This window comes from Rana temporaria, chromosome 2 (genome assembly GCF_905171775.1).
Source record: "Rana temporaria chromosome 2, aRanTem1.1, whole genome shotgun sequence".
Classification (NCBI taxonomy): Eukaryota; Metazoa; Chordata; class Amphibia; order Anura; family Ranidae; genus Rana; species Rana temporaria.
This window is the reverse complement of record NC_053490.1, coordinates 532,988,606-533,051,028: the sequence shown is the minus strand read 5'-3', so window position 1 is coordinate 533,051,028 and position 62,423 is coordinate 532,988,606. Positions and strand designations below refer to the sequence as shown.

Here is a 62,423-nt window from a genome sequence, read left to right as displayed (position 1 = left end):
TCAGCGCCCCCTTGTGGTTAACTCCCAAACTGCAATTGTCATTTTCACAGTAAACAATGCATTTTTTGCTGTAATTTTTGGAGTATGGCTTCATTTAAGGAACATAATAAGAATTGGCAGTGTACCATCATCCAAATTAGTTAAATAGAGCATTTTTGGCTGTGAAAATGACAATGGTCCCAAAAATGTGTCAAAATTGTCCGAAGTGTCCGCCATGTCGCAGTAACAAAAAAAAAAAAAATGATGCGCTATTAGTAGTAAAAAAAAAAAGTTTATAAAAATGCAATAAAACTCCCCTATTTTGTAAACGCTATAAATTTTGCGCAAACCAATCGTTAAACGCTTATTGCGTTTTTTTTTTTTTTTTTACCAAAAATAGGTAGAAGAATACGTATCGGCCTAAACTGGGGATATTTATTATAGCAAAAAATATTGCATTTTTTTCAAAATTGTGGCTCTATTTTTGTTTATAGCGCAAAAAGTAAAAACCGCAGAGGTGAGCAAATAGCACCAAAAATAAAGCTCTATTTGTGGGGGGGGGGGGGAAACGCCAATTTTGTTTGGGAGCCACGTCGCACGACCGCGCAATTGTCAGTTAAAGCGACACAGTGCCGAATCGCAAAAAGGGGGCAAGGTCCTTAACCTGCATATTGGTCCGGGTCTTAAGTGGTTAAGATCGTGAGTGGGAAAGAATTGCGATGTCAATTTTTCAAAACGATTAATCGTGCAGCTCTACTTTCGACATGGACACAGACAAACCCACAGGGATTCCTTCAGAACAACAGAAGGTAGGAATCTGCAACAACGTTTTTGTTAAAATCCCTGCAACGTACAGAGATCACCCAGAGGGGAGTGGTGTTTTTTTTTCTCAACAAAAGTGGAGTTACTCCAAGTTTGGTGACAGGGTCAGGTTTGCTTTAACCACTTAAGGACCGGACCAATATGCTGCTAAATGACCCAAGGGGCTTTTACAATTCGGCACTGCGTTGCTTTAACAGACAATTGCGCGGTCGTGCGATGTGGCTCCCAAACAAAATTGGCGCCCTGTTTTCCCCACAAATAGAGCTTTCTTTTGGTGGTATTTGATCACCTCTGCGGTTTTTATTTTTTGCGCTATAAACAAAAATAGAGCGACAATTTTAAAAAAAGCAATATTTTTTACTTTTTGCTTTAATAAATATCCCCCAAAAACATATATAAAATAATTTTTTTCCTCAGTTTAGGCCGATACGTATTCTACCTATTTTTGGTAAAAAAAAAAAAAAAAAAAAAAAAAAAAAAAAATCCCAATAAGCGTTTATCGATTGGTTTGCGCAAAATTTATAGCGTTTACAAAATAGGGGATAGTTTTATTATTATTATTTTTTTACTACTTATGGCGGCGATCAGCGATTTTTTTCGTGACTGCGACATTATGGCGGACACTTCGGACAATTTTGACACATTTTTGGGACCATTGTAATTTTCACAGCAAAAAATGCATTTAAATTGCATTCTTTATTGTGAAAATGACAGTTGCAGTTTGGGAGTTAACCACAAGGGGGCGCTGTAGGAGTTAGTGTACACCTAGTGTGTGTTTACAACTGTAGGGGTGTGTGGCTGTAGGTGTGACGTCATTGATCGAGTCTCCCTATAAAAGGGATCACTCGATCGATGCAGCCGCCACAGTGAAGCACGGGGAAGCCGTGTTTACATACGGCTCTCCCCGTTCTTCAGCTCCGGGGAGCGATCGCGAGGGGGCGGCTAGAAACGAATAGCCGTGCCCTCGTCCCGGATCGCTCGGACAGCCACGGGAACCGCCGTGGGACCCCCGACCCACGTCTAGGCAGGGACGTACAGGTACGCCAATGTGCCTGTCCGTGCCATTCTGCCGACGTAAATGTACATGCGGCGGTCCGGAAGTGGTTAACTCGCCAGCATGTCTCAGGTTCAGGTGAAATTACTTTTGAACACCATTGTAAACAAAATATATAAAAAACACACACTCTTTGCACATCAGTGAAAAAAAAACAGCAATGAAGTTAGAAAAAGAATGCTAAAAAGAAATTAGATTTTATTTAAAGACTATTCCAGACTGATAGAACCACGCACTCTCCCAAACAAAAACGGGGGCAAAGAAGTCGAAAAAAGCCAGAAAGAACATCCGTCACTCCCTGCGAGTCTCCATGAAAAACACGTTAAGAGTTCAACCAAACAATATATAATAATATGTGATAAGATTGTACAGCTCTCCGATGAAGCATTCAACTTTTTTTTTTTTTAAACCTTTTAAATTTTAAATTTTTTTTCTTTCAAGTGGAGAGGAAGAAGAGATATTAGAAGTGAACGGTTGGAGTAAAAACTCAAAAAACGGGTCTCTTTCCATATTTGGCGACAAGCAAGTGCAAGAAAAAAAAAAAAGGGTTCGTAATTTCGCTTTTTTTTAATTTTCGCTTTTTTGCACGTCTGCGTTCTGCGAGGCGGTGGAGGAGATTTTGAGGTTTTTCTGCAGGACGTGTGCGTCGGCCGGCTCTATCCTCTTGTAATAGTTCTTCTTTGTTTCGATGATTTCAAAGCCAAATTTCCTGTAGAAATCTATGGCCGACTCGTTACTGATCTGGACATGTCTGTGAGGAAGAAGAAGGAGAAAGGACGGCGTTACGTCATTTGGGAAACACAGCGACTAAGTTGTTAGCACTTCCAGCCTAGCAGCTCTGGGGTTGCCGGTTCAAATCCCAACCACGGCAGCACCTGCCCGGAGTTTGCATGTTTCCCCCGTGCATGTGTGGGTTTTCCTCTGGATACTCCAGTTACCTCCCACACTCTGGTAGGTTCATTAGCTCCTGTCTACATATTCCCTAGTATGTGTATGAATGTTAGGGACCTTAGATCAGGGCTCGACAAATCCCGGGCGCCAGGTCGCCATGGCGACTAGAAATGGTGTCCTGGCGACTTGGCTTGGAAGCTTTTTGTGAGCTGGCGCCATCTGGTGGTGGCCGTTGGTATTACAAGTTAAGCATTATAAGTTAAACAGCAATTCTAATGTAATGTTTCACTATTTTTCACTGCCATCTTCTTCCCTCTAATTAGAACCCCCAAACATTATATATATTTTTTATCCTAACACCCTAGAGCAGGGGTGTCCAACTGGCGGCCCTACAGCTGTTGCAAAACTACAAGTCCCATGAGGCATTGCAAGGCTAACAATTACAAGCATGACTCCCACACAGGCAGAGGCATGATGGGACTTGTAGTTTCGGAACAGCTGGAGGGCCGCCAGTTTGACACCCCTGCCCTAGAGAATAAAATAGCGATCGTTGCAATACTTTCTGTCACGCCGTATTTGAACAGCGGTCTTACAAGCGCACTTTTTTGGGAAAAAATTACACTTTTTTTAATTAAAAAATAAAACAGTAAAGTTATCCCCAATTTTTTTTAATATTATGAAAGATAATGTTACGCCGAGTAAATTCATACCTAACATGTCACGCTTCAAAATTGCATCCGCTCGTGGAATGCCGACAAACTTTTACCCTTTAAAATCTTCATAGGCGACGTTTAAAAAAAAATCTACAGGTTGCATGTTTTGAGTTACAGAGGAGGTCTAGGGCTAGAATTATTGCTCTCGCTCTACCAATCGCGGCGATACCTCACATGTGTGGTTTGAACACCGTTTACATATGTGGGCGCTGCTCACGTATGTGTTCGCTTCTGCGCGCGAGCTCGTCGGGACGGGGTGCGTTTTCTGGCTCCTAACTTTTTTAGCTGGCTCCTATATTCCAAGCAAATTTGTCAAACCCTGCCTTAGATTGTAAGCTCCTTGAGGGCAGGGACTTATGTGAATATACAATATATTTACATTATATATATATATATATATATATATATATATATATATATATATATATATATATATATATATATATATATATATATATATATATATATATATAAAGTGCTGCATAAATCAACAGCGCTATACAAGTATCTAAAATAAATACTTCCATTGGTCAGTGGTGGTCAAGGAATTTTCTATTTATTTTTATAGGGGGGCTTCAAGTGCAGCTCCTAACATTATCGAAGGCTGATGGGCCTCCCACCAGCATTTCTCAGGCTTGCCGGTTCGCCCAAGAAATGATCGGGACGCTGTCGCTGATTGGTCACACAGGCGATCAAAGAGTAGATACGCTATTATCACCTCTATGGCCTTGGAGGACTAGAGGAACATCATGACATCACTTCCAGTCCAAAGAGGAAGTAAACATGTTTTTTTGTTTATTTTCTTTTACTAAACAGTTTTTTTTTTTTGATCTTTTGCTTTAAAAGGTAAAGAGATTTGGGGTCCTAGATCTCTTCATGAAGAGGACCCGTTATCCTCATTTCTTGCGCACAGAAGCCAACGCATACTAAAGCGGAACTTCTGCTCATCTGATTCCCCCCCCCCCCTCCGGTGCCACAATTCGAAGGGGGTGCAGATACCCGTTTAAGTATTTGCACCCACTTCCGGCATAGACTCTGCGGGAAGTGCGTCAGTTCCCGTCTCCCACCCCGTTGTGTTCTGGGAAACACACCGCTCCCAGAACACGGCAGGGAACAGTGAGAACGGCGCAGCTCAACTCGCGCATGCATGCAACGCTTCACTTTCTGGTTCCCTCACCGATGATGGCGTTGTGGGCAGCTGAAAGACGAGCGATTGCTTGGCTTCTGCTGCCGACATCGCTGGACTCCAAGACAGGTAAGTGTCCATTTATTAAAAGTCATCAGCTGCAGTATTTGTAGCTGCTGGCTTTTAATTATTTTTTTTTTACGGTGGAGCGCCGCTTTATATTAAGGCTTACCTGTAGCTACCCAGGATATCTCCTAAACCTAAATGGTTTAGGGGATATCACCTGTCCCTTGCATGTGCCAATTTCATAGCATAAACTGAAGCAATGGCACACGTGTGCGAGTGACGTCAGCGCGGCTCCGGCCAATCACAGTGCTGGAGCCGTGATACCCGGAAGTAGCCTCCGGAGCGGTGTACGAGGACCATTGCGTGGGCTTCGATCTTGCTCATAATGTCTTTGTCTTGCAGGGTTTTTTTTTTTATTTATTTTTTTAATCGGGTTTACAACCACTTTAAGTCATATGCAACTTAAACACACGTGAGGTATTGCTGTGAGCAATAATTCTAGCACTAGATCTCCTCTTTAACGCAAAACAGGTAACCTGTAAAGGTATTTAAACCGCTGCCTATGGCGTCTTTCCACGACTGTGCGCATTATTAAAGTGTGACATGTTAGTTATCCATGTACTTGGTAGAACATATTTCATATTTTACAAAAACATTGGGGAATATATTGTGCGTTTTTTTTTTTTTTTTTGCGTTTTCTCACAAAAAAATAGCATTTGAAAAATCGCTGCGCAAATACAGTGCGACACAAAATTCCCTAGGGTCTTGGTGTAAACCAAGTGCCAGAAACCTGGCCTTCAAGTGGTTAAAAGTCACTCTCCCCACAGCCACCTTCCAAAAACTGCAGGCACCACCAGATGCAAAAAGGTCAGAACAGATACACACCAAAAAAAAAAAAAAAAAAAAGTAAGGACAGGAAAAGGAAAGGCATGCGAGAGTAATAAAATAAAACTGTCACCCAGCTAGGAGAAACAAGTTTAATAATTTTCCTTTACCGACCCGGGGTAAGCACCTGACAAGGTAAACAATGACTAATGGACAGGAAGTACCAAGGGGCTGCAGGTTGCACACCAGGGCCGTATGCAGAGATATAAATGGCAGCTCTGGGCAAACGATTACGAACACTCAAATGCATGTCAGTTGGCTGACCTGCTATAATGTTTATATTTCTGTTAAATCACTTTTGTGATTACCCAACATGTCACGCTTCAAAATTGTGCCCGCTCGTGGAATGGCGACAAACGTTTTACCCTTAAAAATCTCCATAGGCGACGTTTTAAAAACTTCTATCGGTTACATGTTGAGAGTTACAGATGAGGTCTAGGGCTAGAATTATTTCTCTCGCTCTACCAATCGCGGCGATACCTCACATGTGTGGTTTGAACACTGTTTTCAAATGTGAGCACGACGCTTTATTTTTTTTTTGTTTTTATTTATTTTACTTTTGACACCGTCTTTTTTTTTTTTACCATTTTGGGTCTCTTTTATTTCTATTAAAAGGAATGTAAACATCCCAATAGGAAGGGAAAAAAAAAAAAAAGCATGACAGGTCCTCTTAAATGTGAGATCTGGGGTCAAAAAGACGTCACATCTCATATTTACACACAAATGCAATTTTTTTTTATAAAATTAAAAAAGGCAATTGGTAAAAATAAAATTGTATCCTTTAAAAGCATTGGGCGAAAGCGACGTTTGACGAAGCTTCCGCCCTTCAATGCTATAGAGCCGAGTGGGGCCGTCTTCCCCTCACTTGGATCCAGGCAGTGGACGTGAGGACAATTGTCTCTGCCGCTACCAGCGGGTCCGGAAAGCGCCAGAGACCACCGGAGCGCAGCGGGAGGGGCCTCTCCCGCCCTCGAGAAAAGTGATCTTGTGGCCAATCCGCCGCAGAGACCATTTTTATCTGAAAGCGGACCACCCTCTGAAGAAGAGGATACCGAGTCGTGGCAGCCATCTGCTGCCATAACAACAGCCGAAGTATAACAACGGTGGGCGGCAAGTGGTTAAGACCCACATTGGGCGAAAATAGGCCATTACATCCATATGTGAAGGCATTGAAAACATCAGATATAGTACTTTCAGGTACGACAAAGAACCGTATGTAGATGACCAGCAAATATCATGGGGAAAAAAGTCCATAGAATGTAATACAAGTAGTAATAAGAGTAATGAAAATGTCAAAAATCAGGAAAAGCAATGGCTTCTAGTGTTTTTAAAAGAGATGAAATGCAGAGATGTACTGAATAGTAATAATACCCGGAAAACATCGCGGCGCGGGAACAGCTTCGTTTTAAGGCAAGTTTTACATAATGTGCTGGTATGGGATCCTCTTCGGTTCCCAGCCTGGCCGTTGACTGGCTAGGCTGGAAGGATTGATAGCAGTGCAGCCATTGGCTAGCGCTGCTGTCAATCACAGCGGAAGACAGGGCGCGCCGGGGCCGAGCGATACAGTCGGCGGCTATGCCCGCCGCTGTATCACGGGAGCGTGCTCGCAAAAGCTTTCCACCATGCTCGCTCGCATGAAGGTGGAAAACTTTTGCGGGAAAGAGCCGAGATAGCCGCCGAGGGACCCCAGAAGACAGGGTTAGGGGACACTCTGTGCAAAACGAGCTGCACAGTGGAGGCAAGTATAACATGTTTGTTAATGAAAAAAAAAAAAAAAAAAGTTTGCCTTTAGTGTTCCTTTAGGCTGCATTCACACCCGAGCGTTTTGTCGCCTGAAGCGCAACACTCAAATACGCTAGAGGGGAAAAAATACATTATACCCTATGGAGATGGTTCACATCTGCATGCCGATACGCCTGACGCCGAACGACTGAAGCTCAAACAAGTTCCGGACCCTGCGCGTATCGGGCAGTTTGGGCGTATTTGAGCGTTTCCATTTCCCATAGAAAGCAATGGAAATGCTCGATTCAAACGACTTGCGCGACAACGAGCGTTTGCTACGGGCGTTTTGTCGCGTTAATCAATAGAACTTTTCACCCAGGCAGAAGATTAAAAAAATCTACCAACATAGCAACAAGTGATGAAAAGATGATAATTTTTCCTATTGGCTAAAATAAAAAACGTCGGAGTACAAAAAAACGTCGGAGTACAAAAAAACGTCGGAGTACAAAAAAACGTCGGAGTACAAAAAAACGTCGGAGTACAAAAAAACGTCGGAGTACAAAAAAACGTCGGAGTACAAAAAAACGTCGGAGTACAAAAAAACGTCGGAGTACAAAAAAACGTCGGAGTACAAAAACGTCGGACGACGCTGTATGCAAACGCGCAAATAAGCATGAATACCGGAAAAAACGCCCGACGCTCAGGTGTGAATGCAGCCTTAACGTTGCAGGGGAAAAACAAACAAACAAAAAAAAAAAAAAAAAAAAAAAAACACATCCAGCGGTAAACAATCGCTTCAGCAGCAAGAGTTGAGCCCATTCATTTTGAATGGAAGCAATCGCACTAGAAAGGCATTGGTTTCGGGTATAGGAGTACTCATGAAAATACTTGGCATCCGTGCAACCCTACTGTTGGCATGCAATAGCCCACACAACACACATTGGTGTCACCCTCATTGGTGCCACACTACAGCTTATTTCAGGAAACTCACAGATAAATGTTGTCGAAGGTGCCATCTTTTTCACAAATGTTTAAGACGTGATTTAGCATCTTTGTGCCTAGAAAGACAAAATATATTTTAGAATTGGACAAAAAAAAATTAAATAAAAAAGCAGCCACACAGCCAACGCTCCCTGCTGATTTAAGAGCTCCAGTGCTGATCTGTCTGAAGGAAGGAAGGAAGGAAGGAGAGAAAAAAAAGGAAAGAGAAAAGGGAAGAAAAGAAAGGGGAGAGAAAAGGGAAGAAAAGAAAGGGGGAGAAAAGGGAAGAAAAGAAAGGGAGAGAAAAGGGAAGAAAAGAAAGGGAGAGAAAAGGGAAGAAAAGAAAGGGAGAGTAAAGGGAAGAAAAGAAAGGGAGAGAAAAGGGAAGAAAAGAAAGGGAGAGAAAAGGGAAGAAAAGAAAGGGAGAGAAAAGAGAAGAAAAGAAAGGGAGAGAAAAGGGAAGAAAAGAAAGGGAGAGAAAAAGAAAAGAAAGGGAGAGAAAAGGGAAGAAAAGAAAGGGAGAGAAAAAGAAAAGAAAGGGAGAGAAAAGAAAGAGAAAAGAAAGGGAGAGAAAAGAAAGGGAGAAAAGAAAGGAAGGAAAAGGAAGAAAGGAGGGAATTTGTTGTTAGACATCTGAAGACGACTAATGACATCAGCACTCCTGTCAATGAATGCTTTGAGTACATTTGCAGATTGCACACCTGACTTGGCCCCATAGTGGTGCTGCTTCCTCTCTAACCACCCACAGTATATACACGTTATTATGCAAATGTCTTCAAAATAAAAAACAATTGCAGCGGCACATTCACAGCAAGATCATTTTTAGAGGCGGAGGGAAAGGTGACCACCCCACCCCCCCCCCCCCCCCGGTTGTTTCCCCGCTTACCAGAGAGATCAGTGAAAGGTGGAAACAGTCCGACCTGCTGGAGTGATGGGCAGGAAGTGGAGTGAGGGCAAGATGGACCCCACTCAACTCTATGCCCTTGGAGGACCGAAGCGACCTCCAAGGTCACTTCCGCCTAACAAAGGGACAATTTTTATAATATGTATTTTTATTTTTTTAAATCGCAGTAAGCATCTATTGATTGGGTTTCGCAAAAGTTGTAGTGTCTACAAAATAGGGACTATATTTATGGCATTTTTATTATTTTGTTTGTTTTTTACTATTAATGGAGGTGATCCACTTAACAAAAAAAAAAAATATTTAAAAATAAAATTTGATGGACTGTGACATTGCGGCAAAAAGATCGGACACTTTTTTTGGAACCATTGAACTTTCTAAAGCAGGGGTCTCCAAACTGCGGCCCTTTATCCGGCCCTCAGGGCTTTATTCCTCCCACTGATATGAGGCACTATTCTTCCCACTGACTCCAACAAGGGGGCACTTTTTCTTCCACTGATACCAATGATGAGATACAATTACTCCTACTAATAGGGGCACTACTCCTTATCCTACTGATCGCAAACTATGAGGCCATATTTATTCTCACCAATGCTGGGCCCGGGGTTTTTTCTGCCCCCCACTGGCCACAATCCGGCCCTCCTAAAGGCTTAAGAACAATAAACTGGCCGTTTGTTTGTAAAGTTTGGAGACCCCTGTTCTAAAGTGACCAGAGCCAAAAACAGCCACCGATTACTGTATAAAGGTCACTGGCAGGGAATAGGTTAACACTAGGGGGCGATCAAGGGATTAAATGTGTTCACTGGAATGGGTTTCTAACTGTATGAGGGCTGGGCTGACTGGAGGAGAAGAGAGATCGCTGTTCCTATTCACTAGGAACACCAGATCTCTCTCTCTAACTCCCCTGTCAGAATGGGGATCCATTTACACGGACAGATTTACATTGACAGGTGGCCATCGCAGCCGCCAGACACGCGCATCGTGTCCCCCACCGTACAGCTGCCACACATGCCTGCTACTGCGCCTTAAAGAAGCCGATGTACGCCTACGGCAATTTGCAGGAAAGTACAGACCTGCCACTGTATAACGAGGGCGGCTGGTTGGCAAAGGGTTAAACAGGAACTGAAGTCCGCTCACATAATTTGTAATAAAAATAGAAAAAATACTGCGCTAGTTGAAAAGCTAATTGTGTGAAAGCTGCGACTAAAAAAATGTTATACAACATCAAAACCAACAAACAAAGAAAAAAAATTGCGCTAAATATATCTATTAATAAGACGGCGATTGCTTAGTCCTGGCGCCTGAAGCCTTAGGCCCCATTCACACCTAGGCGTTTTTACGCCTGAAGCGCACTGCTCACAAACGCCAGAGGGGAGAATTAACATTATTCCCTATGGTGACTGTTCACACCTGAGGCTCCATTCACACCTAGGCGTTTTTACGCCTGTAGCGCGACGCGCACAAACGCCAGAGGGACAAAAAGTAATGAAAGGCAATGGGGATGGTTCACATCTGAACGCCTAAACGCCTGTAGCCTGTAGCTCAAAAAAGTTCCGGACCCTTTTTTGTCGCTCCTAGCGCGCGATATGCGCGTATTTGAGCGTTTTTTTTTTTACATTGAAGTCAATGTAAAACGCCTGATACGCGCGTATTGCGCGTAAACACGCTCTTGTACAAGCGTTTTGACGCCTGTGTTGCTGAAATCCGGAAGAGGTATATTCACCCAGAAAGAGGAATAACAAATTCCTAGGAGAGCAACAAGTGATGTCAGGGATGATCATTTTTCTTATTGGCTAATATGGAAAAAGACAAAGTACAAAAACGTCGAACGCCACTGTGCGCATACGCGCATATACGCGCGACAAAAACGTCGGTAAAAATCGCCTGTAAAAACGCCTGTACGCCCTACGCCTAGGTGTGAATGGAGCCTGAACGCCCAAACGCCTGTCGCGCGAAGCTCAAACAAGTCCCGGACCTTTTTTTGTCGCGCATATCGTGCGGTTTGGGCGTATTTGAGCGTTTTTTTCCCCATAGAAAGTAATGGGAAACGCGCGAATTGAGCGTATCGCGCGACAACGGGCGTTTGCTACGGGCGTTTCGTCGCTTTAATAATGAGAACTTGTCGCCCATGCAGAAGATTAAAAAAATCTACCAACAAGTGATGAAAAGATGATCATTTTTCCTATTGGCTAAAATAAAAAACGCCAAAGTACAAAAACGTCGCACGACGCTGTATGCAAACGCTCAAATACGCGCGACAAAACGCCAGAAAAAACGACCGAACGACCGACGCTCAGGTGTGAATGCAGCCTTAGGGCTTCACTGCCTGTTTTCCTGCGGCGCTTTGTGAATGGGCGGCTGCCTCCTGTGATGCACACAGTTCCCAGAAGGCAGCGCGCCCCATTCACCAGAAGACACCGCAACGGAGAACGAGGAAGAAGATCCACCGCAGTGGAGGAAGAGGCAGAAGAGCTACTTCCGCACAGCAACCGCCTTTTCTGGTGAGTTCAAAAAATCTAAAAAGAAGTCAGGGTGGAACTCCACTAACTTCTTTTTGTTTCATGCGTGGTGGGATCCTGGAATTATTCAGATAAAACTGGTTTATACACCATACAAATGTTTTCTTTTGTGCAAAACACCTTTTTACTCCCCAAACAAAACATTCAATAGACCTACCTATTCCTAGCCTTCTGTACGGTGCCAAGCACCCCAGGGTCATGATGTACAGTCTCTTCTGATTCTGGGAGTGATCCACCCGACAGCATACCGCTCCCACTGCAATGTCGTTGAAATAAGCTGCAAAGAAAAAAGGTCCATCAGATTTTTAAGTACCGAAGTTTGGCGCCACACTCATGAGTGTGTGCGCAATTTTTAATGCGTGACATGTTAGGTATCTATTTACTCGGCGTAACATCTTATATATTTTCCAAAAAAATTGGGCTAACTTTACTGTTTTGGTATTTTTTAATTCGTGAAACATTTTTTTTTTTTTTTTAAACGGCTTTTGAAAAATGATTGCGCAAATACCGTGCAAGATAAAAAGTTTGTCATTTTATTCCCTAGGCCAGTGTTTCTCAACTCCAGTCCTCAAGGCGCCCCAACAGGTCATGTTTTCAGGATTTCCTTTAGATGAAATGGCTGTGGTGATTACTAAGGCAGTGAAACTGATCAAATCACCTGTGCAAAATAATGGAAAGCCTGAAAACATGACCTGTTGGTGCGCCTTTTAGGACTGGAGTTGAAAAACACTGCCCTAGGCTGTCTGCTATAAAAAAAATATATATATATATATATTAGGGCTGTGCGTTAAACGCGATATTAACGGCGTTAACGCAAACCCATGTTAACGCCGTCAATATTTGTCGCGCGATTAACGCAGGAGCCCTCGGGGTGGACATGCAGAGTGTGCAGCGGCGCGGCTTACCTTTTCGCTGGATTCACAGACAAGTTACTCACCTTGTCCCTGGATCCAGTGATGCCACCCCGCTGTGTGATCGAGCGGGTCCTCCTTGCTTGGCGGGTCCTCCTTGCTTGGCGGGTCCTCCTCGCTCGATTCACAGTGCCTGTGTGCCGCCGAGCTCCGTTCCCTGCGACGTTACGACGCACGGGAGCGGAGAACGGCGCCAAATTTAAAAAAGTAAACAAACACAATACACACAGTATACTGTAATCTTATAGATTACAGTACTGTATGTAAAAAATACACACCCCCCTTGTCCCTAGTGGTCTGCCCAGTGTCCTACATGTTCTTTTATAAAATAAAAACTATTCTTTCTGCCTGAAAAACTGTAGATTGTCCAAAAGTGTCCCTTTATGTCAAAAATGGTTTTAGATCAGCTAGAAAACAGCGATAATAAATTATAATCACTTGAAGAATTGTGCGATATTTGTGTTGAAATTCATCATAAATTAGAGCGATTAATCGTGAGTTAACTATGACATTAATGCGATTAATCGCGATTAAAAATTTTAATCGTTTGACAGCACTAATATATATATATATATATATATATATATATATATATATATATATATATATATATATATATATATATATATATATATATATATATATATATATATATATATATATATATATATATATATATATAAAAATATATATAACATTTTGGGGTTTTGAGTAATTTTCCAGCAAAAGAATGATGATTTATACAAGTAGGAGAGAAGTGCCAGAATAGGGCCGGTATTGAAGTGGTTAATCTTGCAGCTCTAATGCACTCTGCAGTGCAGTTGAGCACCATGGGAAACATGGTTCCCAAGAAAACTGGGGTGCCAAAATTTGCCGTCAATGCCCCTACCAGTGATGGCGAACCTTGGCACCCCAGATGTTTTAGAACTAAATTTCCCATGATGCTCACCTAGACTGCATGAGAATCATGGGTATATGTAGTTCCAAAACATCTGGGGGGGGCCCCCAATGTCGCCATCACTGCCCTAGAAAGCAGGGCTCAAGTCCTGCGGGAACGGGTGGGAACGGAGTTCCTGCACTTTTTTCACAGCAGGAACGCAGTTCCCTTTGCAGGATTGGAGCAGCCGAGCCAATTCTTCACTAAGCGGCGATGCCCAGCTCGAGTCACTGTCAGGGGCAGGCGAACCTTAGTAATCCTTTATGTTACTGGCAGCTTCCTGTATATGGATTCATCAGGTAGTGTGCGGGTATTCCGTCACTTCCTCGATGCCGCAATGTCCCCTGGGAGCTTTTGTCATTGTTCCCAGGAGACATTGCGGAGGTCTGCTGCGAGTTATCGCGAGATTCAGAAAGAACTTGTGGCCAGTAACATAAGGGATTTCTAAGGTACAGTGGATCGAAAAAAATAAACATGCGGTTTAGTAATTATGCATATGAGTGTATCATTTAAATTTTTTTGGTGGGGGAGTGGATCTTGGGTGGGAGTTCCCACACTTTTTTCCCCAGGACTTGACCCCTGCTAGACAGAGAATAAAATAGCAGTAGCTCCATTTTTTTGTCACACGACATTACTGCAAAGGTCTAGTGATGGCGAACCTTGGCAGCTCTAATGCACTCTGCAGTGTAGTTGAGCACCATGGGAAACATGGTTCCCAAGAAATCTGGGGTGCCAAAATTTGCCATCAATGCCCCTACCAGTGATGGCGAACCTTGGCACCCCAGATGTTTTAGAACTACATTTCCCATGATGCTCAACTACACTGCAGAGTGCATGAGCATCATGGGAAATGTAGTTCCAAAACATCTGGGGTGCCGAGGTTCGCCATCACTGGTCATGGGTGCTTTCAGAAAAAATAAATATGTTTTAGGGGTTTTATGTAATTTTCAGGGCTAAAATTATTATTTTGCTCTGGCAGCGAAAACGGTACAGCAAAGACGAACACCACGAAGCCCCGGCACGTACCGAGTTTTGCAAGCTCCCCGACTTCCAAGACGTCCTTGTAGAATTTGTCATTGTAGCTGACTGGGAAGATGACCTGGTTCAGCCTCTTCAACTGTTTTATGTTGTGTGGAGTCACATCCCCCAGCTCGATCCGGCTACTGGAACAAAGCAAAACATGCTGAATTATCACTCCACAGACAGAAGCCTAAAAAAGCAAAAAAAAAAAAAAAAAAAAAACTACACAAAAGAAAACAGAAAAAAAAAAAAAGAGAATGACTTCAGAGGGCGAGGGGCACACATTGCCGTCACCCACCAAACCCAGGCCTGCTCACATTTGTGCGCTGTGATAACATGTGATAAAAACCCGCACTTGTGTAAACATGGCCCCACGTCAAACAACTTTACAAACAGAAAATGCAATTTAGTCATGTAATAATAAAATAAAAAATATATATAAAGTAAAAAAACACATTACCCAAGGCCTCTAAACGCTAACATACGATTTCAGCTTTACAAAGGACTATAGTTTGTTATGGCCAAGTTGACCCCAACAAGGCATTTGCTCTTCATATCTATGAGGGCGCGGTGTGCGCTGCAATATACTATTGTAGATTTTTTATATATCTATATTAAAAAATCATTTTAACCACTTGCCCTTTCACCCCCTTCCTGCCCAGGCCAATTTTCAGCGCTGTCACAGTTTGAATGACAATTGCGCGGTCATGCTACACTGTAACCCAGACAATATTTTTATCATTTGTTTTGAGACAGATGAAGCTTTCTTTTTGTGGCATTTAACCACCTCTCACCCGGCCACTGCACATATACGGCCTGGTGGGTGCTTCCTCCTCCTGAGTGGATGTTCAGGAACGTCCCCTTTAGAAGGAGGGGGGGATCGCGCACTTGCATCGGCGCGATCGCGGTGCACTCGGACACGGCGCATCACCGATCGGCCCTCCTGATCACATGACGGCTGTGTTTAATCACAGACATCATGTGATGTAAATAGAGAGCCGGTTGCTAAGCGATCGGCTCTCCTTATATGGAAGTTGTCAGTGAGGAGAGCGGATCGCTGCCGCCGGTCGGTGATCAGCGAGTATGAGCTGTTTTTTTTTTTTTTTACACACTGATCACCAGCCCAGTGTCCCCCCCACACACACACATACATCCCGACACATTGTCCCCACACAGTAAAAATACCTATCCCCCACAAATGCAACAGTAAAATCATATGTCTGCGATCATCTGCACACATGCCCCCGATCATACAAACCAATTATTATACACTTAAAGCGGAGTAACCACTTCTCGCCCCCTTAAGGGGCCACATTAGGCATGTAATTTTTTTTGCAGGGGGGGGGGGGGGCCTTCCTGTTCCACTTCCTCTTTCCAATCAGGGACCAACTCGGCGACTTCTCTTAGGCGGCCTATCCCTTTAGGCGATCTCCAGGGACACGCGACAGGTCCTAGGAGATTGCCTGTCCACTCAGAGCAGCGCTACTCGCACAGTGAGTGCCCGGTCATGAAGCCGAAAGCTTGGGGCTTGGGGGGGGGGGGGCACGTTGCTGGACCGTGGAGCAGGCAAGCGTCTGTTTATTTAACGTCAGCAGCTACACTTTTTGTGGCTGCCGACTTTTAATAAACACTAAAAGGCTGGAACTCCGCTTTAACAGGATATTTTTTTTTTTTTTTTTTTTTACCAAAGACATGTAGCAGAATACATTTTGGCTTAAATTTATGACAATTCGATTTTATGCGTTTCTTTAAAAAAAGAGTAGTAGAAAATAGTTTGTTTCCAAAATGTCCTGCTTTTTTAGCTTATAAGGCAAAAAACAGATTTGTGAATAAATACCACCAAAAGAAAGCTCTATTTGTGGGAAGAAAATAATAAAAATATCACTGCGCAATTCTCATTGAAAGTGCGAGAGCGCTGAAAGCTAAAAATTTGCCTGGAAAGGAAAGGGATGAAAGTGCCCGGTATTAATGTAATTTTTCCCCTGCACTGGTGGCTGCTGAAGCTCCAAGCCACCAGAGGCCCAACTGAAGCTCCAAGCCACCAGAGGCTCCACCTGAAGCTCCAAGCCACCAGAAGCTCCACCTGAAGCTCCAAGCCACCAGAAGCTCCACCTGAAGCTCCAAGCCACCAGAAGCTCCACCTGAAGCTCCAAGCCACCAGAAGCTCCACCTGAAGCTCCAAGCCACCAGAAGCTCCAAGCCACCAGAAGCTCCAAGCCACCAGAAGCTCCAAGCCACCAGAAGCTCCAAGCCACCAGAGGCCCACCTGAAGCTCCAAGCCACCAGAGGCCCACCTGAAGCTCCAAGCCACCAGAGGCCCACCTGAAGCTCCAAGCCACCAGAGGCCCACCTGAAGCTCCAAGCCACCAGAGGCCCACCTGAAGCTCCAAGCCACCAGAGGCCCACCTGAAGCTCCAAGCCACCAGAAGCTCCAAGCCACCAGAAGCTCCACCTGAAGCTCCAAGCCACCAGAAGCTCCACCTGAAGCTCCAAGCCACCAGAAGCTCCAACTGAAGCTCCAAGCCACCAGAAGCTCCAACTGAAGCTCCAAGCCACCAGAAGCTCCAACTGAAGCTCCAAGCCACCAGAAGCTCCAACTGAAGCTCCAAGCCACCAGAAGCTCCAACTGAAGCTCCAAGCCACCAGAGGCCCACCTGAAGCTCCAAGCCACCAGAGGCCCACCTGAAGCTCCAAGCCACCAGAGGCCCAACTGAAGCTCCAAGCCACCAGAGGCTCCACCTGAAGCTCCAAGCCACCAGAGGCTCCACCTGAAGCTCCAAGCCACCAGAAGCTCCACCTGAAGCTCCAAGCCACCAGAAGCTCCACCTGAAGCTCCAAGCCACCAGAAGCTCCACCTGAAGCTCCAAGCCACCAGAAGCTCCACCTGAAGCTCCAAGCCACCAGAAGCTCCACCTGAAGCTCCAAGCCACCAGAAGCTCCACCTGAAGCTCCAAGCCACCAGAAGCTCCACCTGAAGCTCCAAGCCACCAGAAGCTCCACCTGAAGCTCCAAGCCACCAGAAGCTCCACCTGAAGCTCCAAGCCACCTGAAGCTCCAAGCCACCAGAAGCTCCAAGCCACCAGAAGCTCCAAGCCACCAGAAGCTCCAAGCCACCAGAAGCTCCAAGCCACCAGAGGCCCACCTGAAGCTCCAAGCCACCAGAGGCCCACCTGAAGCTCCAAGCCACCAGAGGCCCACCTGAAGCTCCAAGCCACCAGAGGCCCACCTGAAGCTCCAAGCCACCAGAGGCCCACCTGAAGCTCCAAGCCACCAGAGGCCCACCTGAAGCTCCAAGCCACCAGAAGCTCCAAGCCACCAGAAGCTCCAAGCCACCAGAAGCTCCACCTGAAGCTCCAAGCCACCAGAAGCTCCACCTGAAGCTCCAAGCCACCAGAAGCTCCACCTGAAGCTCCAAGCCACCAGAAGCTCCAACTGAAGCTCCAAGCCACCAGAAGCTCCAACTGAAGCTCCAAGCCACCAGAAGCTCCAACTGAAGCTCCAAGCCACCAGAAGCTCCAACTGAAGCTCCAAGCCACCAGAGGCCCACCTGAAGCTCCAAGCCACCAGAGGCCCACCTGAAGCTCCAAGCCACCAGAGGCCCAACTGAAGCTCCAAGCCACCAGAGGCCCAACTGAAGCTCCAAGCCACCAGAGGCCCAACTGATTATCAGTGTAGATGTCCCCTGTGTGGATTTGGCATTTATCAGCTCTCCTCTCGTACTGTTAGCAGATAACTGGCAAATCCTGTTTACATTGTAATCCGCTATAAATCGGGCACAGTTGATCACCTGGTAAAGAGCTGCTGTGATTGGCTCTGTACCACGATCTGCGATTACAGATGACTAAAGTGCAAGTACGAGAGGACGTCATACGACATCCTTCCGGCAAAGTGCGACGCACTGTAGTCATTTGGCTATAGAGCAGGCGTGAACAGGTTAAGCAATTTCTGGAAATAGTTATATACTAAATTACTCATCTATGTAGTAAAAAAATAATAATCTAGAAAAAAGTGTTAAGACTGCATCAGCGTTCAAACCTACAATCTTTCAAAGTTCTAGGGGACAGAAATGACACCGACAGCTGATCCTGTGACCAAGTGTGGTCTCCACATCATGGTGACCGCGAGCAAGCTGCTGCCCTTGTGCCAAAACACAACGCCCGTCTCCTGGCACCTATGAGAGGGGGGGGGGGGGGAAATCCAGAGGCTAGCCAGAAGGAAAGGCCATAGTGCACGGGCAAGCTGACGCCTTGTATGTGCTGCGCACATCATCGGTCTAGTCTGTATGGAGGTTTTAAGTGACAAACAAGCGGCAGATCGAAGACGGAGCGATACGAGACGCCGATCTCCGGTGTTCCAGCTTTATGAGATGCTATGTATTCCCGAACCTGCGAAAAGCATTTCAAACTTACCAGTATTCAGAGATGGTTGCATTGCTCATAGCTATAAATAGCTCCTGACCGTCCTCAGAAGGAATGCGTTGCCCTGAAAACGGATCCCACCACTGCAGATCACTCCACCAAGCCCAAAAATATACTTAGAGCTATCGACTTGTTTAAATTTAGTCTGAACGGGGGGGGGGGGGGGAGAGAGGATCATCCTCCGATCCGCACAGACTGAAGAGTTGAGCCCGGTGCAAGGATCTACATGGGGTCTGTAGACATGTGGAAATTTCTCCAACCGTTCCCAAAAGAAAGATTTTCTCTGCAGCTTATAAAACGCACACCATTATTACTATTCTAATTATTAGTCGCTGTCCGAGCGGTTACGGTGAAAAGTCCATCTTTGGATGGTCAGCTTTGCTCCGGTGATCCAGGGGGGACCTTATGATCCAATTTGGATGTACATAACAGAAATACTGTTCATCTCATAGAGAGTCTCTTGAAAGATCCCCCCCCAGTGTTGTGAGGTTTAGGTACACAGCATGCATCACCGGCCAATGACTGATCACTGTACCAGCCCATTGGTTACAGTGGTCACATGGTACCGGCAATCATAGTAGGTCAAATCACTGTTGAAAACAATGGATGGTTTCCCATTAAGCCATCTATTGTGTTTGCTAGATGTGATTGGTCACAGTGATCACATGGTACAGGCTGGGCCAATCACAGCCCTTCTGTGCCATGTGATCTGCTGTGGCCAAAGCCAATCACAAAAAATAAAAAACACAGAATGAATCGATTTCATTCAGTAAAATGCTTGTTTACAATAATGAAATTCATTGCTAAAAGGCAAACTCCTCCCCCGACAGGGACAACCCCCCCCCAACAACGATGGGGACACTCCTCCCCCCCCCCAACAACGACGGGGGACACTCGTCTCCCCCCCCCCCCAACAACGACGGGGACACTCGTCCTCCCCCCCCCCCCCACGACGGGGACAACCCCCTCCTCCCCCCAACAACGACACCCCCCCTACAACAACGGGGACACCCCCCCCTACAACGATGGGGACACCCCCCCCCCTACAACGACGGGGACACCCCCCCCCCTACAACGACGGGGACACCCCCCCCCTACAACGACGGGGACACCCCCCCCACAACGACGGGGACACCCCCCCCCACAACGACGGGGACACCCCCCCTACAACGACGGGGACACCCCCCCTACAACGACGGGGACACCCCCCCATCCCACTGACCCCCAACAACGGGGACACCCCCCCTCCCCCCGACTGGGACACTCCTCCCCCTTGCCCACTGACCCCCAAAGACCCCTTCCTCACTGACCCCCCCCCATGACTGGGACACTCCTCCCCCTTGTCCACTGGCCCCCAACGACTGGGACACTCCTCACCCCTTGCCCACTAACCCCCCCCCCCCCAACAACGATGGGGACACTCCTCCCTCCCCCCCCCCAACAACGATGGGGACACTCCTCCCCCCCCCCCAACAACGACGGGGACACTCGTCCACCCCCCCCCCCCCAACAACGACGGGGACACTCGTCCTCCCCCCCCCCCCCCAACGACGGGGACAACCCCCTCCTCCCCCCAACAACGACACCCCCCCCCACAACGACACCCCCCTACAACGACGGGGACACCCCCCCCTACAACGACACCCCCCCCTACAACGACGGGGACACCCCCCCCCTACAACGACGGGGACACCCCCCCCTACAACGACGGGGACACCCCCCCCTACAACGACGGGGACACCCCCCCCTACAACGACGGGGACACCCCCCCTACAATGACGACACTCCCCCCATCCCACTGACCCCCAACAACGGGGACACCCCCCTCCCCCCGACTGGGACACTCCTCCCCCTTGCCCACTGACCCCCAAAGACCCCTTCCTCCCTGCCCCCCCCCCCCCCCCCCATGACTGGGACACTCCTCCCCCTTGTCCACTGGCCCCCCAACGACTGGGACACTCCTCACCCCTTGCCCACTAACCCCCCCCCCCAACGACTGGGACACTCCTCACCCCTTGCCCACTAACCCCCAACAACTGGGACACTCCTCACCCCTTGCCCACTAACCCCCCCCCCCCCCAACGACTGGGACACGCCTCCCCCTTGCCCACTGACCCCCAATGACTGGGACACTCCTCCCCCCTTCCCGCTGACCCCCATCTTCTCCCTGACCAAAGGCACTAATTGTTTATACTCCCACTGACCATCAAGTCAGAGACATCGTTTACTCCCATTTGACACTGGGGCATTTTCTACGCTCACTGGCTCAAGTCCACCCCTCCCCATTCTTAAATTCTGAAGGACAATAAACCGGCCCTTTGTTTAGCAAGTTTGGAGACCCCTGCCCTAGATTTAAACTGGCCATAGATTGATCCAAGAGGCTGATAAAAAAAAAAAAAAAGGAAGAAGGGGGGACGACGACAGATTGCCCCATCCACACAAGCGAGGTAGATTGAGAAATCTTACCTGCTGCACCATTGTATTGACAGTTGGGTGGGGACTCCTCAGCTTTTATAATATACTGATCAGCGCTAACTGAATGAACATTCCTGTTCGCAGGAAGCCCAATAAGTTGAACGGGACTGGCCACAGAGGAATAGAAATTTGGCTTGCCCCTGCTGAACTGGACGAATTTTGATCCATCTATGCCCAGCTTAACCCTCGCCGTGCAAGAGCAGCCAGCGTAAAAGGATGGATCATTTGTTCTCCCTGACGGTACATTTACCGTATTTATCGGGGTATTGCGCGCTCTGGCGTATAGCGCGCACCCCTAAAGTGGACCCGCATTCCTGTGTAAAAAAGATTTTTTGTACTTACAGTTTTGGTGTCTTGCGCGGCGTCCATCGGCAGTCTCGTCGGGTCCGGCGTCCGTCTGCGTCCATCGGCAGTCTCATCGGGTCCGGCGTCCGTCTGCGGCTTCGGGTGTCCTCTTCGGCGGGTCCGGCGTCCGTCTGCGGCTTCGGGTGTCCTCTTCGGCGGGTCCGGCGTCCGTCTGCGGCTTCGGGTGTCCTCTTCGGCGGGTCCGGCGTCCGTCTGCGGCTTCGGGTGTCCTCTTCGGCGGGTCCGGCGTCCGTCTGCGGCTTCGGGTGTCCGTCTGCGGCGGGTCCGGCGTCCGTCTGCGGCTTCGGGTGTCCTCTTCGTCGGGTCCGGCGTCCGTCTGCGGCGTCCTCCCCGCTCGTTTCCCGTGCCGAGTTTGAATACTGCGCCGGCATATACCGAGCGCAGTACACTCAGGCAGGCTCGGCTACTCTCGCGCTCACGTCCTGTACGTCCAGGACGTGAGCGCGAGAGGAGCCGAGACTGCCCGACTATACACGAGTGTACTGCGCTCGGTATATGCTGGCGCAGTACTCAAACTCGGAGCGGGAAAGCGGGTATCGGCGTATATCGCGCACCCACGATTTTGCCCTGATTTTCAGGACAAAAAAGTGCGCGTTATACGCCAATAAATACGGTACATGAGAAACGTTCAAATTAACCAACGAACATAAAATAAAATAGAACTACAACGCAAAGAAGCCCATTATCCCCACGGGTGCTACTCGGATTCATAGAACAATCTCTTACTAGAAAGTCTACCTATGGTAAAATAGCAGATGTGCGCGACTCTCTCTTTAGGAAGCCCTGCCAAACAATAACACCTCATTAAATGGGAAGGTAGGCTTGGCCATAAAAAGCAAAACAATATCCTCTGCAGTTTCCATCGACTCCGTTCACGAACCACCAGAGCCTCAAGCCGGAGAAAAGTGATTCTCCTCGAAAAGCAAAAATAAAAAAACCTAGCAGGAGACCGTTCGAGACAGCGATAAAAACCAACAGAGCTTCAGAATCCGATTCCACCGACGATCGTTATCCAAGAGGAAGATTATAAAACACACAGAATAAAGAGAAAACAGATTTCTCAGACGGCCTTGGATACCGCACTCGGTCAAGTTTTTATAATTTCCAGGAAAATACTTTATAGACACTTATTAACCACTTCAATACCCGCCCCATTGTCATAGGACGTCCGCAGATGGGATCTCCCATTCTGTGACGGGAGTCATATTACGTCCTCAGCTAGAGGGGGGGCGCACGCCTGCCGTGACACGAAGAAAACAATGCGTGTGCCCGCCGGCCCCGGGATGTACGCCAGGGCACCCGGGATTGCCCGTGACAGAGCAGGAATGTGGATCTGTGTGTGTAAAACACACATCAACGTCCTGTCAGGGGAGAGGAGACAGATCGTGTGGTCCTAGTATATAGGAACACCGATTGGTCACCTCCCCAAGTCAGCCACATCCCCACACAGTTAGAATCACTCCCTAGGGAACACATTTAACCACCCCTCTTGTGTTAACTCCTTCCCTGCCAGCGACATTTATACAGTAATCAGTGCATATTTATAGCACCGATCGCTGGATAATGGTCAAATGTGTCTTATCTGTCTGCCGCAATGTCACAGTCCCGATAAAAATTGCAATCCCTACACTGGCCGCCAATCCTCTCCTCCAATCCCTACACTGGCCGCCAACCCTCTCCTCCAATCCCTACACTGGCCGCCAACCCTCTCCTACAACACTCTCCTCCAACCCCCACACTGGCCGCCAACCCTCTCCTCCAATCCCCACACTGGCCGCCGACCCTCTCCTCCAATCCCCACACTGGCCGCCGACCCTCTCCTCCAACCCCCACACTGGCCGCCAAAACCCTCTACTCCAACCCCCACACTGGCCGCCAAAACCCTCTCCTCCAACCCCCACACTGGCCGCCAAAACCCTCTCCTCCAACCCCCACACTGGCCGCCAAAACCCTCTCCTCCAACCCCCACACTGGCCGCCAAAACCCTCTCCTCCAACCCCCACACTGGCCGCCAAAACCCTCTCCTCCAACCCCCACACTGGCCGCCAAAACCCTCTCCTCCAACCCCCACACTGGCCGCCAAAACCCTCTCCTCCAACCCCCACACTGGCCGCCAAAACCCTCTCCTCCAACCCCCACACTGGCCGCCAAAACCCTCTCCTCCAACCCCCACACTGGCCGCCAAAACCCTCTCCTCCAACCCCCACACTGGCCGCCAAAACCCTCTCCTCCAACCCCCACACTGGCCGCCAAAACCCTCTCCTCCAACCCCCACACTGGCCGCCAAAACCCTCTCCTCCAACCCCCACACTGGCCGCCAACCCTCTCCTCCAACCCCCACACTGACCGCCAACCCTCTCCTCCAATCCCCACACTGGCCGCCAACCCTCTCCTCCAATCCCCACACTGGCCGACAACCCTCTCCTCCAATCCCCACACTGGCTACCAATCGCCCAGCGAATTAAATTCAAAAAAACTAACCACAAGTTACAAAGCCATCCACAATTCTGCCCCGAGCTACATCACTAATCTTGTCTCCAAATATCACCCTCCCATGCTCGTCTCCAGAGCCTCTCCCATCCTCTGGAACTCGTTACCTCAACCTGTCAGGATTTCCCCTACTCTTGCTCCCTGAAAACCTCACCTCTTCAGGGAAGCTTATCACGTCTCCAACTAATCTTTTACAACTTCCATCAGCTCATTCCCCACAGTCACAAACTTCTGTACCACCTGCCCCACCCTATTAGATTGTCAGCTCTTCTGAGCAGGGCCATCTTAATCCTCTTGTATTTTATTGTATTATAACTGTATTGTCTCCCTTTTTTTTATAATGTAAAGCGCTGCGTAAACTGTTGGCGCTATATAAATCTTGAATAATAATAATTCTTCAATTAACCTATTTTGTAAATGCTATGGCCCAGATTCAGAAACAATATACGTCGGCGTATATTGTTATTGTGGCGTATATTGTGTGAATTTACGCGGCGTATCTTCATTCTGTATTTAGAAAGCAAGATACGCTGAAATTTGGCTAAGATACGACTGACGTAAGTCTCTTACGCCGTCGTATCTTAGTTGCATATTTACTCTGGCCGCTAGGTGGCGCTTCCAGAGATTTACGCATTGAATATGCAAATTAGGTAGATACGCCGATTGAGAAACATACGTCCGCCGCATTTTTTTAAGTTGTTTACGTAAGGCTTTTTCCGGCGTAAAGTTACACCTGCTATATGAGGCATAGCCAATGTTAAGTATGGACGTCAGGCCAGCGCCGAATTTTACGGCGTTTACGTAAGTCGTTCGCGAATAGGGCTTTGCGTAAGTTACGTTCACGAAACCAATGAGGCTTTGCGGCGTAATTTGGAGCATGCGCACTGGTATACGTCCACGGACGGCGCATGCGCCATTCGTTAAAAACGTCATTTACGTGGGGGTCACACTGAACATAAAACACGCCCACATCTTCCCATTTTGAATTAGACGGGCTTACGCCGGCCCTCATACGCTACGCCGCCGTAACTTAGGGCGCAAGTTCTTTCTGAATACAGAACCTGCCTCACTAGGTTACGGCGGCGTATCATATGAGATACTTTGTGCGGGCATAGTGTAACGCCAGCCAGCAAGGCGCCACTGAAGCCAGCCAGCCAGCAAGGCGCCACTGAAGCCAGCCAGCCAGCAAGGCGCCACTGAAGCCAGCCAGCAAGCAAGGCACCAGGCGCCACTGAAGCCAGCCAGCAAGCAAGGCGCCACTGAAGCCAACAAGCAAGGCGCCACTGAAGCGTTCAGTGGCGCCTTGCTGGCTGGCTTCAGTGGCGCCTTGCTGGCTGGCGTTACACTATGCCCGCACAAAGTATCTCATATGATACGCCGCTGTAACCTAGTGAGGCAGGTTCTGTATTCAGAAAGAACTTGCGCCCTAAGTTACGGCGGCGTAGCGTATGAGATACTTTGTGTGGGCATAGTGTAACGCCAGCCAGCAAGGTGCCACTGAAGCCAGCCAGCCAGCAAGGCGCCACTGAAGCCAGCCAGCCAGCAAGGCGCCACTGAAGCCAGCCAGCCAGCAAGGCGCCACTGAAGCCAGCCAGCCAGCAAGGCGCCACTGAAGCCAGCCAGCCAGCAAGGCGCCACTGAAGCCAGCCAGCCAGCCACCACTGAAGCCAGCAAGGCGCCACTGAAGCCAGCCAGCCAGCAAGGCGCCACTGAAGCCAGCCAGCCAGCAAGGCGCCACTGAAGCCAGCCAGCCAGCAAGGCGCCACTGAAGCCAGCCAGCCAGCAAGGCGCCACTGAAGCCAGCCAGCCAGCAAGGCGCCACTGAAGCCAGCCAGCCAGCAAGGCGCCACTGAAGCCAGCCAGCCAGCAAGGCGCCACTGAAGCCAGCCAGCCAGCAAGGCGCCACTGAAGCCAGCCAGCCAGCAAGGCGCCACTGAAGCCAGCCAGCCAGCAAGGCGCCACTGAAGCCAGCCAGCAAGGCCCCACTGAAGCCAGCCAGCCAGCAAGGCGCCACTGAAGCCAGCCAGCCAGGCGCCACTGAAGCCAGCCAGCCAGCAAGGCGCCACTGAAGCCAGCCAACCAGCAAGGCGCCAGTATTGCATCGGCACCGAAAAGACTTTATTGGGCGATCCCTAATGCGCATCGCATGTGATGTGCACAGCAATGTGGTGCGTATCACATGAGATATCTGGCATTACAAAAGTGTGAAGCCAGCCACATGAGGAGGCTCAGTGGTTATGTAGGCTGCATCTGTGGAATATAAACTGTGGAAAGGACACCGCTGCAGGATACCAATTTTCACTTAAATTGATATTGTCACACATTTAAAAACAAACAGAACAGAACACACCAAAACAAACACACGGTTCTGAATAATTCCTATGAACGGTTAGGAAAGGTTATGGTTGCTGTTGCAGCATGTCACAAATGACTCATAAAAAACGTTCGGCTCTTGCAATGTGCGAAAAAAAAAAAAAAAGAGCCACTCCCACTTATCTGACTCACACAGCATGAATAAGGACTTTCTACAACAAACCACTGTGAACGCATGTCTGCGATTTACTATCACTCCATAGCAGAGCCTCCGTCAGCCTCATCAACCCCAGAAATAAATTTTCCGGTCTCAAGGAACCCTCTGCTGATAATCACTATATCTACACCTCATAATATATTATTGGAAAGAATTACAGATCGCTACAAAAGATCAATGGGAACTTATCCGAGAGGCTCATCTCCTTCTATAAAACGGATAGGGGTTCACCAGTCTCTATCCGTTATAAAACCCATAGGGTCGCACACCAGCCTTCAGAAACCACACGGCCCTTATCCGACAACCCCATCCCACTACTACATGGAACGCTATCCGGGTAAGCGACGTCGTCCAGATTTTTGTTTTTAAAGGGGTGGTTCCCCCTAAAACAAATTTCTAACAATACATTCGTAAGACCCGTTACACTGCGGGTAGGCTGGCTTTTGTTTTGTTTTTTTAGTACATACCTCGATCTCGGCGTTTCGTCCCTTGGCGGTGGGCGTTCCTAGTTGATTGACGTTCCTCCGACGGGCACATACGTGACGTCACGACTTTCCGAAAGAAGCCGAACGTCGCTGCGCAGGCGCCGTATAGAGCCGACTCTATACGGCGCCTGCGCAATGACGTTCGGCTTCTGTCGGAAAGTCGTGACGCGCAGTATGCGCCCGTCGGAACGTCAATCAACTAGGAACGCCCACCGCCAAGGGACGAAACGCCGAGATCGAGGTATGTACTAAAAAAACAAAAGCCAGCCTACCCGCAGTGTAACGGGTCTTACGAATGTATTGTTAGAAATTTGTTTTAGGGGGAACCACCGCTTTAACCACTTAACCCCCCGGACCATATTGCTGGTCAAAAGACCAGAGAGCTTTTTGCGATTCGGCACTGCGTCGCTTTAACCGACGTGGCTCCCAAACAAAATTGGCGTCCTTTTTTCCCCCCACAAATAGAGCTTTCTTTTGGTGGTATTTGATCATCTCACTCAGGAAACTGTGGGGTTGATTTACTGGAGTGCGCAAAATCTGGTGCAGCTGCGCATGGGAGCCAATCGGCTTCTCACTTCAGCTTGCTCAATGAAGCTTTGACAATAAGAACCTGGAAGCCGATCGGTTCCTATGCGCAGCTGCACCAGATTTTGCCCTCTCCAGTTTTAGTAAATCAATCACCCCCTGTAGCTCCTCCAAGTACAGATATCGCTTCTATCCTTAGCCCAGCTATAGTGTAGTTGGGAGTGAGTAGCAGATTGTACAGGCCAACCCACTAACCCTTCATGGAGCATTCCATAGCCATTCCAAGTGAGCAGTAATTAGGGTCACCCACAAAGCCTTCTACCAGCTGCCACCTATGATTAATTGGCATTCGGGGGTCACCAAGTGTTACTTTCTGATGGGTTTCATGTTAAAGTGTCAGGAGACCTATCATTTAGCTCAGCGCTGGGCTTCGGAATACTTTAACCACCTCAGCCGCGGAAGGATCATTAACCACTTCAATACCGGGCACTTAACCCGCCTTCCTGCCCAAGCCAATTTTTAGCGCTCACTTTTTAAAAATGGCAATTGTGTGGTCGTGCGACGCTGTACATATTTCATATTTTTCATCATTCTGTTCCCACAAATAGAGCTTTCTTTTGGTGGCATTTGATCACCTCTGCGGGTTTTATTTTTTAAATAAAAAAAAAAAAAAAAGCAGAGTTTGGGGAAAAAAAAGGTTTGTTTTTCATAAAATTGTAAAAAAAAAAATATTTTCTCCATCGACGGGCACTGATATGGCGGCACCAATGAGGTGGCACTGGTGGGTACTTATGGGTGGCTCAGGTAGGCAGCACTGCTGGGCGTCACTGACAGGCATTATTAATGGGCACCGATTTGCAGCTGCCTGGGCACTGATTGCATATCCCTGGTGGTCTAGGGTGGCATACCTATTGGGGTTCCTTTGCGGGCATCCGCTGGAGGGCTGCGCTGATAAACAATCAGGAGAGCAGCTGATCGGCTCAACTCTACCCGTGTCTGAGTGAGGAAAGGTCAATAAACGGCTCCTCCTGTTTACATCGTGATCAGCTGTTATTGCACATGGCCGATTACGTGGTAAAGAGCATCTGTCAGAGGCCCTTTACCAAGATCGCCGTGCACGGTGGCGGCTTAAACAACGCCCAGCCAGGAGAACTGAACTACTTCCCGACCATCATTTTGCTATAGGCCGGGAAGTGGTTAATTATTCTAATGATCACACGTGTGGTTTAAACACGGTTTACATTCGCGCGACGTGCGTATGCGTTGGCTTCTGCGTGCAAGCATGGGGTGATGGGGCGCTTTAAATTTCTTTCCCATTTTTACTGTCCCTTTAATTTTTCTCTTTTTTGGATCACTTTTATTGCCGTCATAAGGAATGTAAATATCCCTAGGCAGTGACAGGTACTCTTTATGGGGGGCTCTGGAGTCGATAAGACCCCCAAATGCCTCCTTTGCATGTAAAAAAAGTGCCAAGTTTGGCTGTTTTGAATCCTGATTTCCACATAACTCGGGTAGTGACGGCATGAAGTCACTTCCGGATTACTAGATCGGAAACCCGATCAAAGCAGATCCTGGCTTTATTCGGGTCTCCAGCCAGCGGGTGTAAATGCCGGCTGTTCGCTTAGGCCTCCTGGTGGAACCACAGGAGGAGGGGGGGACGTCCTCTGCTGCTGCCAAGCATAGCCGTATCGGTGGTTACTACAAGAAAGCCAACCGTCGGCTCTTAAAGCCGGTACCGGGGTGATGCCCGCAGTTGCATATCATCTTTACGTTACATCGGCATCAAGGGGTTAAAAGGAAAATTCACCTTTTATAAAAATAAAAAGTATTTTTTTATTTTGTTAACACTGGAGCCTGCAAATCATTGCACCCATGATCAGCAGATCAAGGGTGCAATGCCAGGCTCCTGCAGACCCTCAGTACACAGTCTGCCCTTACCTCATATGGGCGGGCAATCACAGAATCACAGAACTATGGGAGCGCTCGCCATCGGCCCTCGCTGTTCATTGAGAACTACAAGCCGTTGGCCACAATTGTCGATGTACTGGTAGTACATTCATTCACAGAACTCTCTGAATAAATGATGCAGCCATGTGGGCGGAGCCCTGCACGGCCACGCTGTTTTTTTTAAGTTGTGATAGCGGGTGCAGGGAAAATATTCCCCACCTGCTGTCACAAGGGGAGGAGCTAAAACATGTTCCAATGGTGAACCTTTAAAAGTGCAAAAAAAAAAAAAGATACACAAGTTCATGCATCTCTAATGAAACCCACTAAAATAATGTGCATATCGCCCACATATACACACTACTGCTCTGGGACCTCCCAGGTGGCATGACATACATTGGGTACTTCTCAGAAATATAATGTGAATATATATATATATATATATATATATATATATATATATATATATATATATATATACAGTGAGGAAAATAAGTATTTGAACACCCTGCTATTTTGCAAGTTCTCCCACTTGGAAATCATGGAGGGGTCTGAAATTGTCATCGTAGGTGCATGTCCACTGTGAGAGACATAATCAAAAAAAAAAATTCCAGAAATCACAATTTATGATTTTTTAACTATTTATTTGTATGATACAGCTGCAAATAAGTATTTGAACACCTGTCTATCAGCTAGAATTCTGACGCTCAAAGACCTGTTAGTCTGCCTTTAAAATGTCCACCTCCACTCCATTTATTATCCTAAATTAGATGCACCTGTTTGAGGTCATTAGCTGCATAAAGACACCTGTCCACACCATACAATCAGTAAGAATCCAACTACTAACATGGCCAAGACCAAAGAGCTGTCCAAAGACACTAGAGACAAAATTGTACACCTCCACAAGGCTGGAAAGGGCTACGGGGAAATTGCCAAGCAGCTTGGTGAAAAAAGGTCCACTGTTGGAGCAATCATTAGAAAATGGAAGAAACTAAACATGACTGTCAATCTCCCTCGGACTGGGGCTCCATGCAAAATCTCACCTCGTGGGGTCTCAATGATCCTAAGAAAGGTGAGAAATCAGCCCAGGACTACACGGGAGGAGCTGGTCAATGACCTGAAAAGAGCTGGGACCACCGTTTCCAAGGTTACTGTTGGTAATACACTAAGACGTCATGGTTTGAAATCATGCATGGCACGGAAGGTTCCCCTGCTTAAACCAGCACATGTCAAGGCCCGTCTTAAGTTTGCCAATGACCATTTGGATGATCCAGAGGAGTCATGGGAGAAAGTCATGTGGTCAGATGAGACCAAAATAGAACTTTTTGGTCATAATTCCACTAACCGTGTTTGGAGGAAGAAGAATGATGAGTACCATCCCAAGAACACCATCCCTACTGTGAAGCATGGGGGTGGTAGCATCATGCTTTGGGGGTGTTTTTCTGCACATGGGACAGGGCGACTGCACTGTATTAAGGAGAGGATGACCAGGGCCATGTATTGCGAGATTTTGGGCAACAGCCTCCTTCCCTCAGTTAGAGCTTTGAAGATGGGTCGAGGCTGGGTCTTCCAACATGACAATGACCCGAAGCACACAGCCAGGATAACCAAGGAGTGGCTCTGTAAGAAGCATATCAAGGTTCAGGCGTGGCCTAGCCAGTCTCCAGACCTAAACCCAATAGAGAATCTTTGGAGGGAGCTCAAACTCTGTGTTTCTCAGCGACAGCCCAGAAACCTGACTGATCTAGAGAAGATCTGTGTGGAGGAGTGGGCCAAAATCCTTCCTCCAGTGTGTGCAAACCTGGTGAAAAACTACAAGAAACGTTTGACCTCTGTAATTGCAAACAAAGGCTACTGTACCAAATATTAACATTGATTTTCTCAGGTGTTCAAATACTTATTTGCAGCTGTATCATACAAATAAATAGTTAAAAAAATCATACATTGTGATTTCTGGATTTTTTTTTTTTGATTATGTCTCTCACAGTGGACATGCACCTACGATAACAATTTCAGACCCCTCCATGATTTCCAAGTGAGAGAACTTACAAAATAGCAGGGTGTTCAAATACTTATTTTCATCACTAATATATATATATATATATGTGTGTGAAAATATATATATATATATTTTCACATGTCAAATGTCAGGTCCTCCATCTCAATAAAAACTCAAGTGTCGCAAGACTGGAAGCTTCATAACCCTCCCTAAACCATGTCCTGAGCCAGGTACCATCACACCCATCAGATCCTCCCGTGACCCTATCAGAAGGGCACACACCCAAATTAAATCATCAGAAGTCACCTATTAACAGATATAAGGGAAGAACCATCAGCAACTAAAAAGGCATACCTTACCCTCCCCCAATTTTGGATTGCGTAAGGGGGGGGGGGGGGGTATAATAACCCCCCCCCCCCTCATTAGTTTTTATCCACCTGGGTCCCATTGGGGAGATTTCCTTTCCCTTCCTCATCTACTAGCCAAAACAGGAAACGCCTGCAAATTAAGGGAATCCTTTGTCTCTTCCCCAGGTCACCGGGACCAGTGTCCCCACTGGAAGATTTCCCATCTATTACTTTTATGATGACCATTTAAACGTTAGAGAGAGATAGAGATAGAGATATAGAGAGAAAACACGTTCACATCCATGATATTTTTTTCAGCTTCTGCGTATTTGGAAAGGGTGAGGCCTTTTTACCGCAAAACGGTGCCATTTTGTTTTTTTGGGGGTTTAATATACTTCAATGGAGAAGCTGCAGAAAAGCATGGAATGTGTTTTTTTTGCGGCAATTTGTGTTTTGTAATCTGCCCAACAACAAATTGGCCCAAAAATATTTAAAAATGCTATTTTTTTTTTTTTTAAGGCTAGTATCCAATTAATCGTAACAATAATCGGCCAACTAATAGATTATGAAAATAATCGTTAGTTGAAGAATATATACATACACACACACACACACACCTCTCTCTCTGTGAATGTGACTTTTTCCACTGAATATTCTCTGTTGGGGAATCCATCACTGACATGTGGCTCACATGAGGCACAGACAGACAGTATGGTGAATGTCAGATTATCTGCTTCATAAATGATGTCAGAGTCATTACCTGTGTGTGTGTACACATAAAATATCATTGTACATACATTGCATACAGTGATGGAACACATTGTAGAGAACTTCATGCTCTGTATGGATCCGATAAGATCTAGAGACTGTACAGTCTGGACTTTACATCATTATATCAATAATTATAAAATCTATGAATTCTATTCTCACAATACACGGCTCCTCCGCTAATCTAATGTCCCTCTAAAAGGTAAGTGTGTGTGTGAGAGAGATATCTATCTATCACACACACACTCTGTGACTTTTCCATCAGACATGTGACACACATGGGGCAGGGAGATTCACCTACAGAGGAAGTACGGTGAATGTCACATTTCCTGCTTAATTAAAACTACTATGTCTGTATATAAAGAGAATAATAATGGATAAGACAACATATAAAAACTTTTTCTCTCCCTTACTGCATGGAAAGTATCATTTTTTCCCCCCTTCACTTTCTTGTTTTAGCTATCTTTATAAAGCCATAAAAAAAAAAAAAATTATAAATGTTTTTTTTTTATGGCTTTATAAAGATGGCTAAAACCAGAAACTGAAGGGGAAACTTTTTTTTTTTAATAATTTTATATATATATGCCATATATATATATATATTAGAAAAAATTGTATGATGAAAAAAAAAAAAAAAAAAAAGAAATATGGATGCATAAAAGGAAAAAAAAAAAAAAAAAAAAAGAATATCCCCCCCCCCATTTATTTATATATATAATATTAATACAACCAAATAATAATTGTAATATATAAGATGGATGTATACAATCTAAAGATAGACTAAAAAGTGTGTGTGTGTATATATATATATATTAGGGTTGTCCAGATACCGATACCAGTATCGGTATCGGGACCGATACCGAGTATTTGCGCTAGTACTCGTACTCGCGCAAATACTCCCGATACCAAAATAGAATACTTTTTTTTTTGTGACATCGAACACAAATTGGATGGCACTGATAGGTGGCACTGGCATTGATTGAATGGCACTCATAAATGGATGGCACTGATAGGTGGCACTGGCATTGATTGGGTGGCACTGATGAGATGCACTAATAAGCTGCCTCCCTGCACTGATAGGTGGCACTGGCTAGCTGCACTTTTGGGCACTGGCACCGATGAGCTGCACTGACAGTGATCACTCCTTCAATGATATGTAGTTTTCCAGTACCGTATGCTAAAAAACAGCCCCACACCATGATGTACCGGTTCTTCATAATTCTAAAGAAAATATCTTTGGTCTGTATTGTGGTTTGAAAACGGTCACATGACATTAAAAAAAAGTATCGGTATTCGGTATCGGCGACTACTTGAAAAAAAGTATCGGTACTTGTACTCGGTCCTAAAAAAGTGGTATCGGGACAACCCTAATATATATATACACACACACACACACACACACACACACACACACACACACACACACACACACACAAAAAAAACTCTAATGTATGGCTTTATGAAGATATTTTGTTCCTGTGTTTTTTTTTTTTTACAGCAGCCATATAATATTAAAGATATATGGATGAATAACATCTCGAGCCAATAAAAATATAATATATATATATATATATTTTTAGTACTGGAGGTGTGTGTGTGTATATATATATATATTTTTTTTCCCTTCATGTATTTACACACACCCTTTAAAAAAAAAAAAAGATCACCCCATTTTATATATATATAAATCACACATATAAAGACAGTAAAATGTGGATTTTTTTTCCCCCTGTTTCATATAACCAAATAATAATTGTAATATATAAGATGGATGTATACAATCTAGAGATAGACTAAAAAAGGTGTGTGTGTGTGTGTGTGTCTGTATATATATATATATATATATCTCTAATATATGGCTTTATGAAGATATTTTGTTCTCGTTTTTTTTTTTTCTTTTTTTTACAGCCATATAATATTAAAAATAAAAGATATATGGATGAATAAAATCTCGAGCCAACATAATAAAAATATATAATATATATATATATATATATATATATAATATATATATATATATATATATATATATATATATAGAATAGAATCATGTATATACACACACCCTGGAAAATCAATATATATTAGACACACAGTCAGGTGTCCCCCCTCCCAGTACAGAGGACACATTCCTCCCCCCTCTCACATGGTGACCTTGCCCCCCCCTTTCCCCCCCCCCCCCCCCCCCGGTGTCCCGGGTTCTCTCACCCCTTCATGGTGACAGCGGCTCCCCCTCGGTGTCCCGGGCGGTGTGGGGCGGAGTCTCAGTCCCGGTTCACCCCACCCCCCTGCTTCTCTCTCTGGCTCTTCCTCTCTGAGGTAAGCTCGGTATCTCAGTCGGCCGGTGACCCCCCTCCTCCTCCTCCGGACCCGCCACACGTGACCCGGCCGACTCTTCCGAATGGCGCGAAGGGCTCCCCGAGCCGGGAGATGGCTGCACGCATGCGCAGAGCGCGCCCTCCAGTCACGGTAGAGCTGGAAAGCGGCCCGGCGAGCGCTTCCCGCGCCTGCGCTCTGCGGCGGGCCTATCGGAAAGCTGCTGGGCACAGGGTGGGAGGGGCCGAGAGCGGCGCAGGCGCGTTGCTGGCGGGACGTCGGCTGGGTGGAGACTGCGAGCAGGCGTAGCTGCGTGCTCGCGGCCGTGGCGCATGCGTAGGACGTCTGAGTTGTCATTACCTCAGAAGATGTGCTGAGAGAGTCACTGACACTTAGTTATACCACCTCTATAATAATAAAGTATTAATAAAACACCACAATGAAACTTTATTAATTAAAGTCAGTAAAAAATAATAATAAAACACCTTCATAGAACATTACAAATAATAATGATAGTAAAAAAAATCTTTAATGAACATTTATTTATAATAACAATAGAAACAATAATAAAAAACCCAAATAAAATACTGTACCTTAAAGTGGAGGTTCACCGGTAAATTGCTATTTTTACCCTTAGATGGAGGCTCATTTAGTCTAGGGGAATCGGCTAGTTGTTTTAAAATCGAAGCAGTACTTACCGTTTTAGAGAGCGATCTTCTCCGCCGCTTCCGGGTATGGGCTGCCAGACTGGGTGTTCCTTCTTGATTGACAGGCTTCCGATGGTCGCATACATCGCGTCACGAGTAGCCAAAAGAAGCCGAACGTCGGTGCGGCTCTATACGGCGCCTGCGGCGCACCGACGTTGGGCTACTTCCGTCGGAAGCCTGTCAATCAAAATAGGAACGCCCAGTCCCGCAGCCCATACCGAAGCGGCGGAGAAGATCGCTCTCTAAAACGGTAAGTACAGCTTCGATTTAAAAAAAAACACCCGATTCCCCTTCACAAAATGAGCCTCAATCTAATGTTAAAAATTAACATTTACGGGTGAACCTCCACTTTAATAAAACACCACAATGAAACTTTATTAATTAAAGTTAGTAAAAAATAATAATAAAACACCTTCATAAAACATTACAAATAATAATGATAGTAAAAAAAATCTTAATGAACCTTTATTTATAATAGCAATAGAAACAATAATAAAAAACCCAAATAAAATACTGTACCTTAAAGCGGTTGTAAACCGCATAAACTTTTTTTTTTTTCCCCCAAACCTGCAATGCAAAAGGCATAATAGGCTAGTATGCATCGCATACTAGCCTATTATGAAATACTTACCTCGGAACGAGGTGTGTACCACTTACCTGGTCCACGCCGAGCAGGATGTCATCTTGCTCCGGCGTGTCTTCCGGGTATCGCCGCTCCAGCGCTGTGATTGGCTGGAGCGGCGATGACGTCACTCCCGCGCGTGCGCGCGGGAGATTTAAAATCGGCAGGGTCCGGCGATGCCGGTCCTTCAGCCGTGGAGTCCCCCCTGCGCATGCGCCGCCCGCATTGCGGGGGTAATATCTCCTAAACCGTGCAGGTTTAGGAGATATTATCCTTACCTACAGGTAAGCCATGTTGTAGGCTTACCTGTAGGTAAAAGTCCAAATAGTGGGTTTACAACCACTTTAATAAAACTTTACTATTATTATTGATAATAATAATAATACGTTTGTAAAAATAATATTTTTTAATAAAAATAAGCAGAAAAACAAAAAAGCATTAATAAAACAACTTAATAATAATTAACAAATAAATTATAGTAATAAAGTATAATAATAATAATAAACAATTAATGAAACACCCTGGGGCAGATTCACAAACAATTGCATGGGCGCAGCGTATCTGAGATACGCTACGCCGCTGTAACTTACTTTTCCCGGCTTCGAATCCACAAAGAATTTGCGCCGAGTAGGGGGCGTGTTTCATTTAAATGAAGCGCGTCCCCGCGCCGATCGAACTGCGCATGCGCCATCCCTAAATTTCCCGCCGTGCATTGCGCTAAATGATGTCGCAAGGACGTCATTGGTTTTGACGAGGACGTAAATTACGTCCAGCCCCATTCACGAACGACTTACGCAAACAAAATAAAAAATTTAAAATTCGGCGCGGGAACGACGGCCATACTTAACATTGCGTACGTCGACAAAAAGCAGCTTCAACTATACGCCGAAAAAAGCCGACTGGAAACGACGTAAAGGAATGTGACGGCCGCTCGTACGTTCGTGGATCGTCTGAAATAGCTAATTTGCATACTCAACGCCGAATACGACCGGAACACCACCCAGCGGACGCCGAAGAATTGCATCTTAGATCCGAAGGCGTACGAAGCCGTACGCCTGTCGGATCTAACCCAGATGCCGTCGTATCTTGTTTTGAGGATTCAAAATAAAGACACGACGCGGGAAATTTGAAAGTACGCCGGCGTATCACTAGATACGCCGGCGTACTCTCTTTGTGGATCTGCCCCCCTATCTATATATTATTATTATTATTATTATTATTATTATTATTAATAATAATAACAAGAAAAATAAGAAAGCATTAATAAAACACCTTAATCAAACATTTAAAAAACTTAAAAATAGTAATAAAACCTTTTAAAAAATCTTACTAAAATGTTATTAAAAATAATAATAATTATAATAATACAAAAATCAATGAAAAACCATAATACAACTTTATTATTATTATTATTATTAATAATAATAATAATTGTACACCTTAATAAAACGTTATTATTATTAATAATAATGTTAACCAAGCTTAATACAATTTTTATTAAATATTATTAATAATAATAATAATAAGAAGAAGAAGAAAGCATCTTAATAAAATCTTATTAATAATCACAACAACAATAATAAAAATAGTAATACCTATAAAAGTATTAAAACCTTAAAAAAACTTTTTTATTAATGATAATAGTAACAATAATAATACAAAAATAATAATAATAATAATAGTAATAATAATAATAATAATATTAATAAAAAAATAATAATACACCTTAATACAACTTTGTTAAAAATAATAAATAACTTAATAAAACTTTTATTTAAAGTGATTGTAAAGGTATTTTTTTTTCTTTGAAATAACAATAATGTCTATACTCCAAGTTCCTCCACCCCAAACTCGCTCATCCGTGTCTTTATGGGCCTTTCTTTGTACATGGGTGCGCATGTTGGAACAGGAAGGGGCTGTCCCCAAACTGTTCCCACAAACTTGGGAGCATCAAATTGTCCAAAATGTCTTGGTATGCTGACGCCTTAAGTGTTCCCTTCACTGGAACTAAGGGGCCAAACCCAACCCCTGAAAAACAACCCCCACACCATAATCCCCCCTCCACCAAATGATTTGCACCAGTGCACAAAGCAAGGTCCATAAAGACATAGGGCCAGATTCACAAAGAGATACGACGGTGTATCTACAGATACACCATCGTATCTCTGACTTACACTGGTCCTATCTATGCGCCTGATTCATAGAATCAGTTACGCATAGATAGGACTAAGATCTGACAGTGTTACACTGTCGGATCTTTTTTTCAATTTAAAAATGGCGCCGGGGGCGTTCCCGCTGATTTACCTTGAATAATATGTAAATCAGTGAGATACGCAAATTCACGAACGTACGCGGACCCGACGCAGTCTTCTTACGACGTTTCCGTAGCGGCGTACCCATCGTATACTTACCCCTGCTTTTATCAGGCGCAGCCAATGTTAAGTATAGTCGGCGTTCCCGCGTCGAATTTGAATTTTTTAACGTCGTTTGCGTAAGTCGTTCTAGAATACGGATGGACGTCGTTTACGTAAGCGTCGAAACCACTGACGTCCTAGCGACGTCAGTGGGAGCAATGCACGCCGGGAAATTCCCCGGACGGCGCATGCGCATTTAAATCGGCGTGGGAACGCGCCTGATTTAAATAGTACACTCCCCCTAGCCGCGGAATTTGAATTCCGCCGGGGGATTTAGGATCCGCCGCCGCAAGTTTGGAGGTAAGTTGTTTGTGAATTAGCCACTTGCCTCTCAAACTTGCGGGAGCGGATCTTAAATCATGTAGATCGAGCGGATCTATAGATTCGCTGATCTACGTGAATCTGGCCCATAGATGAGTGAGTTTGGGGTGGAGGAACTTGAATGGCCTGCACAGAGTCCTGACCTCAACCTGATAGAACACCTTTGGGATGAATTGGAGCGGAGACTGCGAGCCAGACCTTCTCATCCAACATCAGTGCCTGACCTCACAAATGCTCTTCTGGAAGAACGATCAAACATTCCAATAGACACACTCCTAAATCTTGTGGACAGCCTTCCCAGAAGAGGTGAAGCTGTTATAGGTGCAAAGGGAGGCCCATCTCTTCTGAAGGATACAAGTATCTTCTGGATACAAGCGCCTTGAGGCGATTCGGTTCGCATTTGTCAGCGCTATACAAGTCAATCACTCACTCAGGGCCAACTCAATATTGAACCCTACGGACTAAAGCCTCATACACAAGATCCAATTGTTGGCAGGGGATTGTCTGATGACAGACGGGTGTCCTAAAATCTTACCGTTAGTACAGTATGCTCCTTCTGACAATAATTGTCCAACTTTCGGCCAACAAATGTTGGATGGCAGTCTAGTTAATTTTCGGTAGACAACGGTCTGTTGTCAGATTTTCGTATACTCTGTACGCAAATCTGTCACACAAAAGTCCAAAGTACAAACGCATGCTCGGAATCAATGCTCACCATAACACAACATTATCAGAAGGTGCCCAAAGGGTGGCGCTCAAGAGCTGTAATTCCACATAGTACGTCACTACGTTCGTGTTTTTTGGCCAACAATTGTGTGCCGTTAGTATACAAGACAAAATCCAGACACACGCCCTTTTGACAAAAGTCTGACACTCGGTTGGCCAACAATCGGATCGTGTGTATGAGGCTTAAGCCATTAACCACTTCCCGCCCGGCCTATAGCAGAATGACAGCCGGGCGGTGGTTCAGTTATCCTGACTGGGCGTCATATGGCATCCAGCAGGATAACAGCTGCCGCGCGCCCGTGGGGGCGTGTCTGTTGGCGCGCGCATTGAGGCGATCAGTGGTGCGGTGTGTCAGTCTCAGACACCACTACACCAATCTCAGTAAAGAGCCTCTGACGGAGATTCTTTACCATGTGATCAGCCGTGTCCAATCACGGATGATTACGATGTAAACAGGAAGAGACGTTGATCGGCTTTTCCTCACTCGCGTCTGACAGACATGAGTAGAGGAGAGACGATCGCCTGCTCTCCTGACAGGGGGGTCTGTGCTGATTGTTTATCAGTGCAGCCCCCCCCCCCACTCAGATGCCCGCCCAGTACCACCAGGATGACACCACGACCACCAGGGATGGCCACCACACTGGACCACCAGGTATGCCACCCTAGACCACCAGGGATATGTCCATCAGTGTCCAGCAGCTGCCAATCAGTGCCCATCCACAATACCTGCCAGCACCAGCAGGGATGCCTTTCAGTGCCATCTATCAATGCCTAATTTCAGTGCCCATCAGTGCCACGTATCAGTGCCCAGCAGTGTCGCCTATCAGTGTCCATCAGTGCCGGCTATCAGTGCCACCCATAAGTACCCATCAGTGCAGCCTTTTAGTGCCCATCAGTGTCGCCTATCAGTGCCCATGAGTGCCCACCAGTGCCACCCATGAGTGCCCATCAGTGCTGCCTATCAATGCCTATCAGTGTTGCATATTAGTGCTGCCTATCAGTGCCCATTGGTGTCGCCTATCAGTGTCACCCATAAGTACCCATCAGTGCAGCCTTTCAGTGCCCATCAGTGTCGCCTATCAGTGCCCATCCACAATGCCTGCCAGCGCCGGCAGGGATGCCTATCAGTGCCTCATATCTGTGCCACATATCAGTGCCCAGCAGTGTCGCCTATCAGTGTCCATCAGTGCCCAGTAGTGCCGGCTATCAGTGCCACCCATAAGTACCCATCAGTGCAGTCTTTTTAGTGCCCATCAGTGTCGTCTATCAGTGCCCACTAGTGCCACCCATGAGTGCCCATCAGTGCCGCCTATCAATGCCCATCAGTGTTGCATATTAGTGCTGCCTATCAGTGCCCATCGTCAGTGCCCGTCAGTGAGGCCTATCAGTGCCACCCATAAGTACCAATCAGTGCAGCCTTTCAGTGCCCATCAGTGCCCACCAGTGCCACCCATGAGTGCCCATTAGTGCCACCTATGAATGCCCATCAGTGTTGCATATCAGTGCCACCCATCAGTGCCGGCTATCAGTGCCCATCAATGCCACCTCATGCCACATCATCAGTGCTGTCTTATCAGTGAAGGAGAAAACTTACTTATTTACAACATTTTATAACAGAAACAAAAGAAAAAAACATTTTTTTTCGGTCTTTTTTTATTTGTTTAGCAAGAAAAAAAAAAAACACAGAGGTGATCAAATATCACCAAAAGAAAGTTCTATTTCTGGGAAGAAAATGATAAAAATTCTGTCTGGGTACAGCGTAGCACGACCGCGCAATTGTCATTCGAAGTGTGACTGAAAGCTGAAAATTGGCCTGGGCAGGAAGAGGGTGTAAGTGCCTGGATATTGAAGGGGTTAAAGTTCATGTGCCTGTAAAGCCAGGCGTCTCAATACTTTTGACAACATATGTATATATATATATATATATATATACAGTGGGCCAGATCCACAAAGAAGTTACGACGGCGTATCTATGGATACGCCGCGTAACTTCTATTTTGCTCCGGCGTATCTTTGTTTGGTATCCACAAAACAAGATACGCCTGAAGCTGGGCTAGATCCGACTGGCGCACGTCTTAGTACGCCGTCGGATCTAAGGTGCATATTTACGCTGGCCACCAGGTGGCGTTTCCGTTGATTTCCGCATCGAGTATGCAAATTAGCTAAATACGGCAATCCACGAACGTACGTCCGGCGCATTTTTTTTTACGTAGTTTCCATAAGGCTTTTTTCGGCGTATAGTTACCCCTGCTATATGAGGCGTATCCTATGTTAAGCATGGACGTCGTTCCCGCGTCGAATTTAGAAAATTTTACGCCGTTTGCGTAAGTCGTTCGCGAATAGGGCTTCGCGTAGAATGACGTTCACGTCGCAAGCATTGGCTTGTTGCGGGGTTAATTTTGAGCATGCGCACTGGGATACCCCCACGGACGCCTTTAAAAAAAAAACGTCATTTACGTCGGGTCAAGACGTATTAACATAAAACACGCCCCCATCACATCCTTTTGAATTGCTCGCCCTTACGCCGCCAAAGTTACACTACGCCGCCGTAACTTACGGCGCAAATTCTTTCAGGATAAGGAAAATACGCTGTAAGTTACGGCGGCGTAGTGTATCAGAGATACGCTACGCCGGACGCAACAATGCGCCTCGCTACGTGGATCTGGCCCAGTATATATATATGTATGTATATGGCTGCTTTGGCATGCCCGCTCGTAGCCTGGTATGTTACATTACATAGGTAATGTCAATGATTCAATGACAGGTTCTCTTTATCCTTCTTTTGTACGTCTTTGAGTTTTGGTGTCGTAGTGGCGGACGGACGTTCGGGGGTTTGGCGAAAACGCTGACAATGATACAAGAAGAGTACATATGTTGTACAATATGGAATGTACGTTAATCGGGGCTATTTTTAGCTGAGATTTGGCGCTCTCAGCGTAATATCAAACTGGCTGATCTGGTGCCAATGTTCTGCATTTGGAGGATGTAAAGGAGTGAAAGACAAAGAGCCAGATTCACGTTGCTGCGGCGCAGCGTAACGTAACCCGTTTACGTTACACCGCCGCAAGTTTTCAGATTTAGTGCCCGATCCACAAAGCACTTACCTGGAAACTTGCGGCGGTGTATCGTAAAGACGTCCGGCGCAAGGCGGGCCAATTCAAATGGGCGTGTGCCATTTAAATTAGGCGCGCTCCCACGCCGGACCTACTGCGCATGCTCCGTTTCGCAATTCCCGTCGTGCATTGCGCGCAGTGACGTCATTTTTTCGAACGGCGACGCGCGTAGCGTAATTTCGTATTCCCGGACGGCTTACGCAAACGACGCGGGAACGACGGCCATACTTTAGACAGCAATACGTTTGCTGACTAAAGTTAGGGCACCAAAAACGACGACTAACTTTGCGACGGGAAACTAGACTAGCGGCGACGTAGCGAACGCGAAAATCCGTCGTGGATCGCCGTAACTCCTAATTTGCATACCCGACGCTGGTTTACGACGCGAACTCCCCCCAGCGGCGGCCGCGGTATTGCATCCTAAGATCCGACAGTGTAAAACAATTACACCTGACGGATCTTATGGATATCTATGCGTAACTGATTCTATGAATCAGCCGCATAGATAGAAACAGGGATACGACGGCGTATCAGGAGAAACGCCGTCGTATCTCAGTTGTGAATCTGACCCAAAGAGCTTTTCTATACGGAAAAAAAAAAACGGAAATATATCACTGAACAAGCTTTTCGTTGCACATTTTAGTACAGGCCCGAAATCTGCGCGTTGCGGTAATGTTTGGCCCCCCAACACACCTTCACAGCCAACCCCAACAGATGTGTGTTTCATAACGAGCACGTAGGACCCGCCCCCCCGGCTTTGAGATGTGTTTAACCACTTAAGACCCGGACCATTATGCAGGTTAAGGACCTGGCCCCTTTTTGCGATTCGGGACTGTGTCGCTTTAACTGACCATTGCGCGGTCGCGCGACGTGGCTCCCAAACAAAATTGGCGTCCTTTTTCCCCACAAATAGAGCTTTCTTTTGGTGGTATTTGATCACCTCTGCGGTTTTTATTTTTTTGCGTTATAAACAAAAATAGAGCGGCAATTTTGAAAGAAATGCAATATTTTTTACTTTTTGCTATAATAAATATCCCCAAAAAAGATATAGGGGCAGATCCACGTACATCGGCGCATATTTCCATCGGACGTAGCGTATCTAAGATACACTACGCCGCCGTAACTTACTTTTTTTTTAATCCTCAAAGAATTTGCGCCGTAAGTTACGGCGGCGTAGTGTATCTTTGGCGGCGTAAGGACGCGCAATTCAAATGGATGTGATGGGGGCGTGTTTTATGTAAATACGTCTTGACCCGACGTAAATGACGTTTATTTTTTTCAACTGCGCATGCGCCGTCCGTGGGGGTATCCCAGTGCGCATGCTCGAAATTAAACCGGAACAAGCCAATGTTTACGACGGTGACGTCATTCTATGCAAAGCCCTATTCGCGAACGACTTACGCAAACGACGTAGCATTTTTAAAATTCGACATGGGAACGCCGGCCATTCTTAACATAGGATACGACTCATATAGCAGGGGTAAATATACGCTGGAAAAAGCCGAACGCAAACGACGTAAAAAAATGCGCCGGACGGACGTACGTTCGTGGATCGCCGTATCTAGCTAATTTGCATACTCAACGCAGAATTCGACGGAAACACCACCTAGCGGCCGGCGTAAATATACACCTACGATCCGACGGCGTACTAAGACATACGCCTGTCGGATCGATCCCTCATTCCGTCGTATCTTGTTTTGTGGATACAAAACAAAGATACGACGCGAGAACTTTGAAATTACGCGGCGTATCAATAGATTTTTATTTTTCCTCAGTTTAGGCGGATACGTATTCTTCTACCTATTTTTGGAAAAAAAAATCACAATAAGCGTTAATCTATTGGTTTGCGCAACATTTATAGCGTCTACAAAATAGGGGATAGTTTTATGGCATTTTTATTAATATTTTTTTTTTTTTACTACTAATGGCGGCGATCAGCGATTTTTTTTTCATGACTGCGACATTATGGCGGACACATCGGACAATTTTGACACATTTTTGGGACCATTGTCATTTTCACAGCGAAAAATGCTATAAAAATGCATTGATTACTGTAAAAATGACAATTGCAGTTTAGGAGTTAACCACTAGAAGGCGCTGAAGGGGTTAAGTGTGACCTCATAGGTGTTTCTAACTGTAGGGGGCGGGGCTGGACGTGTGATGTCAGTAATCGTCTTTCCCTATATCAGGGAACAGACGATCAGTGACACTGCCACAATGAATAACAGGGAAGCTGTGTTTACACACACCTCTCCCCGTTCTTCAGCTCCGGTGACCGACCGCGGGACACCGGCAGCGATCGGGTCCGCGGGTCCCACGGGCGCGGTCACGGAGCTTCGGACCGGGTCGCGAGCGCACGCTCGCGACCCCACGGCTGGGCCTTAAAGAGACACGTACAGGTACGTGCTTGTGCCCAGCCGTGCCATTCTGCCGACGTATATCGTCGTGCGGCGGTCCTTAAGTGGTTAACCATTTGACCTCTGGAAGGTTTTACAACCTTCATGACCAGGGGCATTCTTTGCTGTTCAGCACAGCATTACTTTAGACCCCTTTCACACTGAGAGCGTTTTTCAGGCGCATTAGCGTTAAAAAAAGCGCCTGTAAAATGCCTGAAAGAAGCTGCATCTGCAATCCCAATGTGAAAGCCCGAGTGCTTTTACACCGAGGCGCTGCGCTGACCGGGCGTCAAAAAAGGTCCTGCAAGCAGCTTCTTTGCAGCGATTTAGGAGCGTTGAATACACCGTTCCTAAAGCCCCCTTCCCATTGAGGGAGCTTTTTTTAACGCCAAAGCTCCTGAAAAACTCCTCAGTGTGAAAGGGGTCTTAGCGGCACTTTACCAGCGTTTTTCGGGCGCTGGCAATGTGAAAGGGCTCTGAAAGCACTTAGGCTTTCACATTGCATCTGGGATTGCAGATGAGGCTTCTTTCAGGCGCTTTATGCCCGAAAAATGCCTCAGTGTGAAAGGTGTCTTAAAGGGGTTGTAAAGGTAAATGTTTTTTCACCTTAATGCATCCTATGCATTAAGGTGAAAAAACATCCGACGGTACCGCCCCCCCGAGCCCCTGTTTTACTTACCTGACCCCTCGAAAATCCCACGCTCGCCCCCGTCATCCTGCTCGGTTCTCAGTCTGTGGCCGTGGATTGGCTAGGTTGGATGGATTGATAGCAAAGCAGCCATTGGCTGGAGTGATACAGTGAGCGGCTATGGCCGCCGCTGTATCACGGGAGCGCGCTCGCAAGAGCTTTCCACCATGCAAGCTCACTTGCATGAAGGTGGAAAGCTCTTGCGAGGAGGAGCCGAGACAGCCGCCGAGGGACCCCAGAAGACAAGGTTCGGGGCCAGTCTGTGCAAAACAAGCTGCACAGTGGAGGTAAGTATAACATGTTTGTTATTTTACCCCCAAATCCTTTAGGCCCCCTTCACACTGGGGTGGGAGGTGCGGTGGCGGTATAGTGCCACTAAAAATAGCGGCGCTATACCGTCGGAATTGCGGCGGGATTCGGCCGCTAGCGGTGCGGTATTAACCCCCGCTAGCGGCCGTAAAAGGGTTAATACCGCCCGCAATGCGCCTCTGCAGAGGCGCATTGCGGGCGGTATTACCGCGGTTTCCCATTGTTTTAAATGGGAAGGCGCGGTGAAGAAGCGGTATACATGCCGCTCCTCTCACCGCTCCAAAGATGCTGCTTGCATGAGATTTTTTTCTCTCCCGCCAGCGCAACGCCTCAGTGTGAAAGCCCTCCGGCTTTCACATTGAGAATGCTGGGCAGGAGTTTTTCAGGCGGTATTTAGGCGCTATTTTTAGCGCTAAACCGCCTGAAAAACTCCTCAGTGTGAAAGGGGCCTTAGTGTTCCTTTAGAGCTGAGCTCCAAAAGGGGAAGTTCTGCTTGTCTGCCACCCCTCCGCTGACACATTAGGCACCTTTTTTTTGGGGGGAGGGAGCTGATACCTGGTTTTGACAGGTTCCCGCTTACCCAAGACAGAGAATTTTGGGGAGGACTAGGCCTAGGTATCACTCGGCCCCGCCCCCTGGCATGCTGCGTCATTGATTTGATTGACAGCAGCGCAAGCCAATGGCTCTTACCTACTGACTATGGGCCCTGACTTTTTTTTCCCCATCATTATGAACGTTCACAGCGTCTCACCGCAGGGATGTAGTCCCAAGGGACGGGGCAAGCACGCTGACTAACCCCCAGCCAGAACGGCTCGGATGATGGGGGCAAGCTTACTGAGGAGGAGCAGGAAGGGAGAAATTCAGACAAAGAAAAAAGAAAATTTAGAAGGGAAATGGAAGGAAAAGGCAAGTGAACCAACAATGCACTAGCTTAAAGGAACCTATTTAGAAAATAAAAATGAACCTTTAGAACCCCTTTAAAGTGACACTAAAGGTCCACTTTTTTTTTTTTCATAACAAACATGTCATACTTACTGCCATTGTGCAGTTCATTTTGCTCAGAGTGGCCCTGATCGTCCTCTTCTGGGGTCCCTCGGCGGCTCTCTCAGCTCCTCCCCGTAAGAGCTAACCCCCTCTGGGAAGCTCTCTCCCAAGGGGGTTACCTTGCGGGTGTGCTCCTGTGTCATACAATCCGTGTCCATTGCCAATCCATCATCCGAAAATGGAAAGAGTATGGTGTAACGGAACCCCAAATGGGACAGGGGTTAAAGCCGTTTAAGATATTCCATTCCCGAACCCAAGACAGCTATCGACACTCCACAGTCAGGCAGACGAACCCCAATAACGAGACACACAGCTCTGTTTGGGGTTCCACACGAATAGACCCTTTATTGAGAAAATCAGGCTTTTATATACAGTTAGGATACTGCAGTCCAAATGAACAATGACCCAACTCCACCCACAACATCATACAATGGTTCCTAACGAGCCCCCTCAATACACATCTTTTAGTCAGACATTCTGACTCCGGCTCTGACATAATTTACATGAGCTAATTAACTACAACTGATAATTCAGACACCTGACCTTCAGGCTGTCTGCTAACTCACAATACACATTTATCATCAATAGACCTTCACACAATACAGGGTCAATTAGCACAAGCCATCCTAGATTCATTTACATCACACCAGACAGACAGATGGCTTGAGTTGATGACATTAACACCTAACAGTATGTGTCTCCACATTATGAATGCGTCACTTTTTCAATTAACCTGTTGAGTTCAGAATCAACAAACAGCAACCAGTTCTCACAGATATCCTGGAATATATTGTGGATAATAATTACATAATAGTCCCATCTCAGGTAGTCCAAGATATATTCTGAGGGCCAGATCCACAAAAGAATTACGCCGGCGTATCTATTGATACGCCGCGTAATTTCAAAGTTCCCGCGTCGTATCTTTGTTTTGTATCCACAAAACAAGATACGACGGCATCTTTTTTTTTTTTGGTGGCCGCTAGGTGGCGTTTCCGTCAATTTCCGCGTTGAGTATGCAAATTAGCTAGTTACGGCGATCCACGAACGTACGTCCGGCCGGCGCATTTTTTTACGTCGTTTGCGTTTGGCTTTTTCCGGCGTATAGTTACCCCTGCTATATGGTGGCGTACTCAATGTTAAGTATGGCCGTCGTTCCCGCCTCGCATTTTGAATTTTTTACGACGTTTGCGTAAGTCGTTCGCGAATAGGGATTTGCGTAGAATGACGTCACCGTCGTAAGCATTGGCTTGTTCCGGTTTTATTTCGAGCATGCGCACTGGGATACCCCCACGGACGGCGCATGCGCCGTTAAAAAAAAACGTTGTTTACGTCGGGTCACAACGTATTTACATAAAACACGCCCCCATCACATCCATTTGAATTCCGTGCCCTTACGCCACCAAAGATACACTACGCCGCTGTAACTTACGGCACGAATTCTATGAGGATTAAAAGAAAAAAAGTTACGGCGGCGTAGTGTATCTTAGATACGCTACGCCCGGCGGTAATATGTGCCGCTGTCTGTGAATCTACCCCTGACTGTCTATTATTTCCCGGCTCATACTTTGTAAGAGCTTCTGGTTCCACGGGCCCTCCCGTTACATATGGCACAACTGCAAACCTACCAAGACATGGCCGTCTACCTAAACCGCCTTACAAGTCGCGCTTCACGTAGTGCAACGGAACCGTTCTAATCAGAGTGACTCCAGTTGCCCCGACTTAGAAATAGGTTCATGTATCTTTTTGGGGTGACTTCACAGCGACTTGCACTGACTTACAGAAGTTGTTTGCAAGCTGCGGTTTCAGAGTCGGGCGACTTTGAAGCCGCCCCAGTGTGAACTAATAGTGATTTAAAAAAAATTAGAGACAGTCTAAAAAACAAAACAAAAAATGTAAAGCGCAGAAGCGAATGCATACGTAAGTCACGTACACATATGTAAATGGTAGTACCACACATGTGAGGCATCGCCACAAACATTAGAGCAAGAGCAATAATTCTAGCAAAAGACCTCGAGCCAGATCCACAGAAGAATTACGCCGGCGTATCCAGTGATACGCCGCGTAATTTCAAAGTTCCCGCGTCGTATCTTTGTTTTGTATCTACAAAACAAGATACGACTGCATCTGGGCTCGATCCAACTGGCGTACGTCTTAGTACGCCGTTGGATCTTAGGTGCATTTTTCCGCCGGCCGCTAGGTGGCGTTTCCATCTAAATCCGCGTTGAGTATGCAAATTAGCTAGATACGGCAAAACACGAACATACGTCAGGCCAGCGCATTTTTTTACGTCGTTCGCGTTCGGCTTTTTCCGGTGTATAGTTACCCCTGCTATATGAGGCGTACTCAATGTTAAGTATGGCCGTCGTTCCCGCTTCGAATTTTGAATTTTTTACGTCGTTTGCGTAAGTCGTTTGCGAATAGGGATTTGCGTAGAATGACGTCACCGTCGTAAACATTGGCTTGTTCCGGTTTAATTTCGAGCATGCGAACTGGAAAACCCCGACGGACGGCGCATGCGCAGTTGAAAAAAAACATAATTTACGTCGGGTCAAGACGTATTTACATAAACCACGCCCCCATCACATCCATTTGAATTGCGTGCCCTTACGCCGCCAAAGATACACTACGCCGCCGTAACTTACGGCGCGCTTTCTTTGAGGATACACAAAAAAAAGTAAGTTACGGCGGCGTAGTGTATCTTAGATACGCTACGCCCGACGCAAATATGTGCCGATGTACGTGGATCTGCCCCCTCCTTTGTAACTCTAAAGCCCCATACACACGGTAGTACTTTTTGACAACAAACTTCAAAATGAGCAGGTTTTCAAAAAAATCCGACCGTGTGTACGCTCCATCGGCCAAACTTTTTTGGTTTTATCGGAAAAAAGTTTGGTCTGCAGACAAACTTTTCAGCAACAAAAGTCCTACGGTGCAAAGTCCTATCGTGTGTACAGAAATCCATCGGACTTTAGTCCAAAGTACAAACACGCATGCCCAGAACCAATGTTAAAATCACCCAACAATAGCAGAAGTTGACCAAAGGGTGGCGGTAAAGAGCAGAAAAGAGCAGAAAAAACACGTAATTTTGGGAAAGTTTGCAGAAAAATTCCTGCCGTGTGTATGCTATGGGCGTTCCCGCCCTTCAAACAAAAATCCACGGAAAAGTTTGTTTGAAGTCCGATCATGTGTATGAGGCTTAAGGCGGTGTCAGCGGTAAAGGGCTGCTAGTTTTAGTGGCACTTTACCGTAGTTTTAGCGGTGCTTTTAACCCCCGCTAGCGGCCGAAGAAAGGGTTAAAAGCGCTCGTGTTGCTGCAACGGTCTCTATTCATTTCAATGGGCAGGATGTTTTGGGAGTGGTGTATAAACCCCTCCCAAACCACCTCAAAGATGCTGCTAGCAGGACTTTTCAGAATGTCCCGCAAGCGCACCGCCCCAGTGTGAAAAGTCACACAAAAGTCACACTGAAATGAATGAAGAGACGGTTTTCAGGCGTTAGTTAGAGGCTATTTCTAGCGCTAAAATGCCTGAAAATTGCCTCAGTGTGAAAGCAGCCTAAACAGGTTACCTGTAAAATATTTGAACGCGTCGCCTATGGAGATTTTACAGTTGTGTTCAAAATTATTCAACCCCCCAATGCTGTAAAGGGTTTTAGGGAATTTAGTGTACATTTGTAATTGTATTCAGAATGAAATCCTACAAGGACTTCTTAAAGAACCATATGCAACTGAAATGACATCAATTGGTTTTGTAATACAGTAGTAAATGTTTATTTTGTGAATTCTTCATTTACACAATTATTCAACCCCTTAAAGACTACCACTCTGAAGAACAGAGGTTCATTGAAGTGTTTTCAATCAGGTATTGAAAACACCTGTGGATGTCAGGGAGCAGCAATAAAGCCTAATAGGCACCAATCAGGCAGCTTTAAAATGACTGTGATACTCAGCTCCTTCTAGACATTTACTGGTGTGGTTACAAACATGGTGCAGTCAAGAGAATGGTCCAGGAAGACAAGAGAAGAGGTGATTACTCTTCACAGGAAGGGCAATGGCTATAAGAAGATTGCAAAGATGTTAAACATACCAAGAGACACCATAGGAAGCATCATTCGCAAATTCAAGCCAAAGGGCACTGTTGAAACGCTACCTGGTCGTGGCAGAAAGAAGATGCTGACTTCGACTGCTGTGCGCTACCTGAAGCGTAGAGTGGAGAAAAGTCCCCTTGTGACTGCTGAGCAACTGAGAAAAGATTTGTCAGATGTGGGTACTGAAGTTTCTGCTCAGACAATATGGCGCACAATGCGTAATGAAGGCCTCCATGCCAGAACTCCCAGGCGCACCCCCTTGCTGTCTCCAAAGAATAAGAAGAGTCGACTGCAGTATGCAAAAATCATGTGGACAAACCACAGAAGTTTTGGGATTGTGTTCTGTGGACTGATGAAACAAAATTAGAAGTGTTTGGGCCCATGGATCAACGCTATGTTTGGAGAAGGAAGAACAAGGCCTATGATGAAAAGAACACCTTGCCTACTGTGAAGCATGGCGGGGGGTCAATCATGCTTTGGGGCTGTTTTGCTTCTGCAGGTACAGGGAAGCTTCAGCGTGTGCAAGGTACCATGAATTCTCTTCAGTACCAGGAGATATTGGATAACAATGTGATGCAGTCCATCACAAACCTGAGGCTTGGGAGACGTTGGACCTTTCAACAGGACAATGATCCCAAGCATACCTCCAAGTCCACTAGAGCATGGTTGCAGATTAAAGGCTGGAACATTTTGGAGTGGCCATCGCAGTCACCAGACTTAAATCCGATTGAGAACCTCTGGTGGGACTTAAAGAAAGCAGTTGCAGTGCGCAAGCCTAAGAATGTGACTGAACTGGAGGCTTTTGCCCATGACGAATGGGCGAAGATACCCATAGATCGCTACAAAACACTTGTGGCAAGCTATGCTTCAAGTTTAAAAGCTGTTATAACTGTAAAAGGATGTTGTACTAAGTACTAAGATTGAATGTCACTCGGGGGTTGGATAAAACTGATAATGATGTGAGCACAGAAAAGACATTTGTGGTTATTTCATTATAAATGTTATGTTATATTTGTCTGACCTACACGTGCCTCTTTGATTTAATTGTAAGCAGGATGACAGGATGATCAAAATCAATGTCAAACTGGCCAAAACAATCAATTTCAGTGGGGGTTGAATAATTTTGAATACAACTGTAAGTATCATAGTTTGTTGCCATTCCACAAGCATGCGCAATTTATGAGCATGACATGTTAGGTATCTATTTACTCGGTGTAGCATCGTCTTTCATATTTTACCCAAAAAATGGGTTATATATTGTGCTTTTTTTTTCATTAAAATTCATTAAAATTAAAGTCTGAAAAAAATATATTGCGTTTGAAAAACCGCTGCGCAAATATAGTGTGGCATAAAAGTTGCAACGATCATCATTTAATTATCTAGGGTCCCTGCTATAAAAAAATATATATATATATAGGGCCGGATTCAAAAAGCCTGGCGTAAATTTGTGCGGGCGTAGCGTATCTCAGATACGCTACGCCACCGTAACATAGTGAGGCAGGTTCTGTATTCAGAAAGAACCTGTGCCCTAAGTTAAGGCGGCGTAGCGTATGTTGTCCGGCGTAAGCCCGCGGAATTCAAATTATCCATGCAGTGGGCGTGTTGTATGGTAATGATGGCTGACCCCACGTAAATGACGTTTTTTACTAACGGCTCATGCACCGTCCGTGAACGTATCCCAGTGCGCATGCTCCAAATTACGCCGCAAATAGTCAATGCTTTCGACGTGAACGTAACTTACGTACAGCCCTATTCGCGAACGACTTACACAAACAACGTAATCGACGGAAAATTTGACGCTGGCCTGACGTCCATACTTAACATAGGATATGCCTCATAAAGCAGGGGAAAAAGCCTTACGTAAACGACGTAAAAAGATGCGTCGGGCGGACGTACATTTCTGAATCCGCGTATCTACCTAAACTGATCTACTAAAACTGATGGCTTGGGCACCCCCTACCGACCGTCTGAGAGAGACCGAACTGCTGCTGGAAAACAAGGCCACAATCTGGTCCAGTTCACCAAAAATGAAGACAATGAGAGTTATTTTCGAAAGGAAAATCCACTTTGCACTACAAGTGCCAAGTGCACTTGAAATTGCACTGAAAGCGCACTTGGAAGTGCACTCGCTGTAAATCTGAGGGGTAGATCTGAAAGGAGGGGAAGCTCTGCTGATTTTATCATCCAATCATGTACAAGCTAAAATGCTGTTTTATATTTTCCTTGCATGTCCCTTTCGGATCCACAGCAACTTCACTTCCAAGTGCGCTTTCCGTGCAATTTCAAGTGCACATTGCACTTGTAGTGCAAAGTGGATTTGCCTTTTGTAAATAACCCCCAATGAAAATAAGCATAAAAGTGAATGTGTTTCCTTAGCAACCAGTCAGGTTTCTGTCATTAAAAAATACATGACTTCTAGTCAGTTGCTACAAGCAATGACTCCACTTGTGTGTGTGTTTTTTTGTTGTTGTTGTTTTTTTTTTTTTTCAATGGGGTTGGCATTGAAATAGATGAATGTTCAGTTGCTGCACACTCACTATAACAAACCCCTCATACACATAGCATCAACTACATTGTGGGTACAAGAAGGGACTGGCACTTTGCCCTCATCCAAGATGGCGGTCGCGGCCTCTAGTCAGCTCCCTGGAAGGCGGGTGGGAGGGGGAGAGATTGCTGTCAGGTGATCGGTGACGGTCGGTGATCTGCTGCAGTGGGACGAAGAAGCGAATATCCTAGCCGGGCCTGTGACACGGAGCTCCGGGAATCCCCTCTTACGGCAGGTAAGTGGAGGTGTGCGGCCTACAGCCCTACTACTAGGCAGGCTGGGGGAGTAGGCCGCGGGGAGGTGTACAGGACAATGAATGAAATGACAGTGTCTGACAAGGACTGACACTCCATCATGGAGATATGTGCGTGTATATATATATATATATATATATATATATATATATATATATATATATATATATATATACAAAAAAAAATAAAACAAAATATGCACACTGTACTCATTGCAAATAAATAGTACCAGCAGTGTCCCAGCCCTGCTATAGATATAATAATGATAATGTGTCCTGGTATGATAATATTCCCCGTATAGAAATATGGCGGAATTGCAGGCTGCAGCGTTTTTATTCAGTGCGCTTGCGCTCTCCAGGTGCAATGAAAATGTTTTTATTTCAATACAGAATTCAAGAGAACCCATCCAGCAGAATTCACTGGCTGCATGCTTCGTTCGGGGTCAGTGACTTGGTAAGGATATACGTGACTGCCGTTGGGAATGCGCCTGGTTGTAGTCGTGATTGTGTCCCTTCAAAGCAAGCCTGCTGCAGTATTTAAATTGTCCAAAAAAAAAAAAAAACTTCCTGCCAACTGCGTCACTGAACGCTGCTGTGTTGAAGCGTCCTGCACTTTCGGAAGTGTCGGTAGCAGAGCGGCCTTTCGTGGACGACTCCACTTCAAGAGAGAGGGGCGTTATGGCGTCACTGAATCTGTTGATTACCGTCTGCTTTTTGCAAGAAGATTTTGCCCAATCTAATTATTGCAGGACGCTCTGAAGTGACGCCAGCACACCCCCCACCCTCCCCTCTTAAAAAGGACCCGTCCACGGAGTCAGTAGTGCCACTGACAATTCTGGGAGTGCCACTGTCCCGCCGACCACCATGACAGGATGCAGGGGTCATTGGGAGGCACCGCAGAACTTTTCAACACAGTGGCATTCGGTGACTCAGGGGAGGTAAGTGTATACAATCTGGCCAAAAGTGTACCTGCAAAAGCAGATTGTATACACTTGCCTCCCCTGCCGCCTGTGTCACTGAACGCCGCTGTGGTTTTAGAGTTCTGCTGTTCCTCCCAATGACCCCTGCACCCTGTGATAGTGGTTGGTGGGAGAGCGACGCTCCCATAATTGTCAGTGGCAGAACTGGCTCCCGTAGACGACTCCTCTTTAATAAGGATGAGCTCTGGCGGGTTCGCAGAGCCCGCCAGGAATTTGGCACTGCGCTGCGCTAATCACAGGCAGTGAAACATTGTGCCGATGCAGAGATCTAGAAATGTCTCGCTGCCTGTGATTAGCACAGTGCAGTGCCGACTTCCTGGCGGGCTCTGCACGCGGACTCTGCGAACCCGCCGGAGCTCATCCTTGCTCTTTAAGTGAGGGACGTGATGGCGTCACTTCAGAGGCGAGCCTCCTGCTATAATTAGATTGACAATTTTTTTTTTCCTGCAAAAGAAATCTCATTATTGCAAGAGGCTCGCTCTAAAGAGACGACATCACACCACCCCTCTTAAAAAGGACCCGTTCACGGGAGCCAGCTCTGCTACTGACAATTCTGGGAGTGTCGCTCTGCCGCTGACCACTATCGCAGGGTGCAGGTGTCATTGGGAGGAACCGCAGAACGCTTCAACACAGCGGCGTTCAGTGACGCAGGGGAGGTAAGTGTATACAATCTGCTTTTTGCAGGAGCATTTTGGCCAATCGAATTATTGCAGGAGACTCGCTCTGAAGTGACGTCATCACGCCTCTCGCTTAAAGAGGAGTCTACGGGAGCCTCCCGTGGACCACTATCATAGGATGCAAGCGTTATTGGGAGGAACCACAGAACGCTTCAACACAGCGGCATTCAGTGACGCAGGCAACAGGAGAGGTGTTTACAACCTTGTTTGGCCAAAATGTTTCCACAAATCTAATTATTGCAAAAGACTCGCTCTGAAGTGACGCCCTCACGCCCCCCACTTCTTAAAACGGGCCCGTCCAAAAAACGCCGTTCTGCTAGCAATAATTCTGGGAGTGTCGCTCTCCCACAGACAACTATCATAGCATGCAGGGGTCATTGGGAGGAACCACAGAACGCTTCAACACAGCGGCATTCAGTGACGTAGGTGGCAGGAGAGGTAAGTGTTTACCATCTGCCGAAACATTTTGGGCAAATTACCTCTCCTGCCGCTTACGTCATTGAACACCACAGTGTTGAAACGTTCTGCTGTTTCTCCCAATGACCCCTGCATGCTATGGTAGTGGTCAGTGGGAGAGCGACACTCCCAGAATTGTTGGTAGGTGGACGGGCCCTTTTTTAAGAGGCGGGCGTGATGGCATCACTTCAGAGCGAGCCTCGTGCAATAATTAGATTGGTCAAAATGTTCCTGCAAAACAAGTTGTAAACACTTAACTCTCCTGTCTCCTGTGTCACTGAACGCCGCTGTGTTGCAGAGTTCTGCATTTCCTAGCAATGACTTCTGCATCTTGTGATGGTGGTTGGCGGGACAGTGACAGAACAGGCTCCTGTGGACGACGACTCTTTAAGTGAGGGGCGTGATGACGTCACTTCAGAGCGAGCCTCCTGCAATAATTAGATTGGCCAAAAATGTTCCTGTAAAAGCAGATTGTATACGCTTACCTTTCTTGCCGCCTCCGGCACTGATTGCCACTATGTTGAAGCGTTCTGCGGTTCCTCCCAATGACTCCTTCATCCCGTGATAGTGGTCAACGGGAGAGCGACACTCCCAGAATTTCATTGGCAGAACTGGCTCTCGTTGACGACTCCTTTTTAAGAGGGGGGGGGGGGGGTGTCTGATGGCGTCCCTTCAGAGCGAGTCTCTTGCAATAATTATTATTATTATTATTATTATTATTATTATTATTGAGGCAGTTTTCAGGCGTTTTAGCGCTAGAAATAGCGCCTGAAAGCTGCCTCCCATGCCGCCCGACTGTGAAAGCCCAAGTGCTTTCACACTAGTGTGGTGCGCTTGTGGGACATTAGAAAAAGTCCTTAAAGCAGCATATTTGGTGTGGTTTAGGAGCGCTGTATACAGCGCTCCCAAAACACCCCTGCCCATTGCAATGAATAGGCAGTGCTCTTGAAGTGCCGCAACACAGAAGTTTTTAACCCCTTCTTCGGCCGCAAGCGGGGGTTAAAAGCGCCCCAGTATCGTCCGAAAAGTGCCGCTTAACCAGTGGTAAAGCCCTGCTAAAACAAGCGGGTGCTTTACCGCTAACGCATGGGTGGCCCCAGTGTGAAAAGGGACTTGGATTGGCTGAAATGTTCCTGCAAAACAAGATTGCAAACACTTACCTCTCCTGTCGCCTGCCTCACTGAACGTTGCTGTGTTGAAGTGTTCTGTGGTTTCTCCCAATGACTCCTTCACCCTGTGATGGTGGTTGACGTGAGAGCGACACTCACAGAATTGTCAGTGGCAGAACTGGCACCCGTAGATGATGACTCCTTAAAGCGGAAGTAAACCCATCGATTTAACAGTTTCAAAAAGCAGTTACATTTGCGGCATGCCGGGATTGCTAACTGTCACATTGGTTGTGCTCTCAACCAAACGGCCAAACCATCCAATGGCTGGTGTCGTAACTGATCACATGTGCAGCACCATGGCAGTTGAAGATTAAATATAGGCCAAGATGGCAGCTTCCATGGCTGAAAATGATAGGTGGGTTTACTTACACTTTAAGCAAGGGGCGTGATGACGTCACTTCAGAGTGAGCCTCCTGCAATAATTAGATTGGCCAAAATGTTCCTGCAAAAGCAGATAGTATACATTTTACCCCCCCCTGCGTCACTGATTGCCACTCTGTTGAAGTGTCCTGCGGTTCTTCCCGATGACCCCTTCATCCTATGAGGGTGGTTGGTGGAAGAGCAACACTTCCAGAAGTGTCAGTGGTAGAACAGGCTCCCTTAGGTGGACCCTTTTTAAGAGGTGGGTGTGATGGCGTCACTTCAGAGCGAGCCTTTTGCAAAAATAAAATTGCCCCAAATTTTCCTGGAAAACAAGTTTGCAAACACTTCCCTCTCCCTGCCTGTGTTGAAAAACTGCCAGAGCATTTTACATAAAACCCACAAAACATATATTTTCTGAAAGCAGACAACCCTAGAGAATAAAATAGTGGTAGTTCAATTTTTTTTTTTTTTTTATGATATTACCGCAAAGGTAACGTCAGTAAAATATACACTAAAGTTAATTTTAGGGCACTCAAACGCAATAAATTATCCAATTGTATTGATAAAATATAAAAGATGAGGTTGCACCGAGTAAATGGATACTCAACATGTCCAACCTTAAATTTGTGTGCGCCTGTGAAATGGCGACAAACTTCAGTACCCTATATTTTCCATAGGCAACGCTTTAAAAGCCCCCTAGTTTCGTGTTACGGAGGAGGACTGGTGCTGGAAATATTGCTTTTGCTCCAGGTTCTCTTTCATGAGACGTCCAGGGTCTAAAAGACCCCCACTGTCCCCCTGTGCTCCACTGAATGTAATGCAATGCAGATCGTGTTGCAATACATTATTTTCTGGGTCTGCTGGCCGGGGACACCGAGAGGCTGACCCGGAAGTGATGTCAAACGCGTTGCTTTCTGCGTCAGCAACAAGGAGGGGACGAGAGCAGACGTGCGTCAGCTCTTCTTCCCCCCCCTCTACCCAGGGGCACCTGCAGTGCCTGTCTTGGGACCACAGATGGGCAAGCGGAACTCTGGAATACATGGAGAGGTGGGGACCACCGTTACTGGGGGGGGGGGGGTGCTTCCATCTGACAGGCAGGAGTCTGCTTGTCAGATTTACACACAACCCCAGTGGCGGTAAAACCCCCTCGCTGTCGGGTCCATATGACCTGGCAGCGAAAGGGTTAAGGGGGCACTGATCGCTGGTGCAATGCTTTAAAGGCTGCGGAGTAAAAAAGAATAAATGTGTTTTTATTTTATTTAATTTTTTACCTGCAAAACGATACATTTATTATTTTCTTTTATTTTTTATCGTTTTGTAGCGCTAAAAATATTAACCGCAGAGGTGATCAAATACCACCAAAAATATATTTTGTGGGGGTGTCAATTTTATTTGGGTACAACGTGACATGACCTCGCAGTTGTCAGGTAAAGCGACGCAGTGACGTATCGCAAAAAATGTCCCGGTCATTTGAGGGGGGTTAAATCCTTCCGCTCCTTAAGTGGTTAATAAACAGAATGAGCCTTTACATCCCCTCTATCAGTAATTCTATTACATTAGACCCGTGCTGCCCCCTTGGATGTCGGCTCCATGACATATTAGATGATGAATTGTCTTCTAATCGTAATACTACCCGCGGGACGCCATTCACCACATCAGATTTCCATCAGTGCTGCTGGGTGACGCTGTATACTCCTTGTAGGTGTCGGTGTATACTGTATTTGTGCCCTCTGTGATGTGTGTGTGTGTGTGTGTAAAATTATATATCTGTCCGTTTACCATTGATTGTATAGATATTGTTGAAAATACAGTAAATACAGAGCTGGAAAGTGCTGCTGATCTCGTTGTGCGATTCCCATATTTGATGTATTCGGTGGAGAGAACGGCGTGCGATGAATTCCCATTGTATGACGACGCAGTCTCAGGACTGGTAGCTCTGCCGGTAATGAAGGAGGGAGGCCGGGATCCGGCTTTAAGGGTGAATAGAGGGCAGATGGCGTGTTATTGATTGTGCAGTGTGTTGGGTCTCTGGCGTTGCGCATGGATGGACACCCCCCCTCTGGGGACTCGCCATGAATCTGCATGCTGCTCACAGGGAAAAGTTAGCTGTAAGTTATTTATTATACATTAGAATACTTTATTTTTATTCAAATCTTTTTTTTCTTTCACCGTTTTTGCATCTCGGTGTTGCTTCTCATGGATTGTGTCCGTACAAAGTATTCTGGAAATACACTGTTTGTGTGGATGGGGGGGGGGGGGGGGCGACACACTAATGAGTTGGATAAAGGAATCCCCCCACCAGGATGTTGTATTCCAACGGAACCCATAGCGCTCAGAACTTCCCAATCAGCAGCTGCATCTGATTGGCTGGACTTCTGTTAAGCAGAGATGGCCACGTTGATCGAAAATTAGGCTCACTCTTGCTGATCCGGCTAAATTTTCATCAGCATAGGGCCAGCTTTAACCCCTTCGGAGTCAGCCATATGCGGCCTCTCGGGCCAGTGCCGGTGATCTGATGATATGGTTCTGGCTATCGAGATGGTTCCTGTAAGGACTGCGCAGGCGTAATCCTTGCCGACAGAGCGACGTGGAATTTGGGGAAAGTGGGCAGTCGGCCTCACGTCCTTGCTTCGCTCGGACGGCTCGCTCGGCCTCCTGGCTTTTTTTTTAACATCCTCCAATCCACGGGGATGTTTAGGAATGAGCCTGGATGCCGGCCGAGGTTCGGAGATTTCCGTCGGCAAGGATTGCGCCTGCGCAGTCCTTACAGGAACCATCTTGATCGGGGAACCATCTCGATAGGGGAACCTAAACGACAAGTCATCGGGACAAGGTCACCTAGAGCCCAGGGCGAACATGCCAAATTGTGCCCCCCCCCAAAATGTATGAGCACTATTAGCTAGATTCAGGTACGGCGGCGCATCTTTCAGGCGGCGTAGCGTACCGTATTTACGTTACGCCGCCGTAAGTCAGAGAGGCAAGTGCTGTATTCACAAAGCACTTGCCTCCTAAGTTACGGCGGCATAGCGTAAATGGGGCCGGCGTAAGCGCGCCTAATTCAAATGAGGATGAGGGGGGCGTGTTTTATGTAAATGGTGGTGACCCGACGTGATTGACGTTTTTTACGAACGGTGCATGCGCCGTTCGTGTACATATGCCAGTGTGCATTGCTCCAAAGTATGCCGCAGGGACGTATTGGTTTCGACGTGAACGTAAATGACGTCCAGCCCCATTCACGGACGACTTACACAAACTATGTAAAAATTTCAAATTTCGACGTGGGAACGACGGCCATACTTAACATTGACTAGGCCAGCTATTTGTTCGACTAACTTTACGCCGGAAAAAGCCGCACGTAAATGACGTAAAAAAAAAAAGCGCCGGGCGCACGTACGTATCTGAATCGGCGTATCTAGTCATTTGCATATTCTACGCCGAACTCAACGGAAGCGCCACCTATCGGCCAGCGTAAATATGCACCCTAAGATACGACGGCGTAGGAGACTTGCGCCGCTCGTATCTTAGCCTAATTTAAGCGTATTTGGTTTCCAGAATACGCTTAAATTTAGGACGGTGTAGATTCAGAGTTACGCCGGCGTATCTACTGATACGCCGGCGTAAAGCTTTCTGAATCCAGCTATATGTGTCAGCAAAAATTCCCCCGCCCCCTTTAAAACGCGAGCACTAATATGCATGCATACCCCCTAAGCATCAGTTTCCCCTCTTCCTAGTACAAATCGCCCCCATATTCCCCGCAGCATAAATCCCTCTCCCCACACACAAATGTCCCCCTCCTAGCACAAATCTTCTCCCCCTCAAATATCCTCTCTAAACACAATTCCTATACCTCCAATTTCCCATCCTAGCACCAATCTCTCCCCCCAAAGTACCTCTTGTAGCACAAATACCCACAATCATCCATCCCTAACAGCACCCCCCCCCCCTAACCATAACACAACATTATCAGAAGTTGCCCAAAGGGTGGCCCTAAAGAGCAGAAAAACCACGTAGTTTCATGTTTGTTGGCTGACAAAGTTTTGCCGTCTGTATGCAGAACAAGTTCAAGGCCGACGCCCTTCGGACAAAATTCCGCGGATTTGTGCGATGGAAATCCGATCGTGTGTACGAGGCTTTACACTGGGTTATACGTTTTTGTAGTAGATTTTTTGAATAAATATTGTAAGTACATGTAAGCTTGATGAAGGTCATTCAATTTCTTTTTATTTCTTTTTTTATCTTGCTTTTTGAACATTTTTGTTTTTTGGAATGAATGGACTTTCCTAAATGAAAACCACGTGCGCTGTTAGGAAAAAAAAACATTTGTTTGCGAAAAAAAAATTTAAGCTGCGCCTTAGAATTTTCTC

The 62,423-nt window shown here is 46.4% G+C and overlaps 2 protein-coding genes across 7 annotated transcripts in view; one reads left to right on the top strand and one right to left on the bottom strand.

Annotated features, from left to right (window-relative positions):
• Positions 1 to 2,030: 2,030 nt before the first annotated feature.
• On the bottom strand, positions 2,031 to 35,339 carry NAA50 (N-alpha-acetyltransferase 50, NatE catalytic subunit). Of its 6 annotated transcripts, none has more exons than XM_040339147.1 (6): positions 35,083 to 35,339; positions 32,724 to 32,866; positions 14,534 to 14,670; positions 11,817 to 11,936; positions 8,250 to 8,316; positions 2,031 to 2,606 (listed from the first exon to the last, which is right to left on the bottom strand). In XM_040339147.1, the coding sequence occupies exons 2-6, from the start codon at positions 32,786 to 32,788 to the stop codon at positions 2,423 to 2,425; spliced, it is 573 nt and encodes a 190-aa protein (XP_040195081.1). In that variant the 5' UTR covers positions 32,789 to 32,866; positions 35,083 to 35,339; the 3' UTR covers positions 2,031 to 2,422. The 6 variants fall into 6 exon arrangements, with proteins under 6 accessions (XP_040195081.1, XP_040195082.1, XP_040195085.1 ...); XM_040339148.1 differs by having other exon boundaries at positions 14,534 to 14,667; positions 35,083 to 35,338; XM_040339151.1 differs by lacking the exons at positions 32,724 to 32,866; positions 35,083 to 35,339 and adding exons at positions 15,175 to 15,177; positions 18,636 to 18,640.
• An 18,946-nt stretch (positions 35,340 to 54,285) lies between these two features.
• ATP6V1A (ATPase H+ transporting V1 subunit A) overlaps positions 54,286 to 62,423 on the top strand; it is a 90,730-nt gene continuing 82,592 nt past the window's right edge. Inside the window, exon 1 of the mRNA XM_040339141.1 lies at positions 54,286 to 54,396. The gene's annotated coding sequence lies outside the window, so the exon portion shown is untranslated. The remainder of the gene's footprint in view (positions 54,397 to 62,423) is intronic.

Bases quoted from the DNA above. Each gene is read 5' to 3' on its own strand.
- NAA50 (XM_040339147.1), bottom strand. From the start codon at position 32,788: ATGTCAGTGATGGATTCCCCAACAGAGAATATTCAGTGGAAAAAGTCA. The intron at 14,671-32,723 runs GTGTGTGTGTGT...GCTTTGTTCCAG, and splicing joins TCACATTCACAGAGAGAGAG to TAGCCGGATCGAGCTGGGGG. The intron at 8,317-11,816 runs GTAGGTCTATTG...TTGTCTTTCTAG, and splicing joins GTACAGAAGGCTAGGAATAG to GCACAAAGATGCTAAATCAC.